This window comes from Arachis stenosperma, chromosome 9 (assembly GCF_014773155.1).
Source record: "Arachis stenosperma cultivar V10309 chromosome 9, arast.V10309.gnm1.PFL2, whole genome shotgun sequence".
NCBI lineage: Eukaryota > Viridiplantae > Streptophyta > Magnoliopsida > Fabales > Fabaceae > Arachis > Arachis stenosperma.
In genome coordinates, this window is record NC_080385.1 from 88,570,324 (window position 1) to 88,642,412 (window position 72,089).

At 40.8% G+C, this 72,089-nt stretch overlaps 2 non-coding genes across 2 annotated transcripts; one reads left to right on the forward strand and one right to left on the reverse strand.

Annotated features, from left to right (window-relative positions):
- Positions 1-26,276: 26,276 nt before the first annotated feature.
- LOC130953768 (small nucleolar RNA R71) lies at positions 26,277-26,384 on the forward strand. Its single transcript, XR_009075930.1, has one exon. It is a non-coding gene; the product is annotated as a small nucleolar RNA R71 (small nucleolar RNA).
- A 16,056-nt stretch (positions 26,385-42,440) lies between these two features.
- On the reverse strand, positions 42,441-42,548 carry LOC130952402 (small nucleolar RNA R71). Its single transcript, XR_009074582.1, has one exon. It is a non-coding gene; the product is annotated as a small nucleolar RNA R71 (small nucleolar RNA).
- Positions 42,549-72,089: the final 29,541 nt, after the last annotated feature.

Below are 72,089 nucleotides of genomic sequence, written 5' to 3' on the forward strand. Positions count from 1 at the left end.
CCGCCATCAATCTAGCTTATACCACGAAGATTCTGATTAAGGAATCCAAGAGATATGCGCCCGGTCTAAGGTAGAACGGAAGTGGTTGTCAGTCACGCGTTCATAGGTGAGAATGATGATGAGTGTCACGGATCATCACATTCATCATGTTGAAGTACAACGAACATCTTAGAATAAGAACAAGTGGAATTGAATAGAAAATAGTAGTAATTGCATTGAAACTTGAGGTACAGCAGAGCTCCACACCCTTAATCTATGGTGTGTAGAAACTCCACCGTTAAAAATACATAAGTGATGAAGGTTCAGGCATGGCCGAATGGCCAGCCCTCCAAAACGTGCTTAATAGTCTCCTAATATGAATAATAAAATAAAACTGAGACCAAAGATGTCTAATACACTAGTAAAAAGTTCTACTTATACTAAACTAGCTACTAGGGTTTACAGAAGTAAGTAATTGATGCATAAATCCACTTTCGCGGCCCACTTGGTGTGTGTTTGGGCTGAGCTTGATCTTTACACGAACTGAGGCTTCTTTTGAATTTGAACGCCAAGTTGTAACGTGTTTCTGGCGTTCAACTCTGGTTCGTGACGTGTTTCTGGCGTTTGACTCCAGAATGCAACATGGATACTGGCGTTGAGCGCCAGTTTACATCGTCAAATCTCAAACAAAGTATGAACTATTATATATTTCTGGAACGCTCTGAATGTCTACTTTCCAAAGCCGTTGATAGCGTGCCATTTGAAGTTCTATAGCTCCAGAAAATTCATTTCGAGTGCAGGGAGGTCAGAATCCAACAGCATCAGCAGTCTTTTGTCAGCCTTCTTATCAGAGTTTTGCTCAGGTCCCTCAATTTCAGTCAAAAATTACCTAAAATCATAGAAAAACACACAAACTCATAGTAAAGTTTAGAAATGTGAATTTTACATAAAAACTAATGAAAACATCCCAAAAAGTAGCTAGATCCTACTAAAAACTACCTAAAAACAATGCCAAAAAGCGTATAAATTATCCGCTCATCAAAGGCCATTGATATTATCAAAATGGTTGAATACAAAGAGGAAGAGGAGGACCTGAATCCCAATGAGGAAGACTTCATGGGACGTCTCCCAGACAGAAAGGAGTTCCCTATTGAGGACCTAAAGGAATCTGAGGCTCATATAGAGACCATAGAGATTCCATTAAACCTCCTTCTGCCATTCATGAGCTCTGAGAACTATTCTTCCTCTAAAGAAGATGAAGATGTAACTAAAGAGTAAGTTGCTCAATATCTAGGAGCCATCATGAAGCTGAATGCCAAGTTGTTTGGTAATGAGACTTAGGAAGATGAACCTCCCTTGCTCATTAGTGAACTAAATACATGTGTTCATTAAACTTTACCTCAAAAGAAACAAGATCCTGGTAAATTCTTAATACCCTATACCATAGGCACCATGACCTTTGAGAAGGCTCTGTATGACCTGGGGTCAGGTATAAATCTTATGCCACTCTCTGTAATAGAGAAACTGGGGATCTTTGAGGTACAAGCTACAAGAATCTCATTAGAGATGGCAGACAAGTCAATAAAACAAGCTTATGGATGAGTAGAGGACGTGTTGGTAAAGGTTAAAGGCCTTTACATCCCTCTTGATTTCATAATCTTAGACACTAGGAAGGATGAGGATGAATGCATCATCCTTGGAAGACCCTTCCTAGCCACAGCAGGAGCTGTGATTGATGTTGACAGAGGAGAGCTAGTCCTTCAATTGAATAGGGACTATGGTGCACGAAATTGTGATCATCAATGGTGCCATCAACATGGTACGCTCAATTGCAATCTCAACTCTTTATCACAACTTCGCACAACTAACCAGCAAGTGCACTGGGTCGTCCAAGTAATAAACCTTACGCGAGTAAGGGTCGATCCCACGGAGATTATTGGTATGAAGCATGCTATGGTCATCTTGTAAATATCAATCAGGCAGATTCAAATGGTTATTGAGGAGAATGATTAAAAGATGAATAAAACATAAAATAAAGATAGAGATACTTATGTAATTCATTGGTGAGAGCTTCAGATAAGCGTATGGAGATGCTTTGTCCCTTCCGTCTCTCTGCTTTCCTACTGTCTTCATCCAATCCTTCTTACTCCTTTCCATGGCAAGCTGCATGTTAGACATCACCGTTGTCAATGGCTACAGCCCCGTCCTCTCAGTGAAAATGTTCAACGCGCTCTGTCACAGCACGGCTATTCATCTGTCGGTTCTCGATCATGTCGGAATAGAATCCAGTGATTCTTTTGCGTCTGTCACTAATGCCCCACAATCGCGAGTTTGAAGCTCGTCACAGTCATTCTATCCTTGAATCCTACTCAGAATACCACAGACAAGGTTTAGACCTTCCGGATTCTCTTGAATGCCGTCAATTCTCTCTTATCCACGAGATTCCGATTAAGGGATCCAAGAGATATCCACTCAATCTAAGGTAGAACGGAGGTGGTTGTCAGGCACACGTTCATAGGTGAGAATGATGATGAGTGTCACGGATCATCACATTCATCAAGTTGAGGAACAAGTGATATCTTAGAACAAGAATAAGCCAAATTGAATAGAAGAACAATAGTAATTGCATTAATACTCGAGGTACAGCAGAGCTCCACACCTTAATCTATGGTGTGTAGAAACTCCACCGTTGAAAATATATAAGAACAAGGTCTAGGCATGGCCGAATGGCCAGCCTCCCATAATCTAAGAACTAGACATCCAAAGATGATCCTAAGATCTAAAGTGATCAAAAGATGTCAAATACAATAGCAAAAGGTCCTATTTGTAGAGAACTAGTAGCTTAGGGTTTACAAAGATGAGTAAATGACATAAAAATCCACTTCCGGGCCCACTTGGTGTGTGCTTGGGCTGAGCATTGAGGCTTTCATGTGTAGAGACTTTTCTTGGAGTTAAACGCCAGCTTTTGTGCCAGTTTGGGCGTTTAACTCCCATTCTTGTGCCAGTTCCGGCGTTTTACGCCAGAATTCTTGAGCTGACTTGGAACGCCTGTTTGGGCCATCAAATCTCGGGCAAAGTATGGACTATTATATATTGCTGGAAAGCCCAGGATGTCTACTTTCTAATGCAATTGAGAGTGCGCCAATTGAGTTTCTTTAGCTCCAGAAAATCCACTTCGAGTGCAGGGAGGTCAGAATCCAACAGCATCTGCAGTCCTTTTCAGCCTCTAAATCAGATTTTTGCTCAGGTCCCTCAATTTCAGCCAGAAAATACCTGAAATCATAGAAAAATACACAAACTCATAGTAAAGTTCAGAAAAGTGAATTTTAACTAAAAACTAATAAAAATATAATAAAAACTAACTAAAACATACTAAAAACATACTAAAAACAATGCCAAAAAGCGTTAAATTATCCGCTCATCACAACACCAAACTTAAATTGTTGCTTGTCCCCAAGCAACTGAAAATCAAATAAGATAAATAGAATAGAATATGCAATGAATTCCAAAAATATCTATGAAGATCAGTATTAATTAGAAGAGCGGGGCTTTTAGCTTTTTGCTTCTAAACAGTTTTGGCATCTCACTCTATCCTTTGAAATTCAGAATGATTGGCTTCCATAGGAACTCAGAATCCAGATAGTGTTATTGATTCTCCTAGTTAAGTATAATGATTCTTGATCACAGCTACTTTATGAGTCTTGGCCGTGGCCCAAAGCACTCTGTCTTCCAGTATTACCACCGGATACATACATGCCACAGACACATAACTGGGTGAACCTTTTCAGATTGTGACTCAGCTTTGCTAGAGTCCCCAATTAGAGGTGTCCAGGGTTCTTAAACACACTCTTTTTGCCTTGGATCATGACTTTATTATTATATATATATATTTTTCTTTTTTCTTTTTTTTTTGTATTCACTGCTTTTTCTTGCTTCAAGAATCATTTTTATGATTTTTCAGATCCTCAGTAACATGTCTCCTTTTTCATCATTCTTTCAAGAGCCAATATTCATGAACAACAAATTCAAAAGACATATGCACTGTTCAAGTATACATTCAGAAGTCAAAGTATTGCCACCACATCAAAATAATTAATCTGTTATAAAATTCAAAATTCATGCAATTCTTCTCTTTTTCAATTAAGAACATTTTTTATTTAAGAAAGGTGATGAATTCATAGGACATTCATAACTTTAAGGCATAGACACTAAGACACTAATGATCATAAGACACAAACATAGATAAACATAAGCATGAAAATTCGAAAAAACAGAAAAATAAAGAACAAGGAGATTAAAGAACGGGTCCACCTTAGTGATGGCGGCTTGTTCTTCCTCTTGAAGATCTTATGGAGTGCTTGAACTCCTCAATGTCTCTTCTTTGCCTTTGTTGCTCCTCTCTCATGATTCTTTTATCTTCTCTAATTTCATGGAGGAGGATGGAATGTTCTTGGTGCTCCACCCTTAGTTGTCCCGTGTTGGAACTTAACTCTCCTAGGGAGGTGTTGATTTGCTCCCAATAATTTTGTGGAGGAAAGTGCATCCCTTGAGGTATCTCAGGGATTTCATGATGAGGAGTTTCCTCATGCTCATGTCCATGAGTGGGATCTCTTGTTTGCTCCATCCTTTTCTTAGTGGTATCCATGAGGACTTGGTCCAACCTTTGATCAAAGTTGACCCTTTTTGAGTTTGAAAGGGACCTCGGGGATCACCTTCTTCTTGGCCACAACTTCATAGAAGTGGTCTTGATGCACCCTTGAGATGAATCTCTCCATCTCCCATGACTCGGAGGTGGAAGCTTTTGCCTTCTCTTTCCTCTTTCTAGAGGTTTCTCCGGCCTTAGATGCCATAAATGGTTATGGAAAAATAAAAAGCAATGATTTTATCACACCAAACTTAGAAGGTTTGCTCGTCCTCGAGCAAAAGAAGAAAGAAGAGAGTAGAAGAAGAAGAAATAGAGGTGATGGAGGGGGGCTTTGTGTTTCGGCCAAGGGAGAGAAGTAGTGTGTATGATGTGTGAAAATGAGGGGGTTGGTGCACGAAATTGCAATCACACCTTTGCAATTCCGCACAACTAACCAGCAAGTGCATTGGGTCGTCCAAGTAATACCTTACGTGAGTAAGGGTCGATCCCACGGAGATTGTCGGCTTGAAGCAAGCTATGGTTATCTTGTAACTCTTAGTCAGGATATCAATAATTCTCAGGTTTAATTGTTAAAAGTAAAAGAACATGAAATAAATACTTGTTTTGTAGTAATGGAGAACAGGTTGAGGTTTTGGAGATGCTCTATCTTCTGAATCTCTGCTTTCCTACTGTCTTCTTCTTCATGCACGCAAGGCTCCTTCCATGGCAAGCTGTGTGTAGGGTTTCACCGTTGTCAATGGCTACTTTCCATCCTCTCAGTGAAAATGTTCAATGCGCTCTGTCACAGCACGGCTAATCATCTGTCGGTTCTCAATCAGGTTGGAATAGAATCCAGTGATTCTTTTGCGTCTGTCACTAACGCCCAGCCTTCAGAAGTTTGAAGCTCGTCACAGTCATTCAATCCTTGAATCCTACTCAGAATACCATAAACAAGGTTTAGACCTTTCGGATTCTCTTGAATGCCGCCATCAATTCTAGCTTATACCACGAAGATCCTGGCTAAAGAATCCAAGAGATATCCACTCAATCTAAGGTAGAACGGAGGTGGTTGTCAGGCACACGTTCATAGCTGAGAATGATGATGAGTGTTATGGATCATCACATTCATCAAGTTGAGGAGCAAGTGATATCTTAGAATGGAAACAAGCGTTTTTGAATGAAAAACAATAGTAATTGCATTAATTCATCAAGACACAGCAGAGCTCCTCACCCCCAACCATGGGGTTTAGAGACTCATGTCGTAGAAGGTACAATATGAAATGTGCAAAGTGTCATGAGGTAAAGATACAATGTCAAAAGGTCCTATTAATAGTGAACTAGTAACCTAGGATATACAGAAATGAGTAAATGACGTAAAAATCCACTTCCGGGGTCCACTTGGTGTGTGCTTGGGCTGAGCATTGAAGCTTTCATGTGTAGAGACTTTTTCTGGAGTTAAACGCCAGCTTTTGTGCCAGTTTGGGCGTTTAACTCCAATTTTTGTGACAGTTCTGGCGTTAAACGCCGGGAATTCTGAAGCTGATTTGCAACACCGGTTTGGGCCATCAAATCTCGGGCAAAGTATGAACTATTATACATTGCTGGAAATCCCAGGATGTCTACTTTCCAACGCAATTGAGAGCGCACCAATTGGGCTTCTATAGCTCCATAAAATCCACTTCGAGTGCAGGGAGGTCAGAATCCAACAGCTTCTGCAGTCCTTTTTCAGCCTCTGAATCAAATTTTTGCTCAGGTCCCTCAATTTCAGCCAGAAATTACCTGAAATCCCAGAAAAACACACAAACTCATAGTAAAGCCCAGAAAAGTGAATTTTAAAGAAAAACTAATAAAAACATACTAAAAACTAACTAAAATGTACTAAAAACATACTAAAAATAGTGCCAAAAAGCGTATAAATTATCCGCTCATCACAACACCAAACTTAAAGTGTGGCTTGTCCCCAAGCAACTGAAAATCAAATAGGATAAAAAGAAGCGAACATACTATAGACTCCAAAATATCAATGAAACTTAGCTCCAATTAGATGAGCGGGACTAGTAGCTTTTTGCTTCTGAACAGTTTTGGCATCTCACTTTATCCTTTGAAGTTTAGAATGATTGGCATCTACAGGAACCCAGAATTCATATAGTGTTATTAATTCTCCTAGTTAAGTAAGATGATTCTTGAACATAGCTACTTTATGAGTCTTGGCTGTGGCCCAAAGCACTCTGTCTTCCAGTATTACCACCGGATACATACATGCCACAGACACATAACTGGGTGAACCTTTTTAGATTGGGACTCAGCTTTGCTAGAGTCCCCAATTAGAGGTGTCCAGGGTTCTTAAGCACACTCTTTTTTCCTTGGATCACTTTTTTTTTGAATTCTCTGCTTTTTTTTGCTTCAAGAATCAATTTGATGATTTTTTAGATCCTCAATAACATTTCTCCTTTTCCATCATTATTTCAAGAGCCAATGAGTTTAACATTCTTTAATCAACAAATTCAAAAGACATATGCACTGTTCAGGCATTCATTCAGAAAACAAAAAGTATTGTCACCACATCAAACTAATTCAACTAGTTTCAGAGATAAATTCGAAATCCTGTACTTCTTGTTCTTTTGTGATTAAAGCATTTTTCATTTAAGAGAGGTGATGGATTCATAGGACATTCATAGCTTTAAGATATGAACCTTAAATTTTATTAATCATGAATTAAGAACAAGACTTAAAAATAAATATAAGATAAGACTAATAGTAATAGAAAATAAAAATTTAAATGACTCTAAAATAGACTCCTAATGACAGAGGTTATCACAGAGTTAGGACTCAACAACCTTGATTTTGAGAAGTGGATGCTCCCTCAACTTGTGGGGTATTTGACCCTTCAAAGGAGAGCTTCTGGTGCTTCAGATCCTGTAGCTCACGCCCCTGCTTCTCTTGTTCTTTCAGCAATTTGCAGAGCATGCAGTTTTGATTCTGTTGTTCTTCCTTAATTTGTTCTATAGCTTCTTGCAGCTTGGCAACAGATGCTTCTAGGTGGGTCCAGTAGTCAATTTCAGGAAGTTCAGGGAGGAACTCCTGCGCCCTCCTTTTGATAGAGTTATCTTGCATTTGTCCTTCCATTGACTTCTTGGTGATTGGATGTTCAATTGGGATGAATTCATCTACTCCCATCCTCACCCCAACATCTTTACATAGCAAAGAGATTAAGCTTGGGTAAGCCAGTTTGGCTTCAGTGGAGTTCTTGTTTGCAATTGTGTAAATTTCACAAGCAATCAGATGATGAATCTCCACTTCTTTTCCCAGCATAATGCAATGAATCATCACTGCTCTCTTAATAGTAACCTCAGAGCGGTTACTAGTGGGCATAATAGAACGCCCAATGAAGTCTAACCAACCTCTTGCAACTGGTTTGAGATCTCCTCTCTTGAGTTGGTTTGGGACACCTTTTGAATTAGTCATCCACTTGGTTCCAGGGAGGCATATGTCCTCTAGAACTTGATCCAACCCCTTATCTACTCTCACCATTCTCCTATTAAAGGATTCAGGATCATCTAGTAGTTGAGACAATTTGAAGACCTCTCTTATTTTGTCCAGATGGAAGTAAATAATTCTCCCTCTGACCATGGTTCTATAGGTATGGAAAGCAGTTCCAGTCATTCTCTGCTTATCTGTCAGCCACAGATTTGAGTAGAATTCCTGAACCATGTTTCTTCCAACCTTTGTCTCAGGGTTGGTTAGAACTTCCCATCCTCTGTTTCGAATTTGCTCTTGGATCTCCGGATATTCATCTTCTTTCAAATCAAATTTAACTTCCGGGATCACTGACCTTAGACCCATTATTTTGTGGTAATGGTCTGCATGTTCTTTGGTTAAGAACCTCTCTTGACTCCAATGATCCTTTGGAGCATTCTCTTTCTTGCCTCTTGAATTGGTTTGTTTTTCTTTGGGAGCCATGATCTTGATGAGCCTTAGGTTAGTGATCACGGAAAAACACACCAAACTTAGAGGTTTGCTTGTCCTCAAGCAAAAAAAAGGAAAGAGGAGAGAGAGGAGGAGGGCAAATTCGAATGGTGGGGAAAGGGGGATGGCCGAACGTATATTTATAAGGGAGGGGGATAGATTTCGAAAATTTTGAAGGAGATTTGAGAAGATATGGAAAGAATTTGAGAAGATATTTGAGTTTTTGAAGAAGATTTGGAAAGAATTTGAAAGAGATTTGAAGAATAATTTTAATTTTTTTGAAATTTGAAGGTGAATGATGAAAGTTTGTAATGTGTTCATGCAGAAAATTATGGGTCAAAACAAGAAAGTTTGAAAAAATTTGAAGTGGAAAACAAAATCTCTCTCCCCTACCTTTCTGGCATTAAACGCCCCGAATGGTATCCATTCTGGCGTTTAACGCCCAATTGGTGGCCATTATGGGTGTTTAACGCCCAGCCAGGTACCCTGGCTGGCGTTAAACGCCAGAAACCCCTTTATCACTGGGCGTTTTGCTGAACGCCCAGGATGCTGTAATTATGGTGTTAAATGCCCAGAATGGTACCCATTCTGGTGTTTAACGCCCAAAATGGTGCCTTTACTGGCGTTAAACGCCCAGAATGGTATCCATTCTGGCGTTTAATGCCCAAAGTTCCCTCTACTGGCGTTTTTTCGCCAGCAAGCTCCCTTTCTCTATTTTTTGCACTGAATCCTTCTGTAACTCTGTGAATTCCTTCAATTTTGATGATCAACCTTGGAGAATGTATGTCAATATGCTTATTAAATAAAATAAATAACCTGCTAATGGCTGGGTTGCCTCCCAGCAAGCGCTTCTTTACTGTCTTTAGCTGGACCTTTACTAAGTCTCATTCAAGCCTCAGTTTTGAGCATTTTTGTTCAAAATTGCTTTCAAGATAATTTTTGATCCTCTGCCCATTAACAATGAACTTTTTATCAGAATCAATATCTTGAAGCTCAACATATCCATATGGTGATACTCCTGTAATCACATACGGACCCCTCCACCGGGGTTTAAGTTTTTCTGGGAATAGTCTGAGCCTAGAGTTGAAGAGCAGAACTTTTTGTCCTGGCTCAAAGACTCTGGATGAAAACTTCTTGTCATGCCACTTCTTTGCCTTTTCCTTATAAATTTTTGCATTTTCAAAGGCACTGAGTCTGAACTCCTCTAACTCATTTAGCTGGAGCAATCTTTTTTCACCAGCTAACATAGCATCCAGGTTTAGGAATCTGGTTGCCCAATAAGCTTTATGTTCTAGTTCCACGGGCATATGACAGGCCTTGCCATACACAAGTTGGTATGGAGAGGTTCCTATAGGAGTCTTGAATGCTGTTCTGTATGCCCACAGAGCATCATCCAAGCTCTTTGCCCAATCCTTTCTACGGGTAATTACAGTCCGTTCCAGGATTCTTTTTTGTTCTCTATTAGAGACTTCAGCTTGTCTATTTGTCTGTGGATGATACGGAGTTGCTACTTTGTGGCTAATTCCATATCGGACTATAGCAGAGTATAGCTCTTTATTGCAGAAATGAGTGCCCCCATCACTGATTAGTACTCTGGGAACACCAAACCTGCTGAAGATGTATTTCTGGAAGAATTTCAGCACGGTTTTGGTATCATTATTGGGTGTGGCAATTGCTTCTACCCATTTGGATACATAATCTACTGCCACCAGAATATAAGTGTTTGAGTATGATGGTGGGAATGGACCCATGAAGTCAATACCCCATACATCAAACAATTCAATCTCTAAGATCCCTTGTTGAGGCATGGCGTAACCATGAGGCAAATTACCAGCTCTTTGGCAACTGTCACAGTTACGCACAAACTCTCGGGCATCCCTATAGAGAGTGGGCCAGTAGAATCCACATTGGAGGACCTTAGTGGCTGTTCACTCACCTCCGAAATGACCCCCATACTGTGATCCATGGCAATGCCATAGGATCCTTTGTGCTTCCTCTCTAGGCACACATTTGCAGATCATTCCGTCTGCACATCTCTTAAAGAGATATGGCTCATCCCATAGGTAGTACTTGGCATCTGAAATTAATTTTTTTCTTTGCACCCTGCTGTACTCCTGGGGTATGAACCTTACAGCTTTATAATTTGCAATGTCTGCAAACCATGGAGCTTCCTGAATGGCAAAGAGTTGTTCATCTGGAAAGGTCTCAGAGATCTCAGTAGAAGGGAGGGACGCCCCAGCTACTGGTTCTATTCGGGACAGATGATCAGCTACCTGGTTCTCTGTCCCTTTTCTGTCTCTTATTTCTATATCAAACTCTTGCAGAAGCAACACCCACCTTATGAGCCTGGGTTTTGAATCCTGCTTTGTGAGTAAGTATTTAAGAGCAGCATGGTCAGTGTACACAATCACTTTTGACCCCACAAAATAGGATCTAAACTTGTCAATGGCATAAACCACTGCAAGTAACTCTTTCTCTGTGGTTGTGTAATTCTTCTGTGCGTCATTTAGAACACGGCTAGCATAATAAATGACGTGCAGAAGCTTGTTATGCCTCTGTCCCAACACTGCACCAATGGCATGGTCACTGGCATCACACATTAGTTCGAATGGTAATGTCCAGTCTGGTGCAGAGATGACTGGTGCTATGACCAGCTTGGCTTTCAGGGTCTCAAACGCCTGCAGACACTCTGTGTCAAACACAAATGGCATGTCAGCAGCTAGCAGGTTGCTTAGAGTTTAACAATTTTTTAAAAATCCTTTTTGAACCTCCTGTAGAATCCTACATGCCCTAGAAAGCTTCTTATTGCCTTAACATTGGTAGGTGGTGGTAATTTTTCAATTACTTCAACCTTAGCTTGATCCACCTCTATTCCCTTGTTTGAAATTTTATGCCCAAGGACAATCCCTTCAGTCACCATAAAGTGCTAGATGGTTAAGGCAGGAACCGAAATTGCAATCACACTTTTGCAATTCCGCACAACTAACCAGCAAGTGCACTGGGTCGTCCAAGTAATACCTTACGTGAGTAAGGGTCGATCCCACGGAGATTGTCGGCTTGAAGCAAGCTATGGTTATCTTGTAACTCTTAGTCAGGATATCAATAATTCTCAGGTTTAATTGTGAAAAGTAAAAGAACATGAAATAAATACTTGTTTTGCAGTAATGGAGAACAGGTTGAGGTTTTGGAGATGCTTTATCTTCTGAATTTCTGCTTTCCTACTGCCTTCTTCTTCATGCACGCAAGGCTCCTTCCATGGCAAGCTGTGTGTAGGGTTTCACCGTTGTCAATGGCTACCTCCCATCCTCTCAGTGAAAATGTTCAACGCGCTCTGTCACAGCACAGCTAATCATCTGTCGGTTCTCAATCAGGTTGGAATAGAATCTAATGATTCTTTTGCGTCTGTCACTAACGCCCAGCCTTCAGGAGTTTGAAGCTTGTCATAGTCATTCAATCCTTGAATCCTACTCAGAATACCACAGACAAGGTATAGACCTTCCGGATTCTCTTGAATGCCGCCATCAATTCTAGCTTATACCACGAAGATTCTGGCTAAAGAATCCAAGAGATATCCACTCAATCTAAGGTAGAACGGAGGTGGTTGTCAGGCACACGTTCATACGTGAGAATGATGATGAGTGTCACGGATCATCACATTCATCAAGTTGAGGAGCAAGTGATATCTTAGAATGGAAACAAGCATTTTTTAATGAAAAACAATAGTAATTGCATTAATTCATCAAGACACAGCAGAGCTCCTCACCCCCAACCATGGGGTTTAGAGACTCATGCCGTAGAAAGTACAATATGAAATGTGTAAAGTGTCATGAGGTAAAGATACAATGTCAAAAGGTCCTATTAATAGTGAACTAGTAACCTAGGATATACAGAAATGAGTAAATGACGTAAAAATCCACTTCTGGGGTCCACTTGGTGTATGCTTGGGCTGAGCATTGAAGCTCTCATATGTAGAGACTTTTTCTGGAGTTAAACGCCAGCTTTTGTGCCAGTTTGGGCGTTTAACTCCAATTTTTGTGCCAGTTCTGGCGTTAAACGCCGGGAATTCTGAAGCTTATTTGAAACACCGGTTTAGGCCATCAAATCTCGGGCAAAGTATGAACTATTATACATTGCTGGAAAGCCTAGGATGTCAACTTTCCAACGCAATTAAGAGCGCGCCAATTGGGCTTCTGTAGCTCCAGAAAATCCACTTCGAGTGCAGGGAGGTCAGAATCCAACAGCATCTGCAGTCCTTTTTTAGCCTCTGAATCAGATTTTTGCTCAGGTTCCTCAATTTCAGCCAGAAATTACCTGAAATCACAGAAAAATACACAAACTCATAGTAAAGCCCAGAAAAGTGAATTTTAAATAAAAACTAATAAAAAACATACTAAAAACTAACTAAAATGTACTAAAAACATACTAAAAATAGTGCCAAAAAGCGTATAAATTATCCGCTCATCAGGGTGAAGATGGGTTTATATATAGGTGGGGAGAGGGGTAGGGTTCGATCATGTATGGGTGGGTTTGGGAGGGAAAGTGGTTTGAATTTGGATGGTGGGGTAGGTGGGGTTTTATGAAGGATGGATGTGAGTGGTGAAGAGAATGGTGGGATTTGATAGGTGAGGGGCTTTTGGGTGAAGAAGAGAGAGAGTGTGGTGGGGTAGGTGGGGATCCTGTGGGGTCCACAGATTCTGAGGTGTCAAGGATAATTCATCCCTGCACCAAGTGGCGACCAAAAATGCTCTTTTTGCCAATCCTGGCATTAAACGCCGGGCTGGTGCCTATTTTTGATGTTTAACGCCAGCTTCTTGCCCATAAACACCAGTCTGGTGCCCCTTTCTGGCGTTAAACGCCCAGAATGGTGCCAGACTGGGTGTTAAACGCCCATTTTGCTGTCTTCACTGGCGTTTAAATGCCAGCAAGTTTTCCTCCAGGGTGTGCTATTTTTCTTTCTGTTTTTCATTCTGTTTTTGCTTTTTCAATTGATTTTGTGACTTCACATGATCATCAACCTATAGAAAACATAAAATAACAATGGAAAATAGATAAATATAACATTGGGTTGCCTCCCAACAAGCGCTTCTTTAATGTCAGTAGCTTGACAATGGGCTCTCATGGAGCCTCACAGATGTTCAAAACAATGTTGGAACCTCCCAACACCAAACTTAAAGTTTGAATGTGGGGGGTTCAACACCAAACTTAGAAGTTGGTTGTGGCCTCCCAACACCAAACTTAGAGTTTGACTGTGGGGGCTCTGTTTGACTCTGTTTTGAGAGAAGCTCTTCATGCTTCCTCTACATGGTAATAGAGGGATATCCTTGAGCCTTAAACACAAAGGATTCTTCATTCACTTGAATGATGAATTCTCCTCTGTCAACATCAATCACAGCCTTTGCTGTGGCTAGGAAGGGTCTGCCAAGGATGATGGATTCATCCATGCACTTCCCAATCTCTAGGACTATGAAATCAGCAGGGATGTGATGGTCTTCAACCTTTACCAAAACATCCTCTACAAGTCCATAAGCTTGTTTTCTTGAATTGTCTGCCATCTCTAGTGAGATTCTTGCAGCTTACACTTCAAAGATCCCTAGCTTCTCCATTACAGAGAGGGGCATGAGGTTTATTCTTGACCCTAAGTCACACAGAGTCTTCTCAAAGGTCATGGTGCCTATGGTACAAGGTATTGAGAACTTCCCAGGGTCCTGTCTCTTTTGAGGTAATCTCTGCCTAGTCAAGTCATCCAGTTTTTTGGTGAGCAAAGGGGGTTCATCCTCCCAAGTTTCATTACCAAATAACTTGTCATTTAGCTTCATGATTGCTCCAAGGTACTTAGCAACTTGCTCTTCAGTGACATCTTCATCCTCTTCAGAGGAAGAATACTCATCAGAGCTCATGAATGGCAAAAGTAAATCCAATGGAATCTCTATGGTCTCAGTGTGAGCCTCAGATTCCCATGGTTCCTCATTAGGGAACTCATTGGAGGCTAGTGGACGTCGATCGAGGTCTTCCTCAGTGGCGCTCACTGCCTCTTCCTCCTCTCCAGATTCGGCCATGTTGATGGCCTTGCACTCTCTTTTTGGATTCTCTTCTGTATTGCTTGGAAGAGTACTAGGAGGGAGTTCAGTAACTTTCTTACTCAGCTGACCCACTTGTGCCTCTAAGCTTCTAATGGAGGACCTTGTTTCAGTCATGAAACTTTGAGTGGTTTTGATTAGATCAGAGACCATGGTTGCTAAGTCAGAGTGGCTCTGCTTAGAATTCTCTGTCTGTTGCTAAGAAGATGATGGAAAAGGCTTGCCATTGCTAAACCTGTTTCTTCCACCATTATTGTTGTTGAAACCTTGTTGAGGTCTCTGTTGATCCTTCCATGAGAGATTTGGATGATTTCTCCATGAAGGATTATAGGTGTTTCCATAGGGTTCTCCCATGTAATTCACCTCTTCCATTGAAGGGTTCTCAGGATCATAAGCTTCTTCTTCAAATGAAGCGTCCTTAGTACTGCCTGGTGCAGCTTGCATTCCCGATAGACTTTGAGAAATTATGTTGACTTGCTGAGTCAATATTTTGTTCTGAGCCAATATGGCATTCAGAGTATCAATCTCAAGAACTCCTTTCTTCTGATTCGTCCCATTTTTCACAGTATTACTTTCAGAAGTGTATATGAATTGGTTATTTGCAACCATTTCAATGAGTTCTTGAGCTTCTGTAGGCGTCTTCTTTAGATGAAGAGATCCTCCAGCAGAGCTGTCCAATGACATCTTGGACAGTTCAGACAGACCATCATAGAAGATACCTATGATGCTCCATTCAGAAAGCATGTCAGAGGGACACTTTCTGATCAATTGTTTGTATCTTTCCCAAGCTTCATAGAGGGATTCACCTTCCTTCTGTCTGAAGGTTTGGACTTCCACTCTAAGCTTACTCAATTTTTGAGGTGGAAAGAACTTTGCCAAGAAGGCATTGACTAGCTTTTCCTAAAAGTTCAGGCTTTCTTTAGGTTGTGAATCCAACCATATCCTAGCTCTGTCTCTTACAGCAAAAGGGAATAGCATAAGTCTGTAGACCTCAGGGTCAACCCCATTGGTCTTGACAGTGTCACAGATTTGCAAGAATTCAGCTAAAAACTGATGAGGATCTTCCAATGAAAGTCCATGGAACTTGCAATTCTGTTGCATTAGAGAAACTAATTGAGGCTTAAGCTCAAAGTTGTTTGCTCCAATGGCAGGGATAGAGATGCTTCTCCCATAGAAGTCGGGAGTAGGTGCAGTAAAGTCACCCAGCACCTTCCTTGCATTGTTGGCATTGTTGTTGTTTTCGGCTGCCGTGTCTTCTTCTTGTTTGAAGATTTCTGTTAGGTCCTCTTCAGAGAGTAGTGCTTTAGCTTCTCTTAGCTTTCGCTTCAAGGTCCTTTTAGGTTCAGGGTCAGCCTCAACAAGAATGCTCTTGTCTTTGCTCCTGCTCATATGAAAGAGAAGAGAACAAGAAAATATGGAATCCTCTATGTCACAGTATAGAGATTCCTTGAGGTGTCAGAGGAAAAGAAGAATGGAAGGAGGAGGTAGAAGAATTCGAACTTATCAAGAGAGATAGAGTTCAAATTGTGCATTGAGGAGGAGTGTTAGTCCATAAATAGAAGGATGTGAGAAGAGGGGAAGAAATTTTTGAAAATTAAAGTAGATTAATTAAAAGAAATTTTGAAAAATGGTAATTTATTTTCGAAAACTAAGATTGGAAAAGAAATAAAGTGAAATTGAAAAAGATTTTGAAATTAGAAATCAAAAAGATATGATTGAAAAATTAATTTTTTTTAAAAAATGTGATAAAAAGATATGATTGAAAAGATATAGTTTTAAAAAGATATGATTGAGAAGATATGATTTAAAAAAACATAATTTAAAAAGATTTGATTTTGAAAATTAATGACTTGGCTAACAAGAAATTTAAAAGATATGGTTCAGACATTAAACCTTTCTCAACATAAAAGGCAACATAATTGAAATGTTGAATCAAATCATTAATTGTTAGCAAGTATTTTTGAAAATGGAAAGAAATTGGTTTTGAAAATATATGATTGAAAAGATATGATTTGAAAAAGATTTAATTTTGAAAAATTATGAAAACTTGAAAAAAAATTGAATTAAAAACAAAATCTTCCCTCTTGTGCCATCCCGGTGTTAAACACCCAGAATGGTATCCATTCTGGCGTTTAACGCCCAAAATGCTACCCTTTTGGGCGTTAAATGCCCAGCCACGTATCCTGGCTGGCGTTTAAACGCCAGTTTTCCTTCTTCACTGGGCGTTTTGAACGTCTAGCTTTTTCTGTGTAATTCCTCTGCTGAATGTTCTGAATCTTCAATTCTCTGTATTATTGACTTGAAAAGACACAAATTAAAATTTTTTTTTGAATTTTTAATGATGAGGAATAATCAAAATGCCACTAAGATCAAATAAACAATGCATGCAAGACACCAAACTTAGAAGTTTGTATACTACTGACACTAACAAATTGAGAATGCATATGAGAAACAACAAAACACTCAAGACAATAGAATTTAAAGATCAGAGCAAGAAAATCATCAAGAACAACTTGAGGATCAATGAAGAACATTGATGGAGATGCAGAAGCTGGTGAATTAAAAATTTATTAAAATGTTTACGTTGCAAGTATAGTTCTTAACTCACCGAAAATCTGCCTATCAATTTAGAAATATGTCACTGAAAGTTTAAATTAAAATTACTGGGAGTTTTAAGTCCTAGGTCGTCTCCCAACGAGTTGCAGAAAAGAGTGCTGTTTTATTAATCAGATATTCCAAAAAGAGTTGAGCTAAGTAACTTGGGAATTAAATTGAGGAATTTTAAATAATAAAAATAAAAGGCCTTGACTGGGAATTGATTGGTTAGAATCTCTATCATTGATGGTGTGATTGTAAGATTAATTTATAATTAATAGTTGTTCCGTTTGGTTGTCCCTTACTAGGTAAGAGAAAGTCAAACAAGTGGAAATGCCAGATCTGTTCACAAGTTGCAACACACTTAGTTTAAAGGGATTGGCGTCGGTGACAGGATAGCAATCCAACATTTAACCCAATTACAAATTTTTCTTTCAATCCTTCCAACTCAAGAGTTCCTTTTAATCAACTCCCCATCAAGTAATGAAACTACTCACGCATTGTAATTAAAAAATTCATGGCATATGAAAGGAAATTAAAAGAAGACATGATTATTGGAATGGAAATTAAATTAAAAAGAAATAATCCTTGCATTAATTAATCATAAAAATATCTGAATGACAAAATTGAACATAACAAAGAACCTGGAAGAATAAAACCAAGTTAAGAGAACAAACTGGAATGATGAAGTCTTGATGAGGAAATAACTCTTCTCAATGTTCCAATGCTAAGATCAATTGAAAATTAGAATTCTAAAAACTAGAGAGAAAAACCTAAGAGAGTGAAAAACTAGCTCTCAAACTACTCAATGAATTCTCTCTTATTTCTGCATATTCTCTGACTCTAGTCTGCTGTTCCGGGCCAAAAACTGGGCCGAAAACTGGGCCAAAGTCGCTGGTTTCAGATTCTGCAGTTTATGCAGATAGCGCATGTCACGCGATCGCGTCGTCCATGCGGACGCGTCGCTGGCGCTTTTCCTCTTCACGCGTTCGCGTCATCCACGCTACCGCGTTGCTTGTGCTTTTCAATCCGCGCGGCCGCGCAAGCCATGCGGCCGTGTCACGGCGATTTGCGCTCCTTCGCGCGGTCGCGTGAGCCATGCGACCGCGTCACTTTTCGCTGGTTATCTCCTCAAATTCTTGTGTTCCTTCCATTTTTGCTAGCTTCCTCTCCAATCTCCGTCTCATTCATGCCCTATGAAGCCTGAAACACTCGACACACAGATTACGGCATCGAATGGAATAAAGTTGAATTGAAATTAAATAATTAAAGTCTCTAGGAAGCAATTTTCAAACATGTAATAAAATCAGGAAGGAAATCTAAATGCATGCTAAATTGATGAATAAGTGGGTAAGGATCACGACAAAACCACACAATATAAACTATAAATTAGTGGTTTATCAACTTCCCCACACTTAAACATTAGCATGTCCTCATGCTAAATTGAAGGAGACAAGGAAATAAGTATGAACATGCAGAAACTCATGAAATGCAATGCAATCCTACATATATAAATAAATGCAACTATATGATTATTATCCACTTGATCAAAAGTAAATAAGCCCTTCAAAATAATTACAAATCAAATTCCACTAATTCTATCATCATGTAATAAAACTGATAAAAGTGCAAGAAGATAGCTTATGAAGGCCGGAAACATGAAAATTCAAGCATTGAACCCTCACTGATAAAGTAAGTATGCTCTAATCTCTAGTGTATAGGGTAATCACTCTATTCTTCTCTAGTCATGCTTTCTAACTTTTGTTTTTCTCCTAACCAATCAACAACAGTTAATATACCAATGAAAACATCATGAGGTCTTTTCAGGGTTGTAATGGGGCCAAGGTGCAGGTAAGGATATATGTATGGGTAAGTGAGCTTTATAAATTGAATCTTTAATTAACCTAAGCTCTCACCTAATATACATATATTCTATATACTTTTAAATTCATGCCTAGCTACCCATAATTCCCTTTTTCAACCCATACTCATGTTTCAACCTTGTATTTTAATTCTATCATATGTGCATTGATCTTTGAATTCTGAATTTAACATTGGGGTAATTTTGTCCCCTTATTTATTGATTGAAATTTTTTTATTTATTTTTTTAATAAATAAAGCTTATCAATGCACATAGATTTTTCATTCTTATATTTTTACATGAGTGGGTATCCAAATTTCCTTTAAATTTTCATGACACATTCGCTTAACAACTTTTGTTCCCACAATTTCCTATACTTAACTAACACACACAATTCTATCTTAAGCTAACCAAAGATTCAATTTGGGATATGCAATTGTTTTTCAGCTTAAGGTTAGTAATGTGGTACAATATAGAACAATTGGGGTTTTAAAAGCTCAAAGTGGTTAACAAGGGTAATTGAAAAAGGGTAGGCTTGATTTGGATAAGTGAGTTTAAACAAATAATGGCCTCAATCATGTGCAAGCATGTAAATATAATAAATATTGAACATATAAGATAAAACAAAATATAGATTACAATCATAGAGAAGTAAACACACAAGAATAAAATAATTATGGTTAAATAATGTAACCATACATAAAGGCTCAAATCTTTCACAGGTTGTGTGTTCTTTAGCTCAACCATCATGTTCCAAATACAACTCAAGCAGATTTATCATGAAAATTTTGAAAAATTAGTGAAATTTTGTTCCAAAGATAGATTTTTAAAAGAAACTTATTGTCTTTTCAATCAAGTAGAACATGCATGCAACTATCCTAACCTATGCAATTTATTCTATTGGTGCACGAAATTGTGATCATCAATGGCGCCATCAACATGGTACGCACAATTGCAATCTCAACTCTTTATCACAACTTCACACTACTAACCAGCAAGTGTACTGGGTCGTCCAAGTAATAAACCTTACGCGAGTAAGGGTCGATCCCACAGAGATTGTTGGTATGAAGCAAGCTATGGTCACCTTGTAAATCTTAGTCAGGCAGACTCAAATGGGTATAGATGATGAATAAAAGATAAAGATAAAGATAGAGATACTTATGCAATTCATTGGTGAGAACTTCAGATAAGCGAATGGAGATGCTTTGTCCCTTCCGTCTCTTTGCTTTCCTACTGTCTTCATCCAATCCTTCTTACTCCTTTCCATGGCAAGCTGTATGCAAGGGTTTCACCGTTGTCAGTGGCTACCTCCCATCCTCTCAGTGGAAATGTTCAACGCACCCTGTCACGGCACGGCTATCCAGCTGTCGGTTCTCGATCATGTCGGAATAGAATCCAGTGATTCTTTTGCGTCTGTCACTAACGCCCCACAATCGCGAGTTTGAAGCTCGTCACAGTCATTCAATCATTGAATCCTACTCAGAATACCACAGACAAGGTTTAGACCTTTCGGATTCTCTTGAATGCCTCCATCAATTCTAGCTTATAACACGAAGATTCCGGTTAAAGAACCCAAGAGATAAACATTAGAGCCTTGTTTGCTTGTAGAACAGAAGTGGTTGTCAGTCACTTGTTCATGAGTGAGAATGATGATGAGCGTCACATAATCATCACATTCATCAAGTTCTTGAGTGCGAATGAATATCTTGGAATAAGAACAAGCTGAATTGAATAGAAGAACAATAGTAATTGCATTAATACTCGAGGTACAGCAGAGCTCCACACCTTAATCTATGGTGTGTAGAAACTCCACCGTTGAAAATACATAAGAACAATGTCTAGGCATGGCCGTGAGGCCAGCCCCATGATCTAAGATAGCATAAGACTAAAGATAGCTACCAAGATGATCTAGAGATCTAAAGTGATCAAAAGATGAAAATACAAATAGCAAAAGGTCCTATATATAGGGAACTAGTAGCTTAAGAATTACAAAGATGAGTAAATGACATAAAAATCCACTTCCGGGCCCACTTGGTGTGTGCTTGGGCTGAGCATTGAAGCAATTTCGTGTAGAGACTCTTCTTGGAGTTAAATGCCAGCTTTTGTGCCAGTTTGGGCGTTTAACTCCCACTTTGGTGCCAGTTCCGGCGTTTAACGCTGGAAATTCTGAAGGTGACTTTGAACGCCGGTTTGGGCCATTAAATCCTGGGCAAAGTATGGACTATCATATATTGCTGGAAAGCCCAGAATATCTACTTTCCAACGCCGTTGAGAGCGCGCCAATTAGGCTTCTGTAGCTCCAGAAAATCCACTTCGAGTGCAGGGAGGTCAGAATCCAACAGCATCTGCAGTTTTTTTCAGTCTCTGAATCAGATTTTTGCTCAGGTCCCTCAATTTCAGCCAGAAAATACCTGAAATCACAGAAAAACACACAAACTCATAGTAAAGTCCAGAAAAGTGAATTTTAACTAAAAACTAATAAAAATATACTAAAAACTAACTAAAATATACTAGAAACATACTAAAAACAATGCCAAAAAGCGTACAAATTATCCACTCATCACAACACCAAACTTAAATTGTTGCTTGTCCCCAAGCAACTGAAAATCAAATAAGATAAAGAGAAGAGAATATAAAATGAATTCCAAAAATATCTATGAAGATCAGTATTAATTAGATGAGTGGGGCTTTTAGCTTTTTGCCTCTGAACAGTTTTGGCATCTCACTCTATCCTTTGAAATTCAGAATGATTGGCTTCTTTAGGAACTCAGAATCCAGATAGTGTTATTGATTCTCCTAGTTAAGTATGATGATTCTTGAACACAGCTACTGTATGAGTCTTGGCCGTGGCCCAAAGCACTCTGTCTTCCAGTATTACCACTGGATACATACATGCCACAGACACATAATTGGGTGAACCTTTTCAGATTGTGACTCAGCTTTGCTAGAGTCCCCAATTAGAGGTGTCCAGGGTTCTTAGGCACACTCTTTTTGCCTTGGATCACAACTTTATTTCTTTCTTTTTCTTTCTTTTTCTCTTTCTTCTTTTTTTTTTCGTTTTTTTTTTAATTCACTGCTTTTTCTTGCTTCAAGAATCATTTTTATGATTTTTCAGATCCTCAGTAACATGTCTCCTTTTTCATCATTCTTTCAAGAGCCAACAATTTTAACATTCATGAACCACAAATTCAAAAGACATATGCACTGTTCACGCATACATTCAGAGAACAAAAGTATTGCCACCGCATCAATATAATTAATCTATTATAAAATCTGAAATTCATGTAATTCTTCTCTATTTTTTTCAATTAAGAACCTTTTTTATTTAAGAAAGGTGATGGATTCATAGGACATTCATAACTTTAAGGCATAGACACTAAGACACTAATGATCATAAGACACAAACATAGATAAACATAAGCATAAAAATTCGAAAAATAGGGAAATGAAGGACAAGGAGATTAAAGAACGGGTCCACCTTAGTGATGGCGGCTTGTTCTTCCTCTTGAAGGTCTTATAGAGTGCTTGAGCTCCTCAATGTCTCTTCCTTGCCTTTGTTGCTCCTCTCTCATGATTCTTTGATCTTCTCTAATTTCATGGTGGAGGATGGAATGTTCTTGGTGCTCCACCCTTAGTTGTCCCATGTTGGAACTCAATTCTCCTGGGGAGGTGTTGATTTGCTCCCAATAGTTTTGTGGAGGAAAGTGCATCCCTTGAGGTATCTCAGGGATTTCATGATGAGTGGGATCTCTTGTTTGCTCCATCCTTTTCTTAGTGATGGGCTTGTCCTTATCAATGAGGATGTCTCCTTCTATGTCAACTCCAACTGAATAACAGAGGTGACAAATGAGATGAGGAAAGGCTAACCTTGCCAAGGTAGAGGACTTGTCCACCACCTTATAAAGTTCTTGGGCTATAACCTCATGAACTTCTACTTCTTCTCCAATCATGATACTATGGATCATGATGGCCCGGTCTATAGTAACTTCGGACCGGTTGCTAGTGGGAATGATTGAGCGTTGGATAAACTCCAACCATCCCCTAGCCACGGGCTTGAGGTCATGCCTTCTCAGTTGAACCGGCTTCCCTCTTGAATCTCTCTTCCATTGGGCGCCCTCTTCACAAATGTCAGTGAGGACTTGGTCCAACCTTTGATCAAAGTTGACCCTTCTAGTGTAAGGATGTTCATCTCCTTACATCATGGGCAAGTTGAATGCCAACCTCACATTTTCCGGACTAAAATCTAAGTATTTCCCCCGAACCATTGTAAGCCAATTCTTTGGGTCCGGGTTCACACTTTGATCATGGTTCTTGGTGATCCATGCATTGGCATAGAACTCTTAAAAAATTAAGATTCTGACTTGTTGAATGGGGTTGGTAAGAACTTCCCAACCTCTTCTTCGGATCTCATGTCGGATCTCCGGATATTCACTCTTTTTGAGTTTGAAAGGGACCTCGGGGATCACTTTCTTCAAGGCCACAACTTCATAGAAGTGGTCTTGATGCACCCTTGAGATGAATCTCTCCATCTCCCATGACTCGGAGGTGGAAGCTTTTGCCTTCCCTTTCCTCTTTCTAGAGGTTTCTCCGGCCTTAGATGCCATAAATGGTTATGGAAAAACAAAAAGCAATGCTTTTACCACACCAAACTTAAAAGGTTTGCTCGTCCTCGAGCAAAAGAAGAAAGAAGAGAGTAGAAGAAGAAGAAATAGAGGAGATGGAGGAGGCTTATGTTTCGGCCAAAAGGGGGAGAAGTAGTGTTTAGGGTGTGGGAAAATGAGAGAGTGAAGATGGGTTTATATAGGGTGAAGAGAGGGGTAGGTTTCGGTCATGTAAGGGTGGGTTTGGGAGGGAAAGTGGTTTGAATTTGAATAGTGAGGTAGGTGAGGTTTTATGAAGGATGGATGTGAGTGGTGAAGAGAATAGTGGGATTTGATAGGTGAGGGGTTTTTTGGGGAAGAGTGGTAGAGGTGATTGGTGAATGGGTGAAGAAGAAGAGAGAGGGTGGTGGGGTAGGTGGGGATCCTGTGGGGTCCACAGATCCTGAGGTGTCAAGGAAAAGTCATCCCTGCACCAGGTGGCGTGCAAAAATGCATTCTGAGCCAATTCTGGCGTTAAACGCCGGGCTGGTGCCCATTTCTGGCGTTTAACGCCAAGTACTTGCCTTTTTCTGGCATTTAACACCAGTCTGGTGCCTCTTTCTGGCGTTAAACGCCCAGAATGGTGCCAGACTGGGCGTTAAACGCCCAACTGCTACCCTTACTGGCGTTTAAACGACAGCAGGATCTTCCCCCAGGGTGTGCTGTTTTTCTTCCTGTTTTTCATTCTGTTTTTTGCTTTTTCACTTGATTTTGTGACTTCTCATGATCATCAACCTACAGAAAACATAAAATAACAAAAGAAAATAGATAAAATATAACATTGGGTTGCCTCCCAACAAGCACTTCTTTAATGTCAGTAGCTTGACAGAGGGCTCTCATGAGCCTCACAGATACTCAGAGTAATGTTGGAACCTCCCAACACCAAACTTAGAGTTTGAGTGTGGGGGTTCAACACTAAACTTAGAATTTGGTTGTGGTCTCCCAACACCAAACTTAGAGTTTGACTGTGGGGGCTCTGTTTGACTTTGTTTTGAGAAAAGCTCTTCATGCTTCCTCTCCATGGTGACAGAGGGATATCCTTGAGCCTTAAACACAAAGGATTCTTCATTCACTTGAATGATCAATTCACCTCTGTCTACATCAATAGCAGCCTTTGCTGTGGCTAGGAAGGGTCTGCCAAGGATGATAGATTCATCCATGCTCCTCCCAGTCTCTAGGACTATGAAATCAGCAGGGATGTAATAGTCTTCAACCTTTACCAGAACATCCTCTACAAGTCCATAAGCTTGTTTCTTTGAATTGTCTGCCATCTCTAGTGAGATTCTTGCAGCTTGTACCTCAAAGATCCCTAGCTTCTCCATTACAGAGAGAGGCATGAGGTTTACACTTGACCCTAGGTCACACAAGGCCTTCTTGAAGGTCATGGTGCCTATGGCGCAAGGAATTGAGAACTTTCCAGGATCTTGTCTCTTTTGAGGTAATTTCTGCCTAGACAAGTCATCTATTTCTTTGGTGAGCAAAGGAGGTTTGTTCTCCCAAGTCTCAATACCAAATAACTTGTCATTTAGCTTCATGATTGCTCCAAGGTACTTGGCAACTTGCTCTTCAGTGACATCTTCATCCTCTTCAGAGGAAAAATACTCATCAGAGCTCATGAATGGCAGAAATAAATCCATTGGAATCTCTATGGTCTCAATGTGAGCCTCAGATTCCCATGATTCCTCATTAGGGAACTCATTGGAGGCCAGTGGACGTCCATTGAGGTCTTCCTCAGTGGCGTTCACTGCCTCTCCCTCCTCTCCAAATTCGGCCATGTTGATGGCCTTGCACTCTCCTTTTGGATTTTCTTCTGTATTGCTTGGAAGAGTACTAGGAGGGAGTTCAGTAATTTTCTTGCTCAGCTATCCCATTTGTGCCTCCAAGTTTCTAATGGAGGACCTTGTTTCATTCATGAAACTTTGAGTGGTTTTGATTGGATCAGAGACCATGGTTGCTAAGTCAGAGTGGTTCTGCTTAGAATTCTCTGTCTGTTGCTGAGAAGATGATGGAAAAGGTTTGCCATTGCTAAACCTGTTTCTTCCACCATTATTGTTGTTGAAACCTTGTTGAGGTTTCTGTTGATCCTTCCATGAGAAATTTGGATGATTTCTCCATGAAGAATTATATGTGTTTCCATATGGTTCTCCCAGGTAATTCACCTCTTCCATTGAAGGGTTCTCAGGATCATAAGCTTCTTCTTCAGATGAAGCATCCTTAGTACTGCCTGGTGCAGCTTGCATTCCAGACAGACTTTGAGAAATCATATTGACTTGCTGAGTCAATATTTTGTTCTGAGCCAATATGGCATTCAGAGTATCAATCTCAAGAACTCCTTTCTTCTGATTTGTCCCATTGTTCACAGGATTCCTTTCAGATGTGTACATGAATTGGTTATTTGCAACCATTTTAATGAGCTCTTAAGCTTCTGTAGGCGACTTCTTCTGATGAAGAGACCCTCCAGCAGAGCTATCCAAAGACATCTTGGACAGTTCAGACAGACCATTATAGAAAATACCTATGATGCTCCATTCAGAAAGCATATCAGAGGGACACTTTCTGATCAATTGTTTGTATCTCTCCCAAGCTTCATAGAGGGATTCTCCTTCCTTCTGTCTAAAGGTTTGGACTTCCACTCTAAGCTTACTCAATTTTTGAGGTGGAAAGAACTTTGCCAAGAAGGCATTGACTAGCTTTTCCCAAGAGTTTAGGCTTTCTTTAGGTTGTGAGTCTAACCATATCCTAGCTCTGTCTCTTACAGCAAAAGGGAATAGCATAAGTCTGTAGACCTCAGGGTCAACCCCATTGGTCTTGACAGTGTCACAGATTTGCAAGAATTCAGCTAAGAACTGATGAGGATCTTCCAGTGGAAGTCCATGGAACTTGCAATTCTGTTGCATTAGAGAAACTAATTGAGGCTTAAGCTCAAAGTTGTTTGTTCCAAAGGCAGGGATAGAGATGCTTCTCCTATAGAAGTCGGGAGTAGGTACAGTAAAGTCACCCAGCACCTTCCTTGCATTGTTGACATTGTTGTTGTTTTCGGCTGCCATAGGTTCTTCTTCTTTGAAGATTTCTGTTAGGTCCTCTACAGAGAGTTGTGCCTTAGCTTCTCTTAGCTTTCGCTTCAAGGTCTTTTCAGGTTCAGGATCAGCCTCAACAAGAATGCTTTTGTCTTTGCTCCTGCTCATATGAAAGAGAAGAGAACAAGAAAATATGGAATCCTCTATGTCACAGTATAGAGATTCCTTGAGGTGTCAGAGGAACAGAAAAATAGAAGGAAGAGGGAGAAGAATTTGAACTTAGTGAGATAGAGTTCGAATTGTGCATTTGAGGAGGAGTGTTACTCCATAAATAGAAGGATGTGAGAAGAGAGGAAGAGTTTTTCGAAAATAAAAAAAGTGTTCCGGGGGTTACCTGAAACGTGTAGCTCGGTCGTCTAGAGAGGCCCGAGGTGGGGGTTCAGGGACCCGAGCTTGATATGTGGAGTGGTTGGTGGTTGTACCTGCAATGACACTCCGATGCTTAAGTTAGCATGGGTCCAAGCAGGTAAGTGTAGAATGTGGAATGAATGAAATACCTGGGTGCTCCAGTGTATTTATAGTAGTTGGTCGTGATCTCCTCTGGATAAGATATTCTTATCTTATCTTATCTTTGGGAGTTTTATCTCTATCTTTGTGGAACCGCCTCTTCTAGGCCCTTTGGGCCTTTAGGTTTTGGACGGCGTCCTTTTGATGGGCCTTCCTTTGCTTGATTTGTCCGAGGTCCGACCTTTAGGCGTGGGCCTTAGGGCGAGGTCGGACCTTTTCATGGTGGCCGAGTTGGAGGAGCCCGGTCAGGGTATGAACAGTGCCCCTGCCCGAGTTCGTCCTTTTTGGGAGGTCGAGCTCGGGCATAGTAGTTTTTCAAAATTCAAAAATGGCCGTTTTCTGCATTTATTGCATTTTACCGTTTCTCCTCGATTTCCGTTCGGGCTCTGTGAAGGCATTATTTATTTGCTCCCTTCCTTTTCTTCGTTTATTCTGTTCCTTTTCTGTTTTTCTAAGTTTTCGCCATCTCCTTTTTCGAGCACCGCTTCTCTTTCTTTGTTTCTTCTTCCCCGAATCTTTCCGTGTGTCTTTCCGGGGTTTCCTCTGCGCCGCCGCTTCATTCTCCTTGCTTCGGAGCTCTTCGCCTTTGTTTTCTTTCTTCCAGGTTTGTTCTCCTGTTTCTATTTTCTTGTGATCATATGCTTCTGTTCTTTGTGTGGCTCTTGTTTGTTTCTTTATGCCTGGGTTGCCCCGAAAAGAGGCGCCGCCATTGCTTTTGTTTGCATATGGGGGGGCTCTTTTTATTTTTCTGGTACTTTGTTCCGGGTTGCCGCATTTTCTTTGTTGGGTTTTTGTTTCTTGCTTGGCTGAACGGGTTTTTCGCTGTCTGCTTTATGTGATTTTTGCTTGCTGTTGTATTTCTTCTTTGTAGGTAAGGGTTTTATGTCTCGAAAGGTTCTTCAGGCGATGTCGACCAAGATTCCAAGTGGTCTTGGTTGGGTAGACCCTCTTCCTCTAAAAGTCCCTTCTGTGGTAGATTCTGAATATTTGGCTAGGTTCCGTAGGCACTGTAGCATATGTGAGAATAGAGAGTCTGAGAGGGATTATGAATTAGTAGCCCCGGATTCCGAGGAGAGAGTTTGCTTTCCGCCTTTAGATAGTTCCGAGAAGCTCTTCTTTTATGCTTATGATTGTTTTTTCTCTAAGCTGAGTGTCCGACTTCCTTTTACCGACCTGGAGTCCGAGGAGTTGTGGTCATGTAACCTTGCCCCTACGCAGCTCCATCCAAATTCTTGGGCATTTTTAAAGCTGTTTCAACTTTTGTGTCAGTTTTTGGGCGTCGCTCCCTCTATTTCTCTTTTTTCCTACTTGTTTGTGTTGACGAAGCCGGGGTCGGGTGGAGGGAAGGTGTCTTGGGTCTCTTTTAGGGCTAACCAGGGAAGGAAGTTTTGTACCCTTTATGATGAGTCCTTTCATGATTTCAAGAACTTTTATTTCAAGGTTCGGGCTACTGGAGACGGCCGACCTTTCTTTCTGGATGAGAGTGGGGAGCCTTCTTTTCCTCTTTGTTGGCAGGAGAACGTAGTGTCTGCTAAGTATACTTTTGAGAGTCTAGATGAGGTTGAGCATGCTTTTGTGGGTGTGGTGAGCAGTTTATGGGGTCGGGCACCTCACTTGGATACGAAGAAAATGTTGGGAGATCCAAGCCTTCTCCGTTCCGAGTTAGGTAGTTCCCGACCTCTCCGAGATTCATCTTTTTTAGTATTTTGGCTTTGCTTGATTTGGTGGAATTTCTGTTGTGATAATCCTTTTCTTTTATTTTTGCAGAGATGTCTTCTCAGGCGGATTCTATGAAGTTCCTTCGTTGGACGAAGAAGTCCGTGGCTGCTCGGAATATTGAGGCTGAGGCTTCTGCCCGATCTTCTCCGCAGAAGACTACCGTGGGTGTTCAGACTCGGTCGAAGACTATTCCGACTCCCCAGTTCCGAGCTATAAATCAAGACCCTCCGACCTCCGGGCCTGCTACCTCTTCTCCTCCCCCGTTCTCGGGTCCTCCTCCCAAGAAGCAGAAGACCTCTCAAGAGCTTGCGGGTTTTAACGATAAGGATTTTGATGCTCTTGGTTGGATTGAACAGCATATTCTCCCTCAGACTTTTATTTCTACTGATGACGTGTCTATGGAGCACCATTTTCAGTATATGGCGCAGAGTTGTGTTCGGATGGCCAGTCTTCATGCTGCTATTGCCCGGGAGTTCAAGAAATCCCCCATTGGTGCGACCAGCTCCCGACTTGAGAAGGCTCAGTCTGAGTTTGAGAGGATTAGTGAGCTGAAGGCTGCTAGGATTACTGAGCTGGAGGCCTCTCTGGAGAAAGAGAAAGCTAAAGCTACCGCGGCTGTGGCGGCAGCGAAAGCATCTGAGGAGATGGCGAAGGCGGCGACGGAGAATTATACTCGGGTATACGCCGAGCTTGTGGAGACAAAGGAGAAGTTGCAATCTGCTCGGGATGATTTTTACGAGCTAGAGGGTCATGTGGCCAAGGGTATGGATGCTATGTTTGAAAATTTGAAGGATCAGGTCCGGGTTCTTGCTCCTGACCTGGATCTGAGTTTGTTTAGTACGGATAACGTTGTTGTGGAGGGAAAGATTGTTCCTGCTCCTAACGAGGATGAGGTTCCGGTGTCCGACCTTAATGTTCCGGTTGCGAACCCGACTTCACCTTTGGCCGGGGATGGATCTGGTGTGGAGGTTTCGAACCGAGATGATGGTGCTGTCAAGGCTGTCCCGATTTCTATGGTTCTTCCTCCGCAGCCTTCTACCGACGTGGAATCCGGAAATGACCTTGATCCTCTGTAATCTTTTATTTTTGGTTCTTTGCCCGGCCTGTGGGTTCTTTTGTTTTTGGATGGTTTCTGTGAACGCTTTTGGACGCTTTTTTGCTATTAGCTACTTGTAGTAACTTTTTAGCTTATTATGCGGTGTTTTGCTTTGACTTTCTGTTCCGTTTTTATGCTTTTTAGTTGTTTTTTGGATAACAACTTTTTAGCTAGCGCTTTGAAACTTCGTTTTTGTCCTTTCCTTCGATTTCGTTTCTTCGCTTGTACTTTTTTAGTTGTTTTTGGATAACAACTTTTTAGTAAGCGTTTTCGAAACTTCGTTTTATCCTTTCTTTTGATTTCGTTTCTTCGCTTGTACTTTTTTAGTTGTTTTTGGATAACAACTTTTTAGTAAGCGTTTTCGAAACTTCGTTTTATCCTTTCTTTTGATTTCGTTTCTTCGATTGTACTTTTTTAGTTGTTTTTGGATAACAACTTTTTAGTAAGCGTTTTCGAAACTTCGTTTTATCCTTTCCTTCGATTTCGTTTCTTCGCTTGTACTTTTTTAGTTGTTTTTGGATAACAACTTTTTAGTAAGCGTTTTCGAAACTTCGTTTTATCCTTTCCTTCGATTTCGTTTCTTCGCTTGTACTTTTTTAGTTGTTTTTGGATAACAACTTTTTAGTAAGCGTTTTCGAAATCTTGGCTTTTGCCGTTTTTGAGGCTTCTTTCTTGGATCTGGGCTTTTTCTCGGACCTCGGGCGTTCGAGTACCTCCCTTTGTTGGGTCCGACTTTGTTTGGTCGGCCTTTTAAGTTATTTTTGTAATCTCTTTTTATTTGGCTTTTTGAGCCTTTTCAGAGTTGCTTTATAACTTCTCACATTAATTTGAACCTTGTCGCTTTATCTTTGCCGACCTTGTGTGGTCTCTTGGCAAATGATTTTTTGCGTTTTGCCGAGCATAAATTAATGCGCCTTGGCGGGGTACTTTCTAGGACTTGTCTCATTTATGAGGAAGGAGAAAAGAAAATAGAAAAATTTGATTAGTAAAAAAAAGGAATATTTACAGAGTGTTTACCCTTGACTAGGTCGGGTGTCTTTATTTAACCGGGTGTCTCATTAAAAAACCCTTGTAGGGAAAAAGAGTACACCTCGGGTTAAATTTTTCTAGCTGTAGTACCGTCTTAGATTGCAGGCGTGCCAGGCCCTGGGCAGCTCATTGCCTTCTAGGTCGGATACTTTGTAGTAGCCTGTCCCTAAGACTTCTGTTACTTTGTAGGGTCCTTTCCAATTTGCAGCTAGCTTTCCTTCTCCCGACTTTTGTGTTCCAATGTCATTTCGGATTAGAATCAGGTCGTGAATGGAGAAGCTTCGCTTTATTACTTTCTGATTGTATCTGAGTGCCGTTCGCCGTTTTAAGGCTTCTTCTTGGATTCGGGCTCTTTCTCGGGCCTCGGGGAGGAGGTCGAGTTCTTCCCTTTGTGCCTGCGCGTTACCTTTTTCGTTGTAGAAGATGGTTCTAGGTGACCTTTCCTCTATTTCGATAGGAATCATTGCCTCCATCCCGTAGGCTAGTCGGAATGGTGATTCTCCCGTTGTAGAGTGTGGAGTTGTCCGATATGCCCATAGCACCTGGGGAAGCTCTTCGGCCCACGCCCCTTTGGCTTCTTGGAGTCTCCGTTTTAACCCGGCCAAGATAACTTTATTTGCAGCCTCTGCTTGTCCATTGGCTTGTGGGTGTTCGACTGAGGTGAATTGCTGTTTGATTTTTAGTTCGGCCACCAAGTTCTGAAAACTTGTGTCTGTGAACTGTGTTCCATTGTCTGTTGTGATGGAGTAGGGGACTCCGAACCTTGTGACAATGTTTTTGTATAGGAATTTGCGACTTTTCTGAGCCGTAATGGTGGCTAAGGGTTCGGCTTCGATCCACTTTGTGAAGTAGTCGACCCCTACTATGAGGTATTTGACTTGCCCCGGTCCTTGGGGGAACGGGCCGAGTAGGTCAAGTCCCCATTTTGCGAAGGGCCATGGTGCGGTGATGCTGATGAGGTCTTCGGGTGGTGCTTTGTGAAAATTGGCGTGTTTTTGGCAGGGGGGCATTTTTTCACAAATTCCGTTGCGTCTCTTTGCAAAGTCGGCCAGTAGAACCCGGCTCGGACTACCTTTTTGGACAATGCCCGAGCTCCGAGATGGTTCCCACACATGCCTCCGTGGACTTCTTCGAGGACGTTCTTTGTTTCTGAGGTCGGGACGCACCTAAGGAGGGGATTTGAGAATCCTCTTCTGTATAATACGTCGTGAATTAGCGTATAATTCTGGGCGTCTTTCGTGAGTCTTTTAGCTTCCTTTCTTTCGGCGGGAAGAGTTCCCGACTTCAGGTAGTTGAGTATGGGGGTCATCCATCCTTGCTCTTGGCTGGATATATTTAGCGTTTCTTCCCTTCTTAGCACGGAGGGAGATTGTAAGGTTTCCTGGAGGAGACTTCTGTTGTTGCCTCCGGGTTTGGTGCTGGCGAGCTTTGAGAGGGCATCTGCCCGGGCGTTTTGTTCCCGAGGAATGTGCTGGATCTGTACTTCTGAAAAGTGGCGTAATTGTGCCTGTGTTTGATCCAGGTATTTCTTCATAGTTGGGTCTTTGGCCTGGTAGCTTCCATTTACTTGTGATGTGACGACCTGGGAGTCGCTGAAGATAGCGATTCTCTGGGCTCCGACCTCTTCGGCTAGCTTTAGGCCTGCTAGTAGGGCTTCGTATTCGGCTTGGTTGTTCGAAGCCTGGAACTCGAATTTTAGGGATAGTTCTATCCGCGTTCCTTGGTCGCTTTCGAGTATAACCCCGGCTCCGCTTCCAGTTTTGTTTGAGGACCCGTCGACATACAGGTTCCATGAGAGTGGGGTTCCAGGGGTCTCGGTGTATTCTGCGATGAAGTCGGCTAGATACTAAGATTTTATAGCAGTCCGGGCTTCATAGTGGAGGTCGAACTCGGACAGTTCCACCGCCCATTGCAGTATTCGTCCTGCCAGGTCCATTTTTTGCAGGATATGTCTCATGGGTTGGTTTGTCCGGACTTTAATGGTGTGGGCTTGAAAATAGGGATGGAGCCTCCGAGCTGTGAATACTAGGGCGTAGGCGAATTTTTCTATCTTCTGATAGTTTAATTCGGCCCCTTGTAGTGCCTTGCTTATAAAGTATATGGGGCGTTGTCCTTGGTCATTTTCTCGTATTAACGCTGAAGCGACTGCTTGATTTCCAACCGAGAGGTATAGTACGAGTTCTTCTCCTTTTAAAGGTCGGGTTAGGACTGGTGGCTGCCCGAGGAATTCTTTGAATTCTTGGAAGGCTTTTTCGCACTCCGGGGTCCATGAGAAGGGTTTCCCTTTCTTTAGGAGCGAGTAGAGAGGTAGTGATTTTATCGCTGATCCTGCCAAGAATCTTGATAGGGCGGCTAGCCTTCCATTTAGTTGCTGTACTTCTTTGACACACGTCGGGCTCTTCATGTTGAGTATCGCTTGGCATTTGTCCGGGTTCGCTTCGATGCCCCTTTGGGTCAGCATGAAGCCTAAGAACTTTCCGGCTTCTGCGGCGAAGGTGCACTTTGTTGGGTTAAGTCTCATGTTGTGTTTTCTGAGGGTGCCGAAGACACTGGTGAGGTTGGTCAGCAAGTTTCTGTCTTCTTGTGTCTTTACCAGCATGTCGTCGACGTACACCTCCAGCTGTAGTCCGATGTGCTCTGAGAACACTTTATTCATTAGCCTCTGGTAGGTTGCCCCTGCGTTCTTCAGCCCGAAGGGCATTACTACGTAGCAGTAGTTTGCCCTTGGGGTTATGAACGAGGTCTTTTCTTGGTCGGGTCCGTACATCGGGATTTGATTGTATCCTGAGTATGCGTCCATGAAGGAGAGATATCTGTAGCCTGAGGTTGCGTCTACTAAGGTGTCGATGTTTGGTAGTGGATATGGGTCTTTGGGGCAGGCTTTGTTGAGATCCGTGTAATCGACGCACATCCTCCATTTTCCGTTAGGCTTTTTTACCAGGACCACGTTTGCGAGCCATAGGGGTATTTTACTTCCCTAATGAACCCTGCATCTAGCAGTGCTTGTACTTGTTCTTCTATCGCTTGCATGCGTTCGGGTCCGAGCTTTCGGCGTCTTTGTTGGACAGGTCTGGATCCCGGGTATACTGATAGTTTATGGCACATTAGGTCGGGGCTTATGCCTGGCATGTCGGATGCTTTCCAGGCGAAGAGGTCGGAATTCTCCCTTAAGAGGGTTATGAGTTCCTCCTTTAGGTCCGCTTTGAGGTTTGCTCCTATGTTTGTTACTTTTTCGGGTGTGTTCCCAATCTGGACTTTTTCGGTTTCTCCCTCTGGTTGTGGCCGAAGATCTTCTCGGGTTTGAACTCGTCCGAGTTCTATTGTGTTGATCTCTTTCCCTTTTAGGCTCAGGCTTTCGTTGTAGCATCGCCGTGCTAGTTTTTGGTCGCCTTTTAGGGTAGCGATTCCTTTTGCGGTAGGGAACTTCATACAGAGGTATGGGGTCGAGACTATTGCTGCCAGTCTGTTTAGGGTTGGTCGCCCAATGAGGGCATTGTATGCTGAAGTGACGTCGACTATGATGTAGTCGATGCTTAATGTTTTAGATTGCTCGCCTCTTCCAAAGGTATTATGTAGCGAGATGTATCCTAAGGGATGGATCGGGGTGTCCCCTAGCCCAAATAAGTCGGTGGGATAGGCCTTTAGCTCTTTTTCTTCGAGTCCGAGCTTGTCGAAGGCCGTTTTGAACAGGATATCTGCTGAGCTTCCCTGGTTAATCAGGGTTCGATGTAAGTTGGCGTTTGCTAGGGCAATGGTGATTACCATTGGATCGTCGTGCCCGGGTATTATCCCTTGAGCATCTTCTCGGGTAAATGAGATAGTAGGTAATTCGGGCAGGGGACTGTCTTCTCGGACGTGATAGACTTCTTTGAGGTGCCTTTTTCGCGAGGATCTGGATGTTCCTCCGCCTGCAAAACCTCCATTTATCATGTGTACGTGCCTTTCGGGGGTTCGCGGGGTTTGTTCGGCCTGTCCTTCGTTATCTCCCCGCCTTCTCTTCCTGGTCTCTTCTCTTTTCTCTGCTATGTATCTGTCGAGTTTTCCTTCTCTGGCTAGCTTTTCTATGACATTTTTTAGGTCGTGGCAGTCGTCAGTAGAATGACCGTAGAGTTTGTGATATTCACAGTACTCGGACCGATTTCTCCCCGCTCTCTTGTGTTTTAGAGGTCGGGGCGGGGGGATCTTTTCGGTGTGGCATACTTCTCTGTAGACGTCTACCAGGGAGACTCGGAGGGGGGTGTAATTGTGGTACTTCCGTGGCTTGTCCGAGTTGGGTTCTTCTTTCTTCTTCTGTTCCCGATCTCGATCTCGGAGTGGGTAGGTTGATTCCTTCCTAGAAGAGTCTCTTAGCTGGGAGGTTTCCTCCATGTTGATGTATTTTTCTGCCCGCTCCTGCACCTCGTATAGGGAGGTCGGGTATCGTTTGGATAGGGATTGGCTAAACGGTCCCTCTTTTAGGCCGTTTGCTAGTCCCATGATGGCTGCTTCAGTGGGCAAGTGTTGTATGTCCAGGCAGGCTTTGTTGAATCGCTCCATGTATTCTCGGAGAGTTTCTTGGTTTCCCTGTTTGATCCCGAGTAGACTGGGGCATGTTTTGTCTTGTCCTTTTGAATAGAGAACCTTGTTAGAAATTTTTTGGTCAGGTCTTCGAAGCTGGTGATTGATCTTGGTGGCAGGTTGTCGAACCACTTCATGGCTGACTTGGTGAGAGTGGTGGGGAAGGCTTTGCACCGAATCGCGTCGGAGGCGTCGACTAGGTACATTCTGCTTCTGAAATTGCTGAGATGGTGACTTGGATCGGTGGTGCCGTCGTAGAGATCCATATCGGGTGGTTTGAAGTTTCGTGGTACCTTCTCCTTCATGATCTCTTGTGTGAAGGGATCATGATTGCCTTCGGGGGTGGTGCCGCGTTCTGTCCGGCCTTTCAGGTTGGCCTCTATTTTCCGCAGTTTTTCTTCTAATTCTCTGCGCTTTCGAGTCTCCCTCCTCAGATCTTGTTCAGTTTCTTTCTGTTTCTTTATGTCCTCTTCGAGTCGTTTCAGTCGGTTTTGTTGTGCCTGGACTGCTTCTAGGATTTCCGAGCTCTTTTCTTTTTCAGGATTTTGTGGATCTTTGTTTGGGAGTGATGTCTTTGGGCGATTCTGTTTGTTTCCTCCTGGAGTACGTGGTGATAGAGGGCTGTCCGGACGTTCTCCGGTGTCAATTTCTTCCTCTTGTTCAGATGCAGCGCGGTCATTGTTGTGAGGGTCGTCCGCCATGGTAGAGGGATGACTTCCAGGTCCCCGGCAACGGCGCCAATGTTCCGGGGGTTACCTGAAACGTGTAGCTCGGTCGTCTGGAGAGGCCCGAGGTGGGGGTTCAGGGACCCGAGCTTGATATGTGGAGTGGTTGGTGGTTGTACCTGCAATGACACTCCGATGCTTAAGTTAGCATGGGTCCAAGCAGGTAAGTGTAGAATGTGGAATGAATGAAATACCTGGGTGCTCCAGTGTATTTATAGTAGTTGGTCGTGATCTCCTCTGGATAAGATATTCTTATCTTATCTTATCTTTGGGAGTTTTATCTCTATCTTTGTGGAACCGCCTCTTCTAGGCCCTTTGGGCCTTTAGGTTTTGGGCGGCGTCCTTTTGATGGGCCTTCCTTTGCTTGATTTGTCCGAGGTCCGACCTTTAGGCGTGGGCCTTAGGGCGAGGTCGGACCTTTTCATGGTGGCCGAGTTGGAGGAGCCCGGTCAGGGTATGAACAAAAAGATTTTAAAATCATTTTGAAAAAGATTTTGAAGAATATATGATTGAAAACTTTTTTGAAAAAGATGTGATTAAAAAGATATGATTGAAAAGTTATGGTTTTAAAAAGATATAATTGAGAAGATATGATTTGAAAAACAAATTAAAAAGATTTGATTTTAAAAATTAATGACTTGCCAAGCAAGAAAAGATATGATTCAAACATTAAACCTTTCTCAACAGAAAAGGCAACTTACTTGAAATGTTGAATCAAATCATTAATTGATAGCAAGTATTTTTGAAAAATGGAAAGAAATTGATTTTGAAAAAGATTTGATTGAAAAGATATGATTTGAAAAAGATTTGATTTTGAAAAAAATTTTAAAAATTTGAAAAAAAAAATTGGTTTGAAAACAGAATCTTCCGTCTTGTGCCATCCTGGCGTTAAACGCCCAGAATGGTATCCATTCTGGCGTTTAACGCCCAAAATGCTACCCTTTTGGGCGTTAAACGCCCAACCAGGTATACTGGCTGGCGTTTAAACGCCAGTTTTCCTTCTTCACTGAGCGTTTTGAACGCCTAGCTTTTTTTGTGTAATTCCTCTGCTACATGTACTGAATCTTCAGTTCCCTGTATTATTGACTTGAAAATAGAACCAAGATCAAATAAACAATGCATGCAAGACACCAAACTTAAAATAAGACACTAGACTCAAACAAGAAACATAAAATATTTTTGGTTTTTTATGTTTTTGTAATTTTTTTTGGATTTTTTTCGAAATTTAAGTGGAAAAGAAAGAAAATAAAGGTTTCAGAATTCTTAATGAGAATTCCAGGAATCATTGCAATGCTAGTCTAAGACTCCGGTCCAGGAATTAGACATGGCTTCACAGCCAGCCAAGCTTTCAAAGAAAGCTACGGTCCAAAACACTAGACATGGCCAATGGCCAGCCAAGCCTCAGCAGATCATTGCTTCAACAGCAAGATTGATAGAAATCAACAAGCTCTTGTGATGATAAGTTGAAACCTCGGTCCAATAAGATTAGACATGGATTCACAGCCAGCCAGATTTCAACAAATCATCATGAAACTCTAGAATTCATTCGTAAAGAAATTCTAAAAAAAATACCTAATCTAAGCAATAAGATGAACCGTCAGTTGTCCAAACTCAACAATCCCCGGCAACGGCGCCAAAAACTTGGTGCACGAAATTGTGATCATCAATGGCGCCATCAACATGGTACGCACAATTGCAATCTCAACTCTTTATCACAACTTCGCACTACTAACCAGCAAGTGTACTGGGTCGTCCAAGTAATAAACCTTACGCGAGTAAGGGTCGATCCCACAGAGATTGTTGGTATGAAGCGAGCTATGGTCACCTTGTAAATCTTAGTCAGGCAGACTCAAATGAGTATAGATGATGAATAAAACATAAAGATAAAGATAGAGATACTTATGCAATTCATTGGTGAGAACTTCAGATAAGCGAATGGAGATGCTTTGTCCCTTCCGTCTCTCTGCTTTCCTACTGTCTTCATCCAATCCTTCTTACTCCTTTCCATGGCAAGCTGTATGCAAGGGTTTCACCGTTGTTAGTGGCTACCTCCCATCCTCTCAGTGGAAATGTTCAACGCACCCTGTCACGGCACGGCTATCCAGCTATCGGTTCTCGATCATGTCGGAATAGAATCCAGTGATTCTTTTGCGTCTGTCACTAATGCCCCACAATCGCAAGTTTGAAGCTCGTCACAGTCATTCAATCATTGAATCCTACTCAGAATACCTGATGAGCGGATAATTTATACACTTTTTGGCATTGTTTTTAGTATGATTTTGGTAGTTTTAGTTTAGTTTTTTTATTATATTTTTATTAGTTTTTAGTTAAAATTCACTTTTCTGGACTTTACTATGAGTTTGTGTGTTTTTCTGTGATTTCAGGTATTTTCTGGCTGAAATTGAGGGACCTGAGCAAAAATCTGATTCAGAGACTGAAAAGGACTGCAGATGCTGTTGGATTCTGACCTCCCTGCACTCGAAGTGGATTTTCTGGAGCTACAGAAGCCCAATTGGCGCGCTCTCAACGGCGTTGGAAAGTAGACATCCTGGGCTTTCCAGCAATATATAATAGTCTATACTTTGCCCAAGATTTGATGGCCCAAACCGGCGCTCAAAGTCACCTACAGAAATTCCAGCGTTAAACGCCGGAACTGGCATAAAATTTGGAGTTAAACGCCCAAACTGGCATGAAAGCTGGCGTTTAACTCCAGAAAAAGTCTCTACACGAAATTCCTTCATTGCTCAGCCCAAGCACACACCAAGTGGGCCCGGAAGTGGATTTTTATGTCATTTACTCATCTCTGTACACCCTAGGCTACTAGTTTTCTATAAGTAGGACCTTTACTATTGTATTATCATCTTCGGACATCTATTCTTGGATCATTTGGGGGCTGGCCTCACGGCCATGCCTAGACCTTGTTCTTATGTATTTTCAACGGTGGAGTTTCTACACACCATAGATTAAGGTGTGGAGCTCTGCAGTACCTCGAGTATTAATGCAATTACTATTGTTCTTCTATTCAATTCCGCTTGTTCTTGTTCTAAGATATCACTTGTTCTTCAACTTGATGAATGTGATGATTCGTGACACTCATCATCATTCTCACCTATGAACAAGGTGACTGACAACCATTCTTGTTCTACAAGCATCTGAGGCTTAGTGAATATCTCTTGGATTCTTTAACCGGAATCCTCGTGGTATAGGCAGGACCTGATGGCGGCATTCAAGAGAATCCGGAAGGTCTAAACCTTGTCTGTGGTATTCTGAGTAGGATTCAATGACTGAATGACTGCGACGTGCTTCAAACTCCTGAGGGCGGGGCGTTAGTGACAGACGCCAAAAGAATCAATGGATTCTATTCCGGTCTGATTGAGAACCGACAGATGAATTCCGCTATGCTGTGACGGAGCATATGCAATCGCTTTCACTGAGAGGATGGGAGGTAGCTGCTGACAACAGTGAAACCCTACACGAGCTTGCCATGGAAAGGAGTAAGAAGGATTGGATGAAGGCAGTAGGAAAGCAGAGAGACGGAAGGGAAGGCATCTTCATACGCTTGTCTGAAGCTCTTGCACCAATGACATACATAAGTATCTCTATCTTTATCTTTTATGTTATTTTCGTTCATCACCATATCCATTTGAGTCTGCCTGACTAAGATTTACAAGATGACCATAGCTTGCTTCATACCACCAATCTCCGTGGGATCGACCCTTACTCGCGTAAGGTTTATTACTTGGACGACCCAGTGCACTTGCTGGTTAGTTGTGCGAAGTTGTGTAATGCCATGGAATTGAACCACCAAGTTTTTGGAGTTCATGACCAGGGATTATGAGAGTTGTGAAAAGTAGTGATCACAATTTCGTGCACCAAGTTTTTGGCGCCGTTGCCGGGATTGTTCTTGTGTATGGACAACTGACGGTTCATCTTGTTGCTTAGATTAGGTATTTTTCTTCAGAGTTCTTAAGAATGAATTCTAGTGTTTCAAGGTGATGTTCTTATCATCACCAAAGCTGATTGATTCTCATCAATTTAGCTCTTGAATGCAATGTCCTGCTGAAGCTTTGCCGGCCATGTCTAATTCCTTTAGACTAAAGCTTTAGACTAACATTGCATGATTCCTGGAATTCTCATTAAGAATTTTGATACCTTTATTTTCCTTTTCACTTAATTTTCGAAAAAAACCAAAAAAAAAAATTTACAAAATCATAAAAACCAAAAATATTTCTTGTTTGAGTATAGAGTCTCATTTTAAGTTGGGTGTCAATTGCATGTTTCTGTTCTTATTGCATTCATGCATGTGTCTTCATTAATCTTCAAGTTGTTCTTGATGATTTCCTTGTTTTGATCTTTGAATTCTATTGACTTGAGTGTTTTGTTGTTTCTCATATGCATTCTCATCTTGTTAGTGTCAGTAGTATACAAACTGCTAAGTTTGGTGTCTTGCATGCATTGTTATTTGATTTTAGTTGCATTTTGACTGTTCCTCATTATTAAAAATCCAAAAATATTTTTAATTTGTGTCTTTTCAAGTCAATAATACAAAGAATTGAAGATTCAGAACATACTGCAGAGGAATTATACAGAAAAAGCTGGGCGTTCAAAACGCCCAGTGAAAAAGGACAGACTGGCGTTTAAACGCCAGCCAGGGTGCCTGGTTGGGCGTTTAACGCCCAAAAGGGTAGTAGTTTGGGCGTTAAACGCCAGAATGTGCACCATTCTGGGCGTTTAACGCCAGGATGGCACAAGGGGGAAGATTTTGTTTTCAAAATCAATTTTTTTTCAAGTTTTCAAAGTTTTTCAAAATCAAATCTTTTTCAAATCAAATCTTTTCAATCAAATGTTTTCAAAATCAATTTCTTTCCTTTTTCAAAGATACTTACTAACAATTAATGATTTGATTGAACATTTTTTGCCTTTTCTGTTGAGGAAGGTTTTATGTTTGAATCATATCCTTTCTTGTTAGGCAAGTCATTAACTTTCAAATCAAATTTTTTTTAAAATGTTTTTCAAATCATATCTTTTTTTTAAAATTGTTTTCAAATCATATCTTTTCATCACATCTTTTTAAAACCAATCATATCTTCTTAACTACATCTTTTTCAAAATAGTTTTCAATCAAATCTTTTTGATTTCTAATTTAAAAATCTTTTTCAAAAATCACTTGGTTTCTTTTCCACTTTGATTTTCGAAAATCAATTGTTTTTCAAAAATGTTTTCAAAATATTTTAATTAATTTTCGAAAAATTACTTCCATCCTTCTCACATCCTTCTAGTTATGGAGTACCACTCCTTCTCAATGCACAATTCGAACCTTATCTAAGTAAAGTTCGAATTCTTCTTCCCCTTCTTCTTTCTATTTCTCTTTTCCTCTGACACCTCAAGGAATCTCTATACTGTGACATAGAGGATTCCACATTTTCTTGTTCTCTTCTCTTTCATATGAGCAGGAGCAGAGACAAAGGCATTCTTGTTGAAGCTGACCCTGAACCCGAAAGGACCTTGAAGAGAAAGCTAAGTGAAGCCAAAGCACAACTCTCTTTAGAGGACCTGACCGAATTCTTCAAAGAAGAAGAAGACATGGCAGCCGAAAACAACAATAATGCAAACAATGCAAGGAAGGTGCTGGGTGACTTTACTGCACCTACTCCTGATTTTTATGGGAGAAGCATCTCTATCCCTGCCATTGGAGCAAACAACTTTGAGCTTAAGCCTCAATTAGTTTCTCTAATGCAACAGAATTGCAAGTTCCATGGACTTCCAATGGAAGATCCTCATCAGTTTTTAGCTGAATTCTTGCAAATCTGTGACACAGTCAAGACTAATGGGGTTGACCCTGAGGTCTATAGACTGATGCTATTCCCTTTTGCTGTAAGAGACAGAGCTAGGATATGGTTGGACTCTCAACCTAAAGAAAGCCTGGACTCTTGGGAAAAGCTAGTCAATGCCTTCTTGGCAAAGTTCTTTCCACCACAAAGGTGGAGTAAGCTTAGAGTGGAGGTCCAAACCTTCAGATAGAAGGATGGGGAATCCCTCTATGAAGCTTGGGAAAGATACAAACAATTAATCAGAAAATGTCCTTCTGACATGCTTTCTGAATGGAGCATCATAGGTATTTTCTATGATGGTCTCTCTGAACTGTCCAAGATGTCTTTGGATAGCTCTGCTGGAGGATCTCTTCATCTGAAGAAGACGCCTACAGAGGCTCAAGAGCTAATTGAAATGGTTGCAAATAACCAATTCATGTACACTTCTGAAAGGAATCCTGTAAACAATGGGACTAGTCAGAAGAAAGGAGTTCTTGAGATTGACACTCTGAACGCCATTTTGGCTCAGAATAAAATATTGACTCAATAAGTCAATTTGATTTCTCAAAGTCTGTCTGGAATGCAAAATGCACCAAACAGTACTAAGGATGCTTCATCTGAGGAAGAAGCTTATGATCCTGAGAACCCTTCCATGGAAGAGGTGAATTACCTAGGAGAACCCTATGGAAACACCTATAATTCTTCATGGAGAAATCACCCAAATCTCTCATGGAAGAATCAAGAGAGACCTCAACAAGGTTTCAATAACAATAATGGTGGAAGAAACAGGTTTAGCAATAGCAAGCCTTTTTCATCATCTTCTCAACAACAGACAGAGAGTTCTAAGCAGAATACTTCTGACTTAGCAACAATGGTCTCTGATCTAATAAAGACCACTCAAAGTTTCATGAATGAAACAAGGTCCTCCATCAGAAATTTGGAAGGACAAGTGGGTCAGCTGAGCAAGAAAGTTACTGAACTCCCTCCTAGCACTCTCCCAAGTAATACAGAAGAAAATCCAAAAGGAGAGTGCAAAGCCATAGACATGGCCGAATATGGAGAGGAAAGAGAGGAGGAGGACGCCACTGAGGAAGACCTCAGTGGGCGTGTACCAATCTCCTCTAAGTTCCTCAATGAGGAACAATGGGAATCTGAGGCTCAAAATGAGACCATAGAGATTCCATTGGACCTACTTCTGCCATTCATGAGCTCTGATGAGTATTCTTCCTCTGAAGAGGATGAGTATGTCACTGAAGAGCAAGTTGCTAAATACCTTGGAGCAATCATGAAGCTAAATGACAAGTTATTTGGAAATGAGACTTGGGAAGATGAACCACCTTTGCTCACCAAAGAACTGGATGACTTGTCTAGGCAGAAACTGCCTCAAAAGAGGCAGGATCCTGGGAAGTTTTCTATACCTTGTACCATAGGCACCATGACCTTCAAGAAGGCCTTGTGTGACTTAGGGTCAAGTGTAAACTTCATGCCCCTCTCTGTAATGGAGAAATTAGGGATCTGTGAGGTGCAAGCTGCAAGAATCTCATTAGAGATGGCAGACAATTCAAGAAAACAAGCTCATGGACTTATAGAGAATGTTTTGGTGAAGATTGAAGACCATTACATTCCTACTGATTTCATAGTCCTAGATATTGAGAAGTGCATGGATGAATCCATCATCCTTGGTAGACCCTTCCTAGCCACAGCAAAGGCTGTGATTGATGTTGATAGAGGAGAGTTGATCATTCAAGTGAATGAAGAATCCTTGGTGTTTAAGGCCCAAGGACATCCCTCTATCATCATGGAGAGGAAGCATGAAGAGCTTCTCTCAAAACAGAGCCAAGCAGAGCCCCCACAGTCAAACTCTAAGTTTGGTGTTGGGAGGCCACAACCAAACTCTAAGTTTGGTGTTGAACCCCCACATTCAAACTCTAAGTTTGGTGTTGGGAGGTTCCAACACGGTTCTGAGTATTTCTGAGGCTCCATGAGAGTCCTCTGTCAAGCTAATGACATTAAAGAAGCGCTTGTTGGGAGGCAACCCAATGTTTTATAGTTAACTATTTTCTTTTGTTATTTATCTTTTTTGTAGGTTGATGATCATAAGAAGTCACAAAAACAATGAAAAAAGCAAAAACAGAATGAAAAACAGGAAGAAAAACAGCACACCCTGGAGGAGAAGAAGCTGGCGTTTAAACGCCAGTAATGCTAGCTGTTGGGCGTTTAACGCCCAGTCTGGCACCATTCTGGGCGTTTAACGCCAGAAAGGGGCACCAGACTGGCGTTAAACGCCAGTAAAGGGCAACAACCTGGCGTTAAACGCCAGGAATGGGCATCAGCCCGGCGTTTAACGCCAGAAATGGCTCAAAACGTGATTTTGAGTGCCATTTGGTGCAGGGATGACTTTTCCTTGACACCACAGGATCTGTGGACCCCACAGGATCCCCACCAACCCCACCACTCTCTCTTTTCTTCACCCATTCACCAATCACCTCAATACCTCTTCCCCATAAACCCTTCTTCACTCCTTCATTTTCACACAAACTAAACACCACTTCTCCCCCTCTTTGGCCGAACACGCCATCTCCCTCTCCTCCATTTCTTCTTCTTCTACTCTCTTCTTTCTTCTTCTGCTCGAGGACGAGCAAACCTTTTAAGTTTGGTGTGGTAAAAGCGTTGCTTTTCGTTTTTCCATAACCATTTATGGCATCCAAAGCCGGTTCAACTGAGAAGGCATGACCTCAAGCCCATCACCAAGAAAGGGATGGAGCAAACAAGAGACCCCTCTCAACAAGAGATCCCTGAGATACCCCAAGGGATGCACTTTCCTCCACAAGACTATTGGGAGCAAATTAACACCTCCCTAGGAGAATTGAGTTCCAACATGGGACAGCTAAGGGTGGAGCACCAAGAACACTCCATTCTCCTCCATGAAATAAGAGAAGATCAAAGAATCATGAGGGAGGAGCAACAAAGGCAAGGAAGAGACATTGAGGAGTTCAAGCACTCCATAGGACCTTCAAGAGGAAGGAAGAGCCGCCATCACTAAGGTGGACCCGTTCCTTGATTTCCTTGTTCTTTATTCTTCTGTTTTTCGAATTTTAGTGCTTATGTTTATCTATGTTTGTGTCTTATGATCATTAGTGTCTTAGTGTCTATGCCTTAAAGTTATGAATGTCCTATGAAATCCATCACCTCTCTTAAAAGAAAACTGTTTTTATCACAAAAGAACAAGAAGTACAGGATTTCAAATTCATCTTTAAAACTAGCTTAATTAGTTTGATGTGGTGACAATACTTTTTGTTTTCTGAATGTATGCTTGAACAGTGCATTTTTTATGTCTTTTGAATTTGTTGTTCATGAATGTTAAAATTGTTGGCTCTTGAAAGAATGATGAAAAAGGAGACATGTTACGGAGGATCTGAAAAATCATAAAAATGATTCTTGAAGCAAGAAAAAGCAGTGAACACAAAAAAAAAAGGGAGCAAAAAGCAAACGAAAAAAGAAAAAAAAAGAAAGAAAGAAAAAGAAAGAAATAAAGTTGTGATCCAAGGCAAAAAGAGTGTGCTTAAGAACCCTGGACAAATTGGGGACTTTAGAAAGCTCACAATCTGAAAAGGTTCACCCAATTATGTGTCTGTGGCATGTATGTATCCGGTGGTAATACTGGAAGAACAGAGTGCTTTGGGCCACGGCCAAGACTCAATAAGTAGCTGTGTTCAAGAATCATCATACTTAACTAGGAGAATCAATAACACTATCTGGATTCTGAGTTCCTAAAGAAGCCAATCATTCTGAACCTCAGAGGATAAAGTGAGATGCCAAAACTGTTTGGAGGCAAAAAGCTACTAGTCCCGCTCATCTAATTTGGAGCTATGTTTCATTGATAGTTTGGAGTCTATAGTATATTCTCTTCTTTTTATCTTATTTGATTTTCAGTTGCTTGAGGACAAGCAACAATTTAAGTTTGGTGTTGTGATGAGCGGATAATTTATACACTTTTTGGCATTGTTTTTAGTATGATTTTGGTAGTTTTAGTTTAGTTTTTTTATTATATTTTTATTAGTTTTTAGTTAAAATTCACTTTTCTGGACTTTACTATGAGTTTGTGTGTTTTTCTGTGATTTCAGGTATTTTCTGGCTGAAATTGAGGGACCTGAGCAAAAATCTGATTCAGAGACTGAAAAGGACTGCAGATGCTGTTGGATTCTGACCTCCCTTCACTCGAAGTGGATTTTCTGGAGCTACAGAAGCCCAATTGGCGCGCTCTCAACGGCGTTGGAAAGTAGACATCCTGGGCTTTCCAGCAATATATAATAGTCCATACTTTGCCCAAGATTTGATGGCCCAAACCGGCGCTCAAAGTCACCTACAGAAATTCCAGCGTTAAACGCCGGAACTGGCATAAAATTTGGAGTTAAACGCCCAAACTGGCATGAAAGCTGGCGTTTAACTCCAGAAAAAGTCTCTACACGAAATTCCTTCATTGCTCAGCCCAAGCACACACCAAGTGGGCCCGGAAGTGGATTTTTATGTCATTTACTCATCTCTGTACACCCTAGGCTACTAGTTTTCTATAAGTAGGACCTTTTACTATTGTATTATCATCTTCGGACATCTAGTTCTTGGATCATTTGGGGGCTGGCCTCACGGCCATGCCTAGACCTTGTTCTTATGTATTTTCAACGGTGGAGTTTCTACACACCATAGATTAAGGTGTGGAGCTCTGCTGTACCTCGAGTATTATTGCAATTACTATTGCTCTTCTATTCAATTCCGCTTGTTCTTGTTCTAAGATATCACTTGTTCTTCAACTTGATGAATGTGATGATTCGTGACACTCATCATCATTCTCACATATGAACAAGGTGACTGACAACCATTCTTGTTCTACAAGCATCTGAGGCTTAGTGAATATCTCTTGGATTCTTTAACCGGAATCCTCGTGGTATAGGCAGGACCTGATGGCGGCATTCAAGAGAATCCGGAAGGTCTAAACCTTGTCTGTGGTATTCTGAGTAGGATTCAATGACTGAATGACTGCGACGTGCTTCAAACTCCTGAGGGCGGGGCGTTAGTGACAGACGCCAAAAGAATCAATGGATTCTATTCCGGTCTGATTGAGAACCGATAGATGAATTCCGCTATGCTGTGATGGAGCATATGCAATCGCTTTCACTGAGAGGATGGGAGGTAGCTACTGACAACAGTGAAACCCTACACGAGCTTGCCATGGAAAGGAGTAAGAAGGATTGGATGAAGGCAGTAGGAAAGCAGAGAGACGGAAGGGAAGGCATCTTCATACGCTTGTCTGAAGCTCTTGCACCAATGACATACATAAGTATCTCTATCTTTATCTTTTATGTTATTTTCGTTCATCACCATATCCATTTGAGTCTGCCTGACTAAGATTTACAAGATGACCATAGCTTGCTTCATACCACCAATCTCCGTGGGATCGACCCTTACTCGCGTAAGGTTTATTACTTGGACGACCCAGTGCACTTGCTGGTTAGTTGTGCGAAGTTGTGTAATGCCATGGAATTGAACCACCAAGTTTTTGGAGTTCATGACTAGGGATTATGAGAGTTGTGAAAAGTAGTGATCACAATTTCGTGCACCAATACCACAGACAAGGTTTAGACCTTCCGGATTCTCTTGAATGCCGCCATCAATTCTAGCTTATACCACGAAGATTCCGGTTAAAGAACCCAAGAGATAAACATTAGAGCCTTGTTTGCTTGTAGAACAGAAGTGGTTGTCAGTCACTTGTTCATGAGTGAGAATGATGATGAGCGTCACATAATCATCACATTCATCAAGTTCTTGAGTGCGAATGAATATCTTGGAATAAGAACAAGCTGAATTGAATAGAAGAACAATAGTAATTGCATTAATACTCGAGGTACAGCAGAGCTCCACACCTTAATCTATGGTGTGTAAAAACTCCACCGTTGAAAATACATAAGAACAAGGTCTAGGCATGGCTGTGAGGCCAGCCCCATGATCTAAGATAGCATAAGACTAAAGATAGCTACCAAGATGATCTAGAGATCTAAAGTGATCAAAAGATGAAAATACAAATAGCAAAATGTCCTATATATAGGGAACTAGTAGCTTAAGAATTACAAAGATGAGTAAATGACATAAAAATCCACTTCCGGGCCCACTTGGTGTGTGCTTGGGCTGAGCATTGAAGCATTTTCGTGTAGAGACTCTTCTTGGAGTTAAACGCCAGCTTTTGTGCCAGTTTGGGCGTTTAACTCCCACTTTGGTGCCAGTTCCGGCGTTTAACGCTGGGAATTCTGAAGGTGACTTTGAACGCCGGTTTGGGGCATCAAATCTTGGGCAAAGTATGGACTATCATATATTGCTGGAAAGCCCAGAATGTCTACTTTCCAACTCCTTGAGAGCGCACCAATTGGGCTTCTGTAGCTCCAGAAAATCCACTTCGAGTGCAAGGAGGTCAGAATCCAACAGCATCTGCAGTCCTTTTCAGTCTCTGAATCAGATTTTTGCTCAGGTCCCTCAATTTCAGCCAGAAAATACCTGAAATCACAGAAAAACACACAAACTCATAGTAAAGTCCAGAAAAGTGAATTTTAACTAAAAACTAATAAAAATATACTAAAAACTAACTAAAATATACTAGAAACATACTAAAAATAATGCCAAAAAGCGTACAAATTATCCACTCATCATCTATTCTATAAAAGAAAGAAAAATCTAACTAAAATATCCTAATTATTGGTGTCAGAGAAAAGAATTTACCTCCGAAAGTCAGGTACTGACCGACCTCCCCACACTTAAGGCTTTGCACCGTCCTCGGTGCCGTCTGTCAGGAACAGGGGTGGGCTGGTAGCAGTATCTCCATAGTCGGGATCATCATGGCTCCCGGTGCTGGTAAAAGAAGTGGAGCCCGGGGTGTCTGAGTCTCTGTAGCGTCCCTTGAGTAGCTCCTTGAGGTGTTTGAATCGGCGCTCGTTACGGCGCTCTCTCATCTTTGCTTTCTGTTCATGCCGATCCAACTTTTCAAGTATCTGCTGGAGCAATTTCTCAGTGGTAGATGCTTGTGGTATTGAAGAAGGAATATCTTCAACCGGCTCAGGAGGCTGGCTTGTAGTGGCTACTGAAAGTCTGAGGTATTACCCGTTAGGGACATATTGATCATCCCCTGGAAGCATGGCTTTGGTGTCCCCATCTCTACAGGAGACTCCGGCTGCTGAGACAAGAGTTGAGACCAAGGCGGGGAAAGGTAAGTTGCCCGCAATTTGTACATGCTCCATAGCATGTCGGATGTGTCTTGAAAGATCCAGAGGTTGGTCTGTAAGGATGCACCATAGTAGAACAGCCATGTCCGCAGTGAAGGAGGACTCATGAGTGCTCGGGAAGACGTAATGGGACATGATCTGTGCCCATACGTGAGCCTCCAATGTAAGTGCGGAAGCCAAGATTCCCTTAGGGCGGTTGCGGTGGTATCCGTAGATCCAACGGCTGCCAGGTAAAGCAATGACTCTGAGAACGGAGTCCCAGTCAAATTGGTATCGCTGGCACTGAAGGGTGGCTTCTTGAAAAGCGTTCATTCCTGCTGGAATAGGGGGAAGACTCAGAACTTGCTGAATGGCCTTTTCTGTAATGGGGACTTGCTTCTGCCGGACATAAACAGACTGCATGGTCGGTATGTAGAAGTTGGAGTAGAACTCAACTACCCAAGAAAGATTGACCTGCCTTGGCTGTCTCCGTAGGAAACCCCATTGTCTTCGCTCAATTTGCGGCTCAACAAAGGTGGCAATATTGGGCGGGAGGATGAGAAGGTATTCATTGTTATAGTTCCTTTCTGCTAGGATAGGGAACATCTGCTCACAGTAGCGATTGGGAAATCGCGCAGTGTCCTTTGCTGGAAAGGCTTTCTCTTTGTCGTCAACCTTTATTATCCTCTTAACTCTTTTTGTTGAGGGTTTGATTGCGGTTGAAGAAGGCTCTGCCACTAATGCTTTTTTAGTTCCTCTTCTTGCTGGTGGTTTGGAAGTAGCTTTCTCTTTTCCTTTCTTGGTGGCCATCCTGAAAGAAGGGAAGAGAAAGAAAATTAAATTCAAAGAGAGAGAACAAGGAAGAGGGTAGTGTAAGTGATACTCAATGCACAATAAAGATAAATGGCATTAACACATGATCCAGATTACATGTGGAAAGCTCATCAATGGAAGTATAGCAAGTGCATGTAGGACAATGGAATGCAAGAGGTTTATTCGCATGCAGGCAAGGGCATGAGTAGCATATATCAAACATTCAATGTCCAAGTTAGGTTACCATTTGTAACAAACCAACTATCACGTTTGTATTGACAATTAAATTGAATTAATAAAATATGAAAGGGAGTTTGTGAAAAGCAAGCATTGCAGAGTAGAGTAAAGTAATGTAGAAAAGTGCATGGTGCTATATGGGCTTTTTCACAAACACATGGCATGCATGGTAAACAAGATATAAAAAGTGTGAAATTGAACATGCATGCAATCCCTTAAATAAGAGAAAAATAATTGTCAAATAATTTGTAATAATCCACAAGCATATAATGAGGAATGATGACTCAAAAGGTTTCTAACACCATGTAAAAGGAAAAAGAAGAAGAAAAAAAAATAAAGATTTGAAAAGAAAAAGAAAAGAAAAAAAAATAATAATATATATAAATAATATAATAAGAATGATAGAAAAGAGAAAAAGGAAGAAGAAGGTAAAAATTTGTTAATGGTGGTGAGAGAGAGAGAGAGAGAGTGAAAGGTGAGGTAGAAGGGGAAAGGGAGAAAGAAGGAAGAAGGGGGGAAAAAAAGTAGGGTTTGGAGGAGAAAAAGATAAGATAATGTGGCCTACTGGGTTGAGCTGTGCACCGCATACGACGCGGCCGCGGACGGCACGCGTTCGTGTAGATGCGTGCCAGGAAGGGGGATGCGATCGCGTCAGTCACACGGTCGCGTGACCTACGTTGTGCTGCTGGCGCGAGTGCAGCCTCGCTCCAGCACAACTCTCTGTTCAATATAATTCGATTGCCAAATTAAGGTGACGCGATCGTGTGGGTCAAGCGATCGCGTGACTGTGCATCAGAAAGTATGTGACACGGCCGCGTCGACGACGCGGTCGCGTGACAAGGATTGTGCTTCCAGCACCAATCCAGCACCACTCTCGCACAATATAGCATTGTGCACCCTTTTACGTCGAAAATGAACGGCACGCGGCCGCGTGGAGCATGAGGTCGCGTGGGAGGCCACGATTTCCAAGCGACGCAGTCGCGTCAGCGACGCGGCCGGGTGGAGTAAATTGTGCCTTTGGCACGATTCCAGCGCTGCTCCTGCGTAACTTTCTGTTCATTTTATTTTTCTTCACTCCCTCTGCCACGCGGACGCGTCGCTTGTGCGATCGCGTCGCGCGGCAAAAATTTATTTTTTTTTTAAGAAAGATAAAGACATGTAATTGAAAGAACACGAAAGCATTAATAAAGAGAAGAGTTATTTAAAGAAGGAAAACTAAAAGTGAAGAAAAGAATGATCATACCGCGGTGGGTTGTCTCCCACCAAGCACTTTGCTTTAACATCCGTAAGTTGGACACTCCACTAGCTCAATCTGTTGCTATATAGGGATCTTCCAGGCGGAAGATCTCAAGCTCCTTGCTCTTCTGCACCTTCTCACCATGGTATAGCTTCAGGCGGTGTCCATTAACCTTAATAAGTTCAGAACTGGAAGGATGGCTTAGGTGATAAACTCCATACGGTTCAGCCTTCTCTATTCTGTATGGACCTTCCCATTTTGATCTCAACTTACCGGGCATGAGCCTCAGTCGAGATTTGTAAAGGAGAACAAAATCTCCAGGTTGGAACTCTCTCTTCTTGATGTTTTGATCATGCACAGCTTTCATCTTTTCCTTGTATATTCTAGAGTTCTTATAAGCTTATAGGCGAAGGTTCTCCAGTTCCTGCAGTTGTAACTTTCTTTCAGCTCCAGCATCCTCAATCCCCATGTTGCACTCTTTAACTGCCCAGAAGGCTCTGTGTTCGATTTCAACTGGGAGATGACAAGCTTTTCCATAAACTAAGCGGAAGGGACTCATCCCAATGGGTGTCTTGTATGCTGTTCTATATGCCCACAGTGCATCTTGTAGTCTGGTGCTCCAGTCTTTTCTGTGAGGCTTTACTATCTTTTGCAAAATACATTTAATTTCTCTGTTTGACACCTCGGCTTGCCCATTAGTTTGGGGATGGTAAGCTGTTGCAACTTTATGGATTATCCCATGCTTCTTCATCAATCCTGTTAGTCTCCTGTTACAAAAATGGGTGCCTTGATCGCTCACGATCGCTCGTGGTAATCCAAAGCGGCATATAATATGGTTTCTCACAAAGGAAACAACAGTGTTAGCATCATCAGTGCGGGTAGGAATTGCTTCCACCCATTTGGAAACATAATCTATAGCTAACAATATATAAAAATATCCACTAGAATTTGGAAATGGACCCATGAAGTCAATGCCCCAATCATCAAAAATTTCACAGAAGAGCATATATTGTTGAGGCATCTCATCCCTCTTGGATATGTTACCAAATTTTTGGCATGGGTGACAAGATTTACAAAACTCAGCAACATCTCTAAAAAGAGTAGGCCACCAGAATCCACAGTCTAAGATCTTTCTAGCTGTTCGTTGAGGGCCAAAATGTCCTCCACTTTCAGATGAGTGACAGGCCTCTAAAATGGACTGGAATTCTGATTGAGGTACACAACGTCTAATTATCTGGTCTGCGCCACATCTCCATAAATATGGGTCATCCCATATATAATATTTAGACTCGCTTTTCAGCTTGTCTCTTTGATGTTAGAAAAATGTGGAGGAAATGTGTGGCTAACTAAATAATTAGCAATAGGTGCATACCAAGGGACTACCTCAGATACTGCTTGCTGGTTGTCAAAAGGAAAATTATCATCTATAGGAGTAGAATCACCCTTAATATGTTCAAGGCGACTCAAGTGGTTTGCAACTAAATTTTGATTTCCACTCCTATCCTTGATTTCTAAATTAAATTCTTGTAACAGCAGTATCCAACGTATAAGTCTTGGTTTGGATTCCTTTTTAGCCAATAGATACTTTAGAGCTGCATGGTCCGAATACACTACTACTCTAGTACCAAGTAAATAAGCCCGGAATTTATCCAGAGCAAAAACAATAGCAAGTAGTTCTTTCTCAGTAGTAGTATAATTGGACTGGGCAGTGTCTAAAGTCTTAGACGAATAGGCAATAACAAAAGGATCCTTACCTTCACGCTGAGCCAGTGCTGCTTCTACTGCATGGTTGGAAGCATGGCACATGATTTCAAATGGCTGGTTCCAATCGGGTCCTCTCACAATTGGAGCTTGAGTTAGAGCAGTCTATAGCTTATCAAATGCTTATTTGCAATCCTCACTGAACTCGAACTCAATATCCTTTTGTAGTAATCTGGATAAGGGAAGTGCCACCTTACTAAAGTCCTTAATAAATCTCCTGTAGAAACCTGCATGGCCAAGGAACGAACGGATTTCCCTCACAGAAGAGGGGTAAGGTAGACTAGAAATAACATTCACCTTTGCTGGGTCTACAGAAATGCCATTATTAGATACCACATGTCCTAATACAATCCCTTGCTTTACCATAAAGTGGCATTTTTCGAAATTCAATACAAGGTTTGTATTAATACATCTATCTAATACTCTAGATAATCCATCTAAGCAAAGGTTAAAAGAATCACCATAAATGCTAAAATCATCCATAAAAACTTCCATACAGTCCTCAATAAGATCTGAGAAAAGACTCATCATGCACCTTTGGAAAGTAGCTGGTGCATTGCACAAGCCAAAGGGCATTCTCTTATAAGCATAGGTCCCAAAAGGACATGTAAAAGTAGTCTTTTCCTGATCCTCAGGAGCTATATGAATATGGAAATAACCTGTATAACCATCTAAAAAGCAATAATGCGATTTACCTGACAGGCGATCCAGCATTTGATCAATGAATGGAAGTGGATAGTGATCCTTACGAGTAGCTTGGTTGAGACGCCTGTAATCAATGCAGACTCTCCAAGCATTCTGAACTCTAGTTGCTATGAGCTCTCCATGCTCATTTTTCATTGTAGTGACTCCGAACTTCTTGGGCACCACTTGCACTGGGCTCACCCATTCACTGTCTGAAATGGGATATATGATACCGGCCTCCAATAGTCTGGTCACTTCCTTTTTGACAACTTCCAAGATGGTAGGATTCAATCTTCTTTGTGGTTGACGGACAGGTCTTGCTCCCTCTTCTAAAAATATTCTGTGCTCGCATATTTGAGGGTTGATTCCCACTATGTCTGCTAAACTCCACCCTATTGCCTTCTTATGCTTCCTCAACACATCAAGTAGCTGTTCTTCTTGTTGAGAAGTCAGTTCTCTTGCAATAATAACCGGAAACTTCTGCTCATCCTCAAGGTAAGCATATTTGAGATGTGGAGGGAGAGGTTTCAATTCTAACTTTTGATCGTGGACAGGCTCTGGGTTATCTGGGTCTTGTGAAAATGGTGAAGTGTCCTCATTGTTAGTTAAGAGGATCCCCACACTTGGACCTTGTCCAGTATGCCTCTCTTCAAACTCTTCCTTTTGAACTTCAGCCACACTTTCGTCTATGACATCACACTGGAAGATAGAACGATCTTCTGGGGGGTTGTCAATGACTCCATTCAGATTGAAGATTACTATGCGGCCATCTATTTCAAAGGAGTATGTCCCTGAAAAAGCATCCAATTTGAATTTTGATGTCTTCAGGAATGGTCTTCCAAGTAAGATTGATGATGGCTTATCTGAGTCATTATGGGGCATCTCCAAGATATAAAAATCAGTGGGAAATGTGAGCCCTTTAATGTTCACCAAAACATCTTCAGCAACTCCAGCAACTGTAATAATGCTTTTATCTGCTAACACAAAACGAGCTGCCGACTTTTTTAAGGGAAGGAGCCTTAAAACATCATATATAGACAAAGGCATTATACTGACACATTCTCCTAAATCACACATGCAATCATAAATTACTACACCACCAATAGTACAACTAACTATGCAAGGACCTGGATCACTACATTTCTCAGGTAATCCTCCCATTAAAGCAGATATAGAACTACCTAAAGGAATAGTTTCTAATTCATTAATTTTATCTTTATGGATACATAAGTCTTTTAGAAACTTTGCATATTTAGGTACTTGCTAAATAACATCAAAAAGGGGAACAGTTACCTCAACCTTTTTGAATATTTCTACCATTTTAGGATCAGGTTCCAGCTGCTTCCTAGGCTTCCTTGCAAGTTGTGGGAATGGAATGGGAGTAGTATTTTCTGTGGTGCCTGCACCTTTTTGTGCTTCTTCCTGTGGTTGAGCTATTTCTTCTTTAATTGTGTCCTGTATATCCTCTTCCTCTTCAACATCTTCTATTTCTACCACCTCTTCAGCTGAGGCATATTCTGGTGAGCTTGGTTCCTCCTGATTCCTCTTCTGCAGTGTGGTTCCGGACCTCAGGGTGATGGCATTAATGCCTCCCTTTGGATTGGGTAATGGTTGAGAGAGGATTCCAGTGGTGCTTGAAGGTTGGTTACTGGAATTTTGTGATGAACCAAGTTGTGTCATAAAAGCTTGCAGAGTAGAGGTGAAACCATTCAGACTGGCATTAATACTGTTCACGATGGTATTTTCCATGGCCAGTTGTCTTTTCTCAAAAGCTTGTAATAATTCTTCATTAGAAGATACAGAAGAATGAGTAATTTGAGAGGTTTGCTGCTGATTGTTCGGTGGTCCTTTGTTTTGCCTCAGGTGAGGTGCTCGGTAAGGTTGATTTTGCTGCCTGTTGTTGTAATTATTCCACCTCTGATTTCCCTGATTATCTCTGCCTCCCCTATTATTGTTGTCCCTCCAATTCTGGTTTAAATTGTCCTGCCATCCATGGTTATTATTTCCACTTTGAGTGTACCCTTGGTTGGGGCGGTCATAGAAATTGTGAGTGGATGCCACCATGTTATCTTCTTGTTGGAGCTGCGGGCTTTCATCAGTGTAATGGCTGTAATCAGCACAAATTCCACAAATTCTTTGTGGGACTAGTTGTTGGTTTTGCTGCGGTTGAGTTTGCTGAGCTTGTTGATTTAACTGCATTTGCTTAAGCAGGATGGTCATTTCACAGATGATTCGATTTAGAGCAGCAGTCTCTATGCCAGAAGATACTTCTGCAATGGCCTTTGAACGGCCTTGCTTATGTCTGTGGTTCCGAGTAGATTCAGCTAAATCACTGATCAATTGCCAAGCTTCATCAGTGGTCTTGTACTTCTTCATAGACCCATTGCTGGCACTTTCCAATGTGGTCTTATCTTGGGGCCTCATACCTTGTGTGACATAGCTGAGTAGTACGATCTTGTCAATCATGTGGTGGGGGCATGCTTCCTGAAGATTATTGAAGCGCTCCCAGTATTCAAAGAGAGTCTCATTGTCATCCTGAACAATTGTAGAGATATCCATCCTCAGTTTATCAGTAACTTCAGATGGGAAGAATTTCTCCAGGAACTCCTTTCTGAGTGTATCCCAGTTGGATATGTTTGCTAGAGGTTGAGTGTAGTACTACTCTCCTGCTTTTCCCTCAAGAGAGAACGGAAAAGCTTTCAGTAGAATTGAAGTTTCATCAGCGCCATCACGCCTGACAGTAGAACAGGCTGCTTGGAAATCTCTCAAATGCTTGATAGGCTCTTGAGCAGGTAGGCCATGAAACTTCGGTATCAAATTTAGCAGTGGGGTCTTTATTTCAAAATTCGTAGCTACCGCTGGATGATGCACTTGAAATGGTTGCAGTGTAAAATCAGGAGCTACTTCCACCTGAATGGTAATTCTTCTAGCTGCCATGTTTTCTGCACGTAAAACAACCGAATCAGTAGAACGGGGGCTGGTTTCTTCCTCAGATTCACTTTCAGATCCACCCTCAGAGCGGACTAACCTACGCTGTTCTCGCCTTATTCGTGAAATTGTTCTTTCAATTTCAGGATCGAATATTAGCAAGCGCGGATCAGGAGGTGAACGTGTCATTTGACGGAAGAAATACGCAGCTCATAGTAGCAAAATTAAATAAAATGCAAATAAATAAATTCTAATTAATAAAATAAGCACTCTATTGCAACTCCCCGGTAACGGCGCCAAAAATTGATGGAGATGCAGAAGCTGGTGAATTAAAAATTTATTAAAATGTTTACGTTGCAAGTATAGTTCTTAACTCACCGAAAATCTGCCTATCAATTTAGAAATATGTCACTGAAAGATTAAATTAAAATTACTGGGAGTTTTAAGTCCCAGGTCGTCTCCCAACGAGTTGCAGAAAAGTGTGCTGTTTTATTAATCAGATATTCCAAAAAGAGTTGAGCTAAGTAAATTGGGAATTAAATTGAGGAATTTTAAATAATAAAAATAAAAGGCCTTGACTGGAAATTGATTTGTTAGAATCTCTATCATTGATGGTGTGATTGTAAGATTGATTTATAATTAATAGTTATTCCGTTTGGTTATCCCTTACTAGGTAAGAGAAAATCAACAAGTGGAAATGCCAGATCTGTTCACAAGTTGCAACCCACTTAGTTTAAAGGGATTGGCGTCGGTGACAGGATAGCAATCCAACATTTAACCCAATTACAAATTTTTCTTTCAATCCTTCCAACTCAAGAGTTCCTTTTAATCAACTCCCCATCAAGTAATGAAACTACTCACGCATTGTAATTAAAAAATTCATGGCATATGAAAGGAAATTAAAAGAAGACATGATTATTGGAATGAAAATTAAATTAAAAAGAAATAATCCTTGCATTAATTAATCATAAAAATATCTGAATGACAAAATTGAACATAACAAAGAACCTGGAAGAATAAAACCAAGTTAAGAGAACAAACTGGAATCATGAAGTCTTGATGAGGAAATAACTCTTCTCAATGTTCCAATGCTAAGATCAATTGAAAATTAGAATTCTAAAAACTAGAGAGAAAAACCTAAGAGAGTGAAAAACTAGCTCTCAAACTACTCAATGAATTCTCTCTTATTTCTGCATATTCTCTGACTCTAGTCTGCTGTTCTGGGCTGAAAACTGGGCCAAAAACTGGGCCAAAGTCGCTGGTTTCAGATTCTGCAGTTTATGCAGATCGCGCATGTCACGCAATCGCGTCGTCCATGCGGACGCGTCGCTGGCGCTTTTCCTCTTCACGCGTTCGCGTCATCCACGCTACCGCGTTGCTTGTGCTTTTCAATCCGCGCGGCCGCGCAAGCCATGCGGCCGCGTCACGGCGATTTGCACTCCTTCGCGCGGTCGCGTGAGCCATGCGACCACATCACTTTTCGTTGGTTATCTCCTCAAATTCTTGTGTTCCTTCCATTTTTGCTAGCTTCCTCTCCAATCTCCGTCTCATTCATGCCCTATGAAGCCTGAAACACTCGACACACAGATTACGGCATCGAATGGAATAAAGGAGAATTGAAATTAAATGATTAAAGTCTCTAGGAAGCAATTTTCAAACATGTAATAAAATCAGGAAGGAAATCTAAATGCATGCTAAATTGATGAATAAGTGGGTAAGGATCACGACAAAACCACACAATTAAACACAATATAAACTATAAATTAGTGGTTTATCAAACATAATTCATGTAATTTTCGAAAATTAGAAGACTAAAAACATGCAATGGACACCAAACTTAAAATTAGACACTAGACTCAAACAAGAAACATAAAAATATTTTTGATTTTAAGATTTTATAACTTTTTTGGATTTTTTTGAAAATTGAGTGGAAAAGAAAATAAGGATATCAAAATCCTTATTGAGAATTCCAGGAATCATGCAATGTTAGTCTAAAGCTTTAGTCTAAAGAAATTAGACATGGCTAGCCAAGCTTCAGCAGGACATTACATTCAAGAGCTAAATTGATGAGAATCAATCAGCTTTGGTGATGATAAGAACATCACCTTGAAACACTAGAATTCATTCTTAAGAACTCTGAAGAAAAATACCTAAGCTAAGCAACAAGATGAACCGTCAGTTGTCCAAACTAAAACAATCCCCGGCAACGGCGCCAAAAACTTGGTGCACGAAATTGTGATCATCAATGGCTCCATCAACATGGTACGCTCAATTGCAATCTCAACTCTTTATCAAAACTTCGCACAACTAACCAGCAAGTGCACTGGGTCGTCCAAGTAATAAACCTTACGCAAGTAAGGGTCGATCCTACGGAGATTGTTGGTATGAAGCAAGCTATGGTCATCTTGTAAATCTCAGTCAGGCAGATTCAAATGGTTATGGAGGATGAATGATTAAAAGATAAATAAAACATAAAATAAAGATATAGATACTTATGTAATTTATTGGTGAGAGCTTCAGATAAGCGTGTGGAGATGCTTTGTCCCTTTCATCTCTCTGCTTTCCTACTGTCTTCATCCAATCCTTCTTACTCCTTTCCATGGCAAGCTGTATGTTGGGCATCACCATTGTCAATGGCTACAGTCCCGTCCTCTCAGTGAAAATGTTCAACGCGCTCTGTCACAGCACGGCTATTCATTTGTCGATTCTCGATCATGTCGGAATAGAATCCAGTGATTCTTTTGCGTCTGTCACTAACACCCCACAATCGCGAGTTTGAAGGTCGTCACAGTCATTCAATCCTTGAATCCTACTCAGAATACCACAGACAAGGTTTAGACCTTCTGGATTCTCTTGAATGCCGCCATCAATTCTAGTTTATACCATGAAGATTCCGATTAAGGGATCCAAGAGATATCCACTCAATCTAAGGTAGAACGAAGGTGGTTGTCAGGCACACATTCATAGGTGAGAATGATGATGAGTGTCACGGATCATCACATTCATCAAGTTGAGGAACAAGTGATATCTTAGAACAAGAATAAGCCAAATTGAATAGAAGAACAATAGTAATTGCATTAATACTCGAGGTACAGCAGAGCTCCACACCTTAATCTATGGTGTGTAGAAACTCCACCGTTGAAAATATATAAGAACAAGGTCTAGGCATGGACGAATGGCCAACCTCCCATAATCTAAGAACTAGACGTCCAAAGATGATCCTAAGATCTAAAGTGATCAAAAGATGTCAAATACAATAGCAAAAGGTCCTATTTGTAGAGAACTAGTAGCTTAGGGTTTACAAAGATGAGTAAATGACATAAAAATCCACTTCCGGGTCCACTTGGTGTGTGCTTGGGCTGAGCATTGAGGCTTTCATGTGTAGAGACTTTTCTTAGAGTTAAACGCCAGCTTTTGTGCCAGTTTGGGCGTTTAACTCCCATTCTTGTGCCAGTTCCGGCGTTTTACGCCAGAATTCTTGAGCTGACTTGGAAGGCCTATTTGGGCCATCAAATCTCGGGCAAAGTATAGACTATTTTATATTGCTGGAAAGCCCAGGATGTCTACTTTCTAACGCAATTGAGAGCGCGCCAATTGGGTTTCTGTAGCTCCAGAGAATCCACTTCGAGTGCAGGGAGGTCAGAATCCAACAGCATCTGCAGTCCTTTTCAGCCTCTGAATCAGATTTTTGCTCAGGTCCCTCAATTTCAGCCAGAAAATACCTAAAATCACAGAAAAACACACAAACTCATAGTAAAGTCCAAAAAAGTGAATTTTAACTAAAAACTAATAAAAATATAATAAAAACTAACTAAAACATACTAAAAACATACTAAAAACAATGCCAAAAAGCGTATAAATTATCCGCTCATCAGACTACCTTGTGTTTAAAGCTCAAGGATCTTCCTCTGCAACCATGGAGAAGAGGCATGATAAACTTCTCTCAATACAGAGTCAAACAAAGCCCCACAATCAAACTCTATGTTTGGTGTTGGGAGGCCACAACCAAACTCTTAGTTTGGTGTTGAACCCCCACATTCAAACTCTAAGTTTAGTGTTGGGAGGTCCCAACAATGCTCTGAACATCTGTGAAGCTCCATAAGAGCTCACTGTCAAGGTATTGACATTAAAGAAACGCTTATTGGGAGGCAACCCAATTTTTATTTATCTATATTTCTATTGTTCTTTTATGTTTTATTAGGTTCATGATCATGTGGAGTCACAAAACAATTGCTAAAATGGAAAACAGAATCAAAAATAGCAGAAGAAATAGCACACCCTGGAGGAAGAGCTTACTGGCATTTAAACGCCAGTAAGGAGCATCTGGATGGCGTTCAATGCCAGAACAGAGCATGAAGCTGGCGTTTAAACGCCAGGATTGCACCTTGAGGAAGCTGGCATTTAACGACAGAAACAAGCATCAGGCTGGCGTTAAATGCCAGAAACATGCTAAATTTGGGCGTTTAACGCCAGAAACAAGCATCAATCTAGTATTAAACGCCAGGATTGCATACAGAGAGCATTTTACACGCCTAATTGGTGCAGGGATGATAAATCATTGACACCTCAGGATCTGTGGACCCCACAGTATCACCTCAGGATCTGTGGACCCCACGGGATCCCCACCTACCCCACTTCTCTTTTCTTCACACAATCCAATAACACTATACCCTTCACCAATCACCTGAATCTCTCTTCCCCATTACCCCTTCACCAATCACCTTCAAATTCAAAATCTCTTTCCCACCCAAACCCACCCTATATGGCCGAATACACACATTTCTCCATCTCCTCCATATCTTCTTCTTCTTCTATTCTTTTTTTTCTTTGCTCGAGGGTGAGCATCATTCTAAGTTTGGTGTGGTAAAAGCATAGCTTTTTTGTTTTTCCATAACCATTTATGGCACCTAAGGCAGGAGAAACCTCTAGAAAGAGGAAAGGGAAGACAAAAGCTTCCACCTCCGAGTCATGGGAGATGGAGAGATTCATCTCAAAGGTCCATCAAGACCACTTCATCCCTGAGGTCCCTTTCATGCTCAAAAAAAATGAGTATCCGGAGATCCGACATGAGATCCGAAGAAGAGGTTGGGAAGTTCTGACTAACCCCATTCAACAAGTCAGAATCTTAATTGTTCAAGAGTTCTATGCTAATGCATGGATCACTAGGAACCATGATCAAAGCATGAACCCGAATCCAAAGAATTGGATTACAATGGTTTGAGGGAAATACTTAGATTTCAGTCCGGAGAATGTAAGGTTGGCGTTCAACTTGCCTATGATGCAAGAAGACGCATGCCCTTACACTAGAAGGGTCAACTTTGATCAAAGGTTAGACCAAGTCCTCATGGACATATGTGTGGAAGGAGCTCAACAGAAAAGAGACTCAAAAGGCAAGCCGGTTCAATTGAGAAGACTGGACCTTAAGCCTGTGGCTAGAGGATGGTTGGAGTTCATCCAACACTCCATCATCCCTACTAGCAACCGATCCGAAGTGACTGTGGATTAGGCCATCATGATCCATAGCATCATGATTGGAGAGGAAGTAGAAGTTCATGAAGTCATCTCTCTAGAACTCTACAAAGTAGCCAAAAAGCCCTCCACCTTGGCAAGGCTAGCTTTTCCTTATCTCATTTGCCATCTATGCAACTTAGCTGGAGTTGTCATAGAAGAAGACATCCTCATTGAAGAGGACAATCCCATCATTAAGAAGCAGATGGAACAAACAAGAGAGCCCATTCATGGATCTCAAGAGACGCATGAGGAAGCTAATCATCAAGAAATCCCTGAGATGCCTCAAGGGATGCATTTTCCTCCAAACAACTCAACACTTCTCTAGAAGGATTGAGTCATGACATGAACAAATTAAGGGTGGAACACCAAGAGCACTCCATCATTCTCAATGAGATTAGAGAAGATCAAAGAGCTATGAGGGAGGAGCAACAAAGGCAAGGAAGAGACATAGAGGAGCTCAAAGACATCATTGGTCCTTCAAGAAGGAGGCACCACCATCACTAAGGTGGACTCATTCCTTAACTTCCTTGTTCTTATATCTCTGTTTTTCGGTTTTTGAGCTTCATGTTTGTCTATGTTTGTGTCTTTATTACATGATCATTAGTATTTAGTAACTATGTCTTAAGGCTATGAATAATTCCATGAATCCTTCACCTTTCTTAAATGAAAAATGTTTTTAATACAAAAGAACAAGAAGTACATGAATTTCGAATTCATCATTGAAATTAGTTTAATTATATTGATGTCGTGACAATACTTTTTGTTTTCTGAATGAATGCTTGAACAATGCATATTTTTGATCTTATTGTTTATATTGTTGGCTCTTGAAAGAATGATGAAAAAGAGAAATGTTATTGATGATCTGAAAAATCATGAAATTGATTCTTGAAGCAAGAAAAAGCAATGAAGAATAAAGCTTGCGAAAAAAAAAGTGGCGAAAAAAATAGAAAGAAAAAGAAAAAGCAAGCAGAAAAAGCCAATAGCTCTTTAAACCAAGAAGCAAGAGCAAAAAGCCAATAGCCCTTAAAACCAAAAGGCAAGGGTAAAAAGGATCCAAGGCTTTGAGCATCAATGGATAGAAGGGCCCAAGGAAATAAAATCCAGACCTAAGCGGCTAAATCAAGCTGTCCCTAACCATGTGCTTGTGGCATACAGGTCCAAGTGAAAAGCTTGAGACTAAGTGGTTAAAGTCATGATCCAAAGCATAAAGAGTGTGCTTAAGAGCTATGGACACCTCTAACTGGGGACTTTAGCAAAGCTGAGTCACAATCTGAAAAGGTTCACCCAGTCATGTGTCTGTGGCATTTATGTATCCGGTGGAAATACTGGAAAACAAAGTGCTTAGGGCCACGGCCAAGATTCATAAAAGTAGCTGTGTTCAAGAATCAACATACTTAACTAGGAGAATCAATAACACTATCTGAACTCTGAGTTCCTATAGATGCCAATCATTCTGAACTTCAAAAGAAAAAGTGAGATGCCAAAACTGTTCAGAAGCAAAAAGCTACAAGTCCCGCTCATCTAATTAGAAATAATATTCATTGATATTTTGAGATTTATAGTATATTCTCTTCTTTTATCCTATTTGGTTTTCAGTTGCTTGGGGACAAGCAACAATTTAAGTTTGGTGTTGTGATGAGCAGATAATTTATACGCTTTTTGGCATTGTTTTTAGGTAGTTTTTAGTAAGATCTAGCTACTTTTAGGGATGTTTTTATTAGTTTTTATGCAAAATTCACATTTCTGGACTTTACTATGAGTTTGTGTGTTTTTTTTTATTTCATGTATTTTCTGGCTGAAATTGACGGACCTGAGCAAAAATCCGATAGGAGGTTGACAAAGGACTGCTGATGCTGTTGGATTCTGACCTCCCTGCACTCGAGATAGATTTTCTGGAGCTACGAAACTCCAAATGGCGCGCTCTCAACTGCTTTGGAAAGTAGACATCCAGGGCGTTTCAGCAATATATAATACTCTATACTTTATTCGAGTTTAGATGACGCAAACTGGCGTTAAACGCTAGTTTCATGCTGCATTCCGAAGTAAAACGCCAGAAACACGTCACAAACCAGAGTTAAACGCCAAAAACACTTTACAACTTGGCGTTTAATCCCAAGAGAAGCCTCTGCGCGTGTAAAGCTCAAGCTCAGCCCAAGCACACACCAAAGTGAGCCCCGAAAGTGGATTTCTGCATTTAGACTTATTTCTATAAACCCTAGTAACTAGTTTAGTATAAATAGGACATTTTACTATTGTATTAGACATCTTTAGCTTTCCTTAGATCATTTTGGAGACTATTGATCACGTTTGGGGGCTGGCCATTTGACCATGCCTGGATCTTTATAACTTATATATTTTCAACGGTGGAGTTTCTACACACCATAGATTAAGGTGTGAAGCTCTGCTGTACCTCGAGTTTTAATGCAAAGTACTACTGCTTTCTATTCAATTTACGCTTATTCTTATTCTAAGATATTCGCTGCACTTCAACATGATGAATGTGATGATCCGTGACACTCATCATCATTCTCACCTATGAACGCGTGCCTGACAACCACTTCCGTTCTACCTTAGAACGAGCATGTATCTCTTAGCCTCCATTCCGAAAGAGTGGAGTCTTCGTGGTATAAGCTAGAATCCATTGGCAGCATTCTTGAGAATCCAGAAAGTCTAAACCTTGTCTGTGGTATTTCGTGTAGAATTCAGGGATTGAATGACTGTGACGAGCTTCAAACTCGTGAGTGTTGGGCGTAGTGACAGACACAAAAGAATCATTGGATTCTATTCCGACATGATCGAGAACCGACAGATGATTAGTCGTGATGTGACAGAGCATTTGGACCATTTTCACTGAGAGGATGGGAAGTAGCCATTGACAACGGTGACGCCCTACATACAGCTTGCCATGGAAAGGGGTAAGAATGATTGGATGAAAGCAGTAGGAAAGCAGAGATTCAGAAGGAACACAGTATCTTCATGCGCTTATCTGAAATTCCCACCAACGAATTACATATGTATCTCTATCTTTATTTTATGCTTTATTTATCTTTATTTTTGAAAACCATTATAACCATTATAATCTGTCTGACTGAGATTTACAAGATGACCATAGCCTGCTTCATACCAACAATCTCCGTGGGATCGACCTTTACTCACGTAAGGTATATTACTTGGACGACCCAGTGCACTTGCTGGTTAGTTGTGCGAAGTTATGAAAAAGAGTGATATTACAATTGTGCGTACCAAGTTGTTGGTGCCATTAAGATCACAATTTTGTGCACCATTGAACACCCAGCTCCTGCTCCTGGCTGGCGTTCAACGCCAGCAATGCTGCTCCTCATGGGCGTTGAACGCCCATTAGGGTTCTCCATCCTGGCGTTCAATGCCAGGTCTCTGCCTCCTTTGGGGCATTGAATGCCCAGTCTCTGCCCCTTGGCTGGCGTTCAACGCCAGCTTCATGCTCCCTAGCTGGCATTCAACGCCAGCAATGCTGCTCCTAATGGGCATTGAATGCCCACTCTGGCCTCCTTGTCTGGCATTCAACGCCAACAAGTTACCTAACTACTGCACATGATCACAAACTTAAACAAATATGAAAATTAAACTGATATAACTAAAATAAAGTTAATGAAAAATAGAAGTAACTTTAATTATGGTTTGGTTTGCCTCCCAACAAGTGCTTCTTTAACGTCACTAGGTTGCCGGTTAGCTCCTTAAAGAGATGGATAGGGGCTTAGAATTTTGCCCCTTACAGTGAACTTCTTACCTGTGCTCTCATGGATAAGTTCCACATGCTCTAGAGACAGGATCTTATTCACTGTGTGTGGAACGACTGGGTTGTCAGTAAAGACAACTCTCATGGCAGGTGAGAGGCCTTCAGTAGGTATCTTCTTGTCCCTCCAGCTTTAGGTACTTTCTTCTTAGTACCTTTATTCCCAGTGCTTGATGATGGCTTCCCAACACCACACTTAGAATTGGTGTATAGGGGCTCTGTATAGCTTTGCACTGAGAGAAAGGGTTGGAACACTATGTGTTGCACAACTGTCTCTCTTTTGTCAGAAGGAGAGTTAGGGCTATGCATCTTGAACAAGAGGTGGTCCTCCCATAACTGTAGAATCAGCTCTCCCTTTGCTACATCAATGATGGCATTAGCAATGGCCAGGAAGGGTCCTCTAAGGATGATGGATTTATCCTCTTCCTCCCTAGTATTCAAGATTATGAAATCTGCAGGGATGTAAAGGTTTTTAACCTTTACTAGGACATCCTTTACCAAACCATAAGCCTTTTTCATTGATTTGTCTGCCATCTCTAATGAGATTCTTATAGCTTATACCTCAAAGTTTCCAAGCCTCTTCATTACAAAGAGTGGCATGAGGTTTATACTTGGCCCTAGGTCACACAGAGCCTTCTCAAAGATAATTGAACCTATGGTGCAAGGAATCAGAAAGCGTCTGGGATCCGGCAGCTTCTGAGGTAGTTTCTGTTGAACCAAGGCATTGAGTTCCTTGGTGAGCACTGGAGGTTCTTCCTCCAATGTCTCTGTGCCAAACAACTTGGCATTCAGCTTCATGAGAAGTCATAGGTACCGAGCAACTTGCTCTTCCCTAGTTTCCTCTTCCTCATCAGAGGAGGAGTGATCCTCATAATCAATGAATTTCAACAAGGCATTCAATGGAGCTATAGTTTCCTCATGAGCCTTAGTTGCCTTCAGTTCTTCAATAGGGAAGTTTTGAATGGGCGTTGAACGCCCAGCTACCCCAATACTAGCGTTCAACGCTAGCTTTTGTGCCTCTTTGGGCGTTGAACACCCAGCAAGGCCTTCCTTTTTGGCGTTCAATGCCAGGAATGGTGCTTCTGTAGGCGTTGAATGCCCAATAAGAACTTCCTTATTGGCGTTCATCGCCAGTGATGGTGCTTCTTTGGGCATTGAATGCTTAGTAAGGACTTCCTTACTGGTGTTCAACACCAAAAATAGGTCTTTTTTGTGCGTTGAACGCCCAGTAAGGACTTCCTTACTGGCGTTCAATGCCAGATTATCCCCTTCAGATTTGGCCTCAGCTTCTACAGTGATGGCCTAGCACTCTTCTTTTCGGTTTACTTCAGTGTTACTTGAGAGAGTGTTAGGAGGAGTCTCAGGGATTCTCTTACTCAGTTGACCAACTTGTACCTCCAGATTTCTGATGGAGGACCTAGTTTCTATTATGAAACTGTGAATGGTCTTAGAGAGTTCAGAGACTATGGTTGCTAAGTTAGAAAGGCTCTGCTTTGAAGTCTCCATTTGTTGCTGAGAAGATGGGAATGGTAGTCTGTTGTTGAACCTATTCTGGTTTCTTTCACCTTGATTATTATTGAAGCCTTGCTGAGGCTTCTGTTGATCCTTCCACGAGAGGTTAAGATGATTCCTCCATGAAGAGTTGTAGGTTTTTCCATAGGGTTCTTCCATGTAATTCACCTCTTCTATCATGTGTTGATCTGGATCATAAGCATATACATCATAGGAGGTGTCTTGAGTTCTGCTAGCTACAGCTTGCACTCCAGTCAAATGTTGAGAGATCATATTGACCAGTTGGGTCAAGATCTTATTCTGAGCCAATATGGCATTTAGAGTGTCAACTTGTAAGACTCCTTTCTTCTGAGCTACCCCATTGTTCACAGGGTTTCTCTCAGAAGTGTACACGAATTTGTTGTTTGCAACCATTTCAATGAGTTTCTGTGCCTCTTCAGGCATTTTCTTCAAGTGGAGCTATCCACCAACAGAATGGTCCAAAGTCATTTTGGACATCTCTGATAGACCATCATAGAAGATTCCTAGGATAGTCCATTCTGAGAGCATGTCAGGATGACATCTCCTGATCAGTTGCTTGTATATTTTCCATGCTTCATAGAGGGATTCACCCTCTTTTTTTCTGAAGGTTTAAACTTCCACCCTGAGCTTGCTCATTGATGAGTCTATATTTAACAAGATATTCTGGCTTGGATTGAATGGATTTCATCATATAAACTCACACTAATTCACTAAAATAGCATACTTTTGTGTTCTATCCCTAAATTGAACCTACATGTGAAAACATGCATTTTTGTGCTTAAATTAGTAATTTTAATCCCACTTTTATTCCATTAGATGCCATTACATGTTTGTTGAGTGATTTCGGATCTTAGAGGCATGAATGGATAAGCAAAGGTGGAAGGAAGCATGTTCAAAGGGAGAAAACTTGAAGAAAACAAAGGAAAAGCACACACTGAATTGTGTGTGCGCACAACCATCTGTGTGTACACACAAGAAGGACCAGCAAGTGTGCGTACACATGCATCTATGCGTACGCACGAGTGAGAGTTTAGCGAAGTGTGCGTACGCACAGGTCCTTGTGTGTGACTTCATTAATGAAGCACGTGGCTCACGATTTTGGGGGTCTTTTGGCCCAATTTTGGAAGGCTTTATGCTGAATTGAAGTGCTATATGAAGAGGAAATGACTACATATCAAATCATTAGGACTTAGAGTTTAATTTTGACATTTTAGAACATGTAGTAGGAGTAGGAGTAGTGCAGAGTAGTTTTCTTCATTTTCTCTTCTAGGGTTTTACTAAACTTTCCTTGTAGCATTTTATAGTTAAGTTTTGATCTTTGATTTTGCTCATCTTATTGTAAGTACTCTTCAATCTTCTCTTTAATTACAATACTCTTGCCATATTTTCTCTTCTAGTTCAAGTTACTTATTTATAAATGCAATTTTGAATTCTTGAGCTCTTTGATTGATGCAATTAATGTTTCATGCTTTATATTTGCTTGATTGAATGTTTGTGATTGCTTTTGTGAATAGTTGGTTATAGTTTTTTATTTTCCTTTGCAATTTTCCATGTTTTTCTTTTATGCCCACCAAATGATTGTGAAAATGTCACTTGGTAATTTTGAGTAGATTTTCACACCTTGGCTTGGGAAATGAGTTCCAAGGATACTAGAGTCATGATGTCTGACATTTAGAGGTAATTCTTAGGTAGTTAGTGACTCTTGTTTCCATTTACGCTAGCTTTTTACCAATTAATTTGGTAAGTTAGCTACGACTTATGGATTAAGGTCAATTATGCTTGCTTGACATACTCCTCGATGTTAGGGATAGACGAAGTGAGATTGACTCATCATAGTTGCCATAGTTGTGGTTATGATGATGATAGGATTCCTTGGATCCTCATTCCCAAGTCAAGGTTCTTTATGCATTTCTAGCATTTTCACTAAGTTTTGATCTTATCTCCTTTTGACTTACGTTAATTTCAATTTTGATAATCTCTTAGTTCTTTTATTTCTTAAGTTCTTTTAATCTTTCGTTCTTTGATTTCAAAACCCCTTTTCCTCACAACCGAAAGTGTGACACTTCAATTGAATTCCGAGGGAGAACGACCCAAGGTTTAATTACTCTCAGTTTATTTTAATTAGAAAAATCAAACTTTGGTTATGGGAGTTAGTTGTTGATTTGGCCTATACTTGCAACGAGATTCTATTTTGTGAAATTCTAGATCAACAGTGATTCTCACACAACTCATTTTCTAATATGGAAATAACTTAGCCAAGAAAGCATTGACCAACTTTTCCCAAGAGTCTAGGCTTTCCATAGGTTAAGAATCCAACCATATCCTAGCTCTGTCTCTAGCAGCAAAAGGGAAAAGCATAAGCCTATAGACCTCAGGATCCACTCCATTGGTCTTAATAGTGTCACAGATTTGCAAGAATTCAGATAGGAACAGATGTGGAACTTCCAGTGGAAGGCTATGGAACTTGCAATTCTGTTGCATTAGAGAGGCTAACTAAGGGTTAAGCTCAAAGTTATTTGCTTTAATGGCGGGTATGGAGATACTTCTTCCATAGAAGTCAGAAGTGGGTGCAGTGAAGTCACCAAGAACCTTCATTGCATCTCCTCTATTGTTCTATTCGGATCCAATGTTTGTATTTTCATTTTCTTGTTCAAAAATTTCTGTGAGATCTCTTCCAGAGTGTTGTGCTTTAACTTGTTGTAAATGCCTCCGTAGGGTCCTTTCAGGTTCAGGATCAGGACCAAAGAGAGGTTCTTTATCTTTGTTCCTGCTCATAAACAAGAAAAAGAAAAACAAGAAAGAAAGAGAATGGAAGTTTCTGTTAAAGGATAGAGAACTTCCTGTGAGATGTGAAGAAGAAAGAAGAATGAGATGAAGAATTCGAATAGAGGGGGTAAGGAATTCGAAAATTAAGAAGTAAAAAAGAGAAACTATAATTAAAATATTTTGTTTTTATTTTATTTATTAATTGAACTAAAAGGATTTGAAACTTGAGTGTGATTTTCGAAAAAAAAGAGAGAGAAAGAGATGAGAAGTTTTTGAAAAAATATAAGAGAGAGGAATTAGTTAGGAGGTTTTGTAAAAGAAGGAAGAGAAAACAAATAACTAATTAAGAGAGATTTGAAAATAAGATAAGATAGAAGATTTGAAAAATATTTGATTTTAAAATTTTGAAATTTGATTTTGAATTTGAATTTTGAAAATTTAAATTTTAAATTTCGAGAATTGAATTTTAAAATTTGCATTTGAAATAAGATAAGATAAGATTTTTGAATTTTAAAAAAAGATAGAAAGATAAGATAGTAATTTGAAAAAGATATGATTTTTGAAAAGATTTGAATTTGAAATTTAAAACTAAGATAAGATAAGATAATGATTTTGAAATTAAAATTTGAAATCTTTTTTTGATATTTTTGAAAATTAAGATAGAAAAGATACAAAAGATATTTTTTATTTTTTGGGTTAATGAAGAAAGAGAAAAACAAATAAAAAGACACCAAACTTAAAAATTTTTAGATCTAAGACACCTAGATTTCGAAAATCGCAAAGAAAAACATAAAGAGACATCAAACATAAAAATTTTAAGATAAAAACAAGAAGAAAAACAAGAACACTTTGAAGATCAAGAAGAACACCAAGAACAAAACTTAAAGAATTAAAAGAAAACAAGAACATGCAAAGGACACCAAACTTAAAAATTTTGAAAAACCAAAAACACCAATTTTGAAAATTTTAAAAGAAAAGACACAAGAAGATACCAAACTTAGAGATTGACACAAGTTCAAACAAAAGACACTATTTTTGAAAAATTTTTAGAAAAAGACTCAAGAAATTCGAAAAAGACTCAAACAAGAACAAGAAAAAAAGACTCAAACAAAAGAACAAGATTAATGAAGAAAAGAAAAGGTTTTTGAAAAAGTTTTGATTTTTTCGAAAAAAAAAAGAAATTAAAAGACTCAAACAAAATTAAGAACAATACCTAATCTAAGCAACAAGGTAATCCGTTAGCTGTCCAAACTCGAATAATCCCCGGCAACGGCGCCAAAAACTTTGTGTACGGAATTAAACTTCGCACAACTGAACCAGCAAGTGCACTGGGTCGTCCAA